Below are 72,089 nucleotides of genomic sequence, written 5' to 3'. Positions count from 1 at the left end.
TTGAAGATTTCCGCCATCAGCAGAGATAATAAGTATGGTAGTAAAATATGTTATATAGTGTGAAAACAAAAATGCGATGCTTAAACAAGCTTAAAAACAAAACAAAAACAACAAAGTAAGCCCAGCGTAAGATTCTTTCGTTTGAGGTAAAATAGCCGTTCCAAAAAGTTTTGCAAATATCTATGTTAGAATAAGTTTAAGCCTAACTTCGTCTTGATCACTGAAATACCCACGAAATACCCATTACCAAGGGTTTGTGTGGATACAAATATTCTGAAATCACGTTTTTTTTTTTCAAACTCACTTCTTGAAAAACTTATTGCGCGCTTCGAGTTTGTGATTGAGTGTTAAGAATTTAACAACATGCGAACGTAGTTAAACAAAGGCACCTTTAATACAATAATTCAGATTTAGAACATATATCAGTAAAAAGACGCTAGTAGCAACAGTACAAAAGTTTTTAAGCATAATTTGTTTTTCTTTATTTTATAGGTCCTCGTTTTTTTCTTGTCATTTTTTCTATTTTTTTCCACGCATGTGAAAGAATCCCATAAAACGTTAACATTGAAAGTCGTCTAACAGCAAAAAAATGAGCCAAAACCTTAAACAACGAAGAGGTGTATTTTTCCCTAGTAGTTTTGGTTTGACAAATTAACTCTATTTCCATGATGCAACAAAAATAGAAGCAATTTGAGGTTTAAGAAAGATTTAAAAATAGTATATTAAAATTTAAAATGAAAGAGTTTTGTTATTATACTGGTGGCTTGAATTTTCTTCTTCTTACTGAAGTAGTTAGTTAGCTAATGATTCGATTGAAGGATGACAGCAAAACATATTTTCGATGATGTTCTCAGGCACCTAAAAGTAAATGAGCTAGCTAGCTACAACAAATCAAGGAAGAAAATAAATTTCAAATCATCCATGCCTTCGCAACTCACTTTTCTTCTGCTGCATGAATAGGATACCACAAACATACCAATTCAAGCTGCTAAATTGTTACTTTAAAATCTTCTTTTTAATGCAGCGATAAATGTAACACGTTTTTGCGCATTATAAACGTTCAAATTAATATAGTGTGCCTTCAAAGAAAAAGTTTTCCAACTTAAATTTTAAGAGAAAAATATTTAGCTAAGCTACCGAACAAAACAAAACGGATAGACTTAAACCTTCACAGCTTGATTATTATCAGTACTAGGTATAAACAATTTAAAAAAATCAAGAAAAAAATTATTACAATCATTTTGTGTGCAAATCAAATAAATCAAGAATTTTACGTTTAATTTAAGTCGTTTAAAGGGTTTTCTTTTGAAATATTATTGATGTCCTAATGCCAGACTTTAGATATAGGTTACAATATTAATGAAATATTTTAATCGTAATTGTTAATACATATTGAAATGAAAAATAATTTACCCACTTTGCCAGTCTTCGTGATAACATCATGAAAGAAGGCAAACAGAGAACACTCATCCAGAAGGGTGATAAAGTTGTGAAGTTACATACAAGTGCAAGATGCGTGTCAAGGTTTAAATACTAATGCCTTAAAATAAAGCTCTAGATGTAATATTGTGAGTTCTATTTCAAGCATTCTCCTTTTATAGATAAAGATTATTTTTGTGGTACTGACTGCGGTTATAACGGTATCTGATTTTAATGCTTATCCAGAACGTAGAGGCATGTAGAAACTTTGTTTGGTACTAAATAGATGTAACATAGCTTTAAAAGGATAAACAAACAGAAAATATGTTCACAGCATTAATTCGCCTTGAACCGGATTTATAGCCATCTCCTACCTCAATGTTGGTGAAGTTGAGCACGCTGGATAGGAGTATCAAAGTTGAGTGATCACGAGTTATGGTATGTATATGGTATGGCATGTCGGTATTTCGACCCTGCTGAGACGCCATTCGGCGTAGAGTTTCAGGATTAAAGAAAGCATTCAAGAAATTGTTAGGTTCCGCCAATATAATCGTCTTAGGCAGGTGGTAGTCATAGCTTCTTTGACTGCGGTAATTTTTTTTCAGGGATGTAATTAACTTTCCTCGTCATATAGAAGCTGGATCTCCAATGTACGAGGAAGGCTATAGAAAAGGCTACGCTGATGCACAATTAAGCATGTGAAAGTAAATACACGTTACTTGCACCTAAAAGCACTGACAAAATTTGAAAGAGGTTAATATGATTTTTTCCTATATTTTGAATTTGTTATACATATACAATCAAGTTGCAGCCTCGGATCATCCTTTCTACGCCACTGTTACCAAAGGCTGTGGATCAAGTGTAAAGAACTGCAATAGCCGCCGAGGCTATTTGTAAAGTTGTGGCTCTGATAAAAATTGCAGCGGTGGCAGAAGATGCAAAAGAGGACTTTGAAGTTACTCATGCGATAATTAATATGTATTGCCGGTGTATTGTGTATTTGTTAAATCCATAAAAATCCGTACAAAAGTGTTTTTTATAATACAAACCCTTTCCTAATGCTACACTTTAATGTCAAAATATACGAGTTATATTTATTACCTTAACTCTTAGAGACTCTATAACGGTTTTTCGAAGATCCCCAAATTCCACCCCCCCTGACAATTCTCGACTTTGAACTCAGCTTCTTTTTATCTCCCACATCAATGTTGATCAGCCTGAGCACTGATAGATACTAAAGTCAATTCTAATTTATAGGGGCTCCATCTTGATATCTCAAAGTTGTGACCTATATGCACACTAGATTATTCACCTGTAAATGTTACGGATGCAAGGGCGGAAACAGAGGAGATGACAAATGAGTCACATTAGCAATACTATTAAATTAAATATTCACTTTTAGCCGTAAAAGATATAATTTCTTACACGTACAAACAAGGCTAATAACTACACAGAACTAAACAAACTACACGACAAATGTTCACATTCACAATACATGTTTATCTATGATGTCAGCTCTGGATTTTTTCATCCGCACTGCATTAAAAATTTAGAATGATTGTTTTATTTGAAAAGGCCTTAAAGTTTTCTTTTAATTTATCTTCATGATTGAAGTTATGCAATATTTGCATGTCACACACCCATTCTGTGTTTGGATCAACCATTGAATTATACACATTACATTGTTGTCTTTTGCAGCATGTCGTAAATAATGCCTTTGCCGATTTCTCGATCGGCATAATAGTATGCTGGTAATTGGTATGCTCTGGAGATAACACTGATATTTGTGCAGTCACCTATATGTAGATATCTTGATGCTCCAGAGTCAAGATATCGAGGGGTCATTCACCACGGTTAAGTAACCTTTGGATTATACAAATAAATGTTTATCTTCTCTTCTTAAAAAAAAGCATGAAAGAACTGTACATCAGCATTAGACCAGTTCGTCTTAATTCAAAATATTTAAGCCATCATCAACAAGCAGGCAAATGACAACGTCCTGGTTATGTGCTTGACAATGGTATCTGCACAATTAGAGTACCCAAAGGTAGCACGGTGGGCTATGGGTCAGCCTGTACCTGCAGGTGGTAATAATTATAACACAACAGGTCATAATGGTAGGTACAAAACTGATGTTGACAATGGACTTGTCTGCCCTCAGCTTGACGAGGATCATTGCCTACTTAACGGTAAAAACTCTAAGATTCCTGCCATACTCCGGACCAAATCAGCGACTTAGGGTAGCACGATGATGTGGAATTTCGAAACCCTTATCTTCCTCCCTCTAAAAGGGTCTAAAAAAGACTCAAGGTTTTGCTGACTAATAAATATCACTATGATAAAAGTACAGCGTTGCAGGATATCACGATGCAGGTGCCCATATAATAAAGATAGATGGTATGAAGTTATATTCGACATTGCGACACGCTGCGCCTGAGGACGATAGCATGCAGGATAAAACTATAGACTACAAACTACGGATAACATTGAACAGTACTTCCGCAGGGACATCAAAGAAGCGCAGAGACATGAGTGTATAAGACTGCTCCGTCAAAACTAAACTCCATCATAAATCTATCTCATCTTCAAAACCATGGAGAACGGTGTTGTCAGGGATTTCGGATTCAGCTTGACCATGCAGGGGAAAGAGCGCTATATAGTACTAAAGAAACAGAAGCAACAGCGTGTGGAACGCATTGTGCATAACATCGATGAGAAGGGACGTGCAGAGCTAGTGGCAAAAGAGCGACAGGCAGGTAAGTACGAAGAGTTAAGTAAGCTTCAATCTGTGCAGTATGCAAGTGGTACGTAGAGTGTCCACCTAAGTATCAACTTTAGGTTTTGTAGGGTATATGACTCGACAGAACTACAGGATACCGCTTGCGCATCCTCCAGAGCGTTGCTCGACTTTCACTGCAAGCGCCTTTCCAGTGGCAGCATCGATCAATAAGTCTCCATCATGAACAAGACGTCTTGCATCTCTGCTAAATTCCTCAATGTATTTTCTGAGATTCACCTTCTAGGCTGTCTCTACACAAGGTGTGCAATAGGAACCCATAGTGTACTAAATCTACCTTTTATACGTAAAATAGCCGTTTCCTTCTTCAGGATGTTGATATTTCGTACAAGACTATTCTTCCAAGCTATTTGTTTATATGGCTGGTGTTAACCATACAAAACTTTAGGCATGATACAACTCGGTAAAGCTCTCGTCAAAATCAAAATCGCTAAGGTAGCTAGCACCATGAATAGGCACCTACTTGTACTTACACGTCTAAACGTAACTTTGTGCAGGGACAGCTGTAAACATGTTTTCACACTATTCCATTTTGCTATTAAAGTTGCATTTGCTTTAATAAAACCAACACGTATCTAAAATTAAAAGTTGGAACAGAATCAAAAGTACATCTACCCCAAGATCCTATAAATTTTCTGCTGTTAGCGAGCTTGTGAAAGTATGTGTATCTGGATAGAAATATTTTGTTTTAAAAGAATTATAAAAAGAAATTGAACAGATGCTGTCGCAAGGACCTTTTTTTAGAAAAACAAGATATGCCGAGATGCAGTTCTAATACAATAGCAATAATAATAGTAATTTTACAAATGTGATCATAAAAAAGTTGCGATAAAGACAAACAAATAAGCGAAGGATAGTATTAGTATAAAGATTTTACAATGAGATTATATACACTTCCGAGCTTGATGATTGCCGTACAATTGCAAGGGCCTTGGGAAACCCTTTTCTTGTGTACTTGGTTCGAATATCGCTCTTTTACTCCATTAGTTTATGGTTAATGTACCGATCTTTCTTCACACTTTTGTTGCTGAAACAATGTCCTTCCAACGCTTCTACCTTGTCCAAAATCTGGGAGGAGTACTTAGCCAACCACTTTCTGTAATTTACAAGATCAAATGACATGGCTATCGCAGAACCCTGACTATATTGGAAGACTCAATTATAAGTGTTTTTACATATCACATATCTCTATCGTCTTTAACATTGTTTGCAGGAATAGAGTCGCATAGCATCAGGTTTTCGACATTCACATCCTTGATATTGTTGACAATGACGTCACCCTAAAACTCTTTTCGATTTGACGGTCTGTTTTCCAAACTATAGCATCCTCCTTTATTTGGTGGTTTTCCGGCTGTAACTAGTACCGGATAGATCGTTGCCTCCATCATAAAACGTGTTGCTGATAGTATTAGACCTTCCACATCTTTTTATTGCATGACAGGCGTGTGTATGTGAATGTAATTCGCTGGTGCGACCCGAGACTTCACTCAGCTGCAGAGCTGTTCAATATCATTCTCTCATCTTGGGAAAAGCACATTGCCCGGACACTGTCAGAATGCTACGCTGCGGATGCTAGCTTGTATCTTCTTTGAAACATCTATGCTTTTCGCACCAATCGTCAAGCTTCTTGCACTTCTCCAACATTATGGATGTCAAGAATCAGTATGCGACATACCTGAGTTTGTGGGGCTACCCTTCATATCTTTATTGCACCTACCTTGTGTCTTGAAATGATCTGGGACATACGTGTACGTCTAGGGCTCCAGTTCATCAGTTTTCTTACACATGTCTTGGGCCTTGGGGTAATATGGGACATCCTCGTGTATGTGGAACGCCGGTTTAACAGCTTTGTTAAACATGTATTGGGTTTTATATGACGTGGAACATACGAGCATCCAGGATTCACGCCTAACACACCTTTTATTTATTAACCAGCTGATTTCTTTTTATTATAAGTACATCTCTGACAAGGGAGTCGTGACAGGTGCTCTCTGACTTTGCTGTATAGAGGTTTATCGACCTTTTTGCGCATGAGTAAGTGATTGCTGACCTAAGCAGTTTATGAAAATTTATGCTGATGATTGTTGAGTGGGTATCTGCGGAGGGATGCTGAAGCGGGATTTGACCGGTGCGAGCAACAAAACCCGCTTATAATCACATACTACTACTGTAATAAAGATAAATCGAATAATAAGGTTATTTAGTTTTGACATTTCACCTAGGCATTATCTTATATTTTTAACATTTTGAGAGAAATTTTCTTATGTTGTGATAAAGAACATTGTAAAGTTTTTCCCCATTTGCCGTTAGCTCTTTTTTGCCGTTTTAAGACTCTTGGTGATTACTTGGTTCGGGTTAAGCTTCGAGATTGCAATTCTCGAGAAAATATACATGTAGATTGTGATAAGAGAAATTGGCAAGTTTGTAACTTTTTAGAAAATGCGAGTACTTTTTTCAGTTTTGATTTTACTGGAACATATAATTTAAGAAAGGTAAATTTGATTGTAATTCTAACAGCGTGGTTTATAAATTAACGTGTAAATGTTGTAAAAAAATTTTTGGAGTACGACAACGAATTTTAGATATAAGTTTTACAACTATAAAAGCCAATTTAGAAATTTCATAGAGAAAAAAAACAGGTTATTCAGAGATCAAAACAGTGCCGCAGTCAGGTCTTTTCGAACATTTTGTGTTGCCAAATCATCAAGGTATGACTGAGTAGTCTTTTCAAATAATTGACAGGTCTTTAGTGAGGCACAGCTTAGGGAGCGAGAACCTTCCTGGCAACATAAATCAAAAATTTTTTTGCTATCAGGTCTCAACAAATGCTTGTCGTAGCACTCCAGAAAAACAATGCTGGGAGTGTAACACTCCCGGCATTGTTTTTTTCTTAGTAACAGTTACTTACTTGTTTTAGTACACTTAATTTCCATTCAAGTCGTTACGTTTATTTACTATAAATTTAGTGATCGGAATTCTTTTTTTCCATTTTTTCACGGACGGTATATGCCGTGTGACTTAAGGGGAAATATCAAGCAGTATCCACGTTAAGTTTTATTCAAGTCTTAGTGTTACATCTTCCTCTTGCGTTTCAGCGTCGCGTATAGAAGTTTTATATTTGATAGCATGGAACTCACAAATATTGTTTTGTCGTTGCTAAGCACATCAAGTATAAAACACATTTTTGAATGTATAGTGCGAGTCAGTAGATGATAGAATTGGATTTATTCTCTATCAATTCGGCATATATTTGATGTATCTCAACAGAAAAGAACGAAAACATTCCTATAATTTTTATCAATAGCTAGAAACATTCTTGACAGAGGTTGGTGCGCTATAACTTCCAGCGCTACAGTCAAACCCTTACGGAAGAGCATAATATAGTAATACCTAGAAATAACCTTGACAGGGTTTGTGTTCTATGATTTATGGATACTGCCTGACATAAAGCAGGTCAGGCCAATATCGGTTGATTTAGTTCGCGTTGAGAGAATAAAGCGAAGCAAAATAAGAACAGATATTTGTTTTGTTAGGGATTTATCTTGGAAATTATTTCTCGTGTAGGACAGCGTATATTTTGAACATTTTTTACTTCGTCGCGTGATAGGGTTGCAATGTACCACCACTATGTGTCACAATCGCCTCTATATGTCACAATCACCCAAATATGTCGCAAAATCAACACTATATGTCGCAAATCACCACAATATGCCACAAAATTTAACATTAGCTATATGTCGCATCAATGTCACAAAAATATCGAAATTCAACACTAATTTTCACAATAAATTTTTTTTTTTTGATCTTCACATTTTCAATAAATGTGATGCTATTTTTGCTAATTTAACCCAATAATGTAATTTCGTCATTTGAAATCCACAAGTAATTGGCTATTTTTTCACAAAGATTGAAGGAAACTGGGCAAGTGATTGTAAGCTTAAACTTCAAGAGTGATATACAAGCTTAAACTTTAAGAGTGATATACAAGCTTAAACTTTAAGAGCGATATACAAGCTTAAACTTTAAGAGCGATATACAAGCTTAAACTTCAAGAGTGATATACAAGCTTAAACTTCAAGAGCGATATACAAGCTTAAACTTTAAGAGCGATATACAAGCTTAAACTTTAAGAGCGATATACAAGCTTAAACTTTAAGAGCGATATACAAGCTTAAACTTCAAGAGTGATATACAAGCTTAAACTTCAAGAGCAATATACAAGCTTAAACTTCAAGAGCGATATACAAGCTTAAACTTTAAGAGCGATATACAAGCTTAAACTTCAAGAGCGATATACAAGCTTAAACTTCAAGAGCGATATACAAGCTTAAACTTCAAGAGTGATATACAAGCTTAAACTTCAAGAGCGATATACAAGCTTAAACTTTAAGAGCGATATACAAGCTTAAACTTCAAGAGCGATATACAAGCTTAAACTTCAAGAGCGATATACAAGCTTAAACTTTAAAAGCAATATACAAGCTTAAACTTGAAAAGCGATATACAAGCTTAAACTTCAAGAGCGATATACAAGCTTAAACTTCAAGAGCGATATACAAGCTTAAACTTCAAGAGCAATATACAAGCTTAAACTTCAAGAGCGATATACAAGCTTAAACTTTAAGAGCGATATACAAGCTTAAACTTCAAGAGCGATATACAAGCTTAAACTTCAAGAGCGATATACAAGCTTAAACTTCAAGAGTGATATACAAGCTTAAACTTCAAGAGCGATATACAAGCTTAAACTTTAAGAGCGATATACAAGCTTAAACTTCAAGAGCGATATACAAGCTTAAACTTCAAGAGCGATATACAAGCTTAAACTTCAAGAGCGATATACAAGCTTAAACTTTAAAAGCAATATACAAGCTTAAACTTTAAAAGCGATATACAAGCTTAAACTTCAAGAGCGATATACAAGCTTAAACTTCAAGAGCGATATACAAGCTTAAACTTCAAGAGCGATATACAAGCTTAAACTTCAAGAGCGATATACAAGCTTAAACTTCAAGAGCGATATACAAGCTTAAACTTTAAGAGTGATATACAAGCTTAAACTTTAAAAGCAATATACAAGCTTAAACTTCAAGAGCGATATACAAGCTTACACTTCAAGAGCGATATACAAGCTTAAACTTTAAGAGCGATATACAAGCTTAAACTTTAAGAGCGATATACAAGCTTAAACTTTAAGAGTGATATACAAGCTTAAACTTCAAGAGCGATATACAAGCTTAAACTTCAAGAGCGATATACAAGCTTAAACTTTAAGAGCGATATACAAGCTTAAACTTTGCTGTCACACAGTTACTTGTGTGTTTTATACCGTACAGAAATTTGGAGTCAACTGAGGAAAAAATAAAACAAGTTTTTCAGTTAAATTTCTTTCACTTTATGATATATTGTGGTAAATTCTAGAATTTGTGCGACATATACTGTTGATTTTGCGAAATATAGTGGCGATTGTGAGATTAGGACTGGTACAATTCTAAGGTAATTATTACAGTTTTATTGTAAATAAAGCAAGTATATTTTATACGTATTATGTTTTTATGCTTTGTAATTTTATAATTTATGTATTTACGCATTTTGTATTTTATACGCCCAACTGTAATGTTTACTCATCTGACAAAAATATTATACTCGAAAGCTTGTCAAAATGTAGTTTTCTATGACGGATCGAGGATGGAGCTCTTAGTGAGGTGTTGTTTATAATAGTTTTGCCAAAGCATATAGGGTTAAAAATGTTTCTGGTCATTCAGTTTGGCAGAGAACAGGAATTAAAAAAAACCACAAGAATGTGTTCCCGAAACTTTCCTTCTTTTCGTTTTGTCCTCCTTGGTTTTTTACGACAATAGACGTGATTAAAGGTGAGTTTAGTTTCGATTGTCGCATGCTGACATTGAAAAGTAAATACCTAATTGGATCTTTTCAAGTAGATCGTCAACAAGCAACAAATAAGAAGCAACTGAGCCTAAATGTAAGAAACATTTAACTCAGGCAAAAATGTGTTTTCCTTTTAATGAAATTTATTGGTTTCTTCAGCAGCAAGGGGATTTTCCCACTGAAGTTACAGCTACTTTGTTGAAGCCCTTTAGAAGCTAAGCCGTAGATCTACTTCTAAAAGTTACTATATTAAGGTTTGGTTAAACAATAGCCAACGTACACTTTTTTCTTTAAACGTCCGTCACTCGTGTTGCGTCAGGATTGTTTTCGTTTTTTTGATGTATAATTGGATTAAAATCAAGATTAATAGCTACCCATTTATTGTATTTGTCTTATATGACATTGTAAAACCAAGATTAAAACTTTATACCTATTACAAAGGCACAAATCTTTCAACATACAAATCTTTAGATAAAGTAGTACAGACTACACAACCTCGGTCTCTACGTTTGCTCACAGTGCAACATCAAAAGCGGTCAGTCACATATACAAGTGCGATTGTCAATTTTTATATTTTCCGTGAAACAAGTTTCCGTAAACAGACTTTTTACCTTTAACCCATGGGAAAAAACTCAACAAAACAATGCTTATAGAGACTTTATTCTTTTAACTCACTGCTAGATGACAGTGAGTTAAAAAAATAAAAATAACTGCAAGGTGTAAACAATCAAGAAGAAAATTTCCAAGTTGCTCTTATTGTTGCAACACGCTGTTAAGGCTGTTTTCCCCTTTAGGAAAACTTTCCGTGGAAGTAAAAGGACAGAATTTTAACAGAGCAAAACAGGAAATTTTCTGCTAGTATTTTCCACTTTAAATTACTGCACAATTCTCACGAAATAAAATAATCTAATTGGCTAATATTTTTCCGCAAAGAACGAAAAGATAAATTTTAAATAGATTCTACTTTTCCCGGAATGGAACGGTAAGAAAAACTTCCACTCACGTGATATAAACATTTCAAGTACACATGCTCAGAAGCTTTTCTGTTCCTGTCCGTTCTGTTCCGCGAAAAATAGCTGTAATAAAGGATTTTGTGAACAATCTCTTAAAAAAGTCACTCTTATGTTTAGATGTCAAGTCTGGTCTTTTTTTGGCCGGAACTTAAAAGACAAGTGGTGAAACAGGAAAAATAAAGTATATGAGAAACCAGATAAAATAAATCATAAAGCGCCTAAGATAAGAAGATCGGTATCTAATTGCAGGTGACAGCCGTAGGGTTACGTCAACAGTTAATTCTTTGCGAAACTTTGTAAAAAATATAACAAATTATTAAAGAAAAGTATGACAGCCTTACTTTGTCTTGCCCTAGGAAGTTTTTAATTTTTTTTGCTTGTTCTATCTGAAATCCATGCCGCTCACCCCCATAGATTTATCGAGTTACTTTTTACCGAATAAACTTGTTTTGAATGATTTTTTATCGAATGAAATTTTATCGTTTCCAATTATATCGAATGTATATTTTTATGAGTTTATGGCATAATAAGACAAGCTCACTGCATGATCAAATAACTTTATCGCAAAATTAATAAACTTAGTACTTTCACATAATCACAAAAAATTATCACATAATCACACAAATTTATCACATAATCACACAAATTTATCACATAATCACACAAATTTATCACATAATCACACAAATTTATGGCATAAACACACAAATTTATCGCATAAACACAAATTTATTGCATAATCTAACAAATTATCGCAAAATAACCCAAATTTATCACAAAATTATACGATTTTATCGCAAATTATAATGATTTTTTCGCAAAATCAAATGAATTTACTGCATAACCAAACAAGTTTATCACATAATGGAATAGCTTTCTTGCATAAATCACATTGGTTTATCGCATATAATTTCACATAAGGTTTACAATCCCGTTGGAATTGTAAGAAACTTAATAATAAATTGACTCAGAGAGCTACTTCCTCAAAAAGGTAAAAATACAGGCACGTGAAAACTAGTCAATCACATTGAACTTTTACAATCGGCGTTCAATAATCATCCCAGGAAAAGGATGAAATTCGTCCTTTTATTTTATGGGGCATGTTAAGAACATATTTCGGCACGGTAACACAACGGTGCGACCGCCAGACAGATGTTCCTTCAACACTGCCGTGAACTCGTCCATACGTAACAACTGATAGAGATAATCATTTCAAACATACATGTTCGAGTGAGTGAAACTGATCTCCCTAATGCGAAGAGTGCCGAAAACAATAGCTAAAATGGCACCGAAGTTGCGTACCAAATGTCACGTCTTAACCAAATGATGACAGACCGCCCTTAGTCGGTCGATTAATTATAATACTTGTGTTTTTTAGCGAAATTTAAATTCTAAAGTCTGGTTCCAAGTGTTAGCATACGCAAAACAACATACGCATGCGCAGTACATGAATACGTAAAGTGACAGAAGTATAGCATAACCCGTTCCCACCTATGAAACAAACATAAGATATGCTATGAGCTGCAGAGAGGAAAAAATAAAGAGATATACTAATAAAAAAAGAACCACATTAAACAACGAAATATTAAAAAAATAATCGGTCAACTATATCACGAGTTTATCAGTTTCGTTTATATTAAGGATACGGTAACCCCCTGGGACACATATTCAGTAAATTTAAAATATCTCCTCTGCTCACTATATTAACCCTAGCAATTATATATATATTCTGAAAGCCAAATAAAATTATCACTAGAATAATGATAAAATATTTTCATAAAAAATCCAAAAAGTAGAAAAAAATTATATACAGAAATTCACCCTTCCAGTTCATTTTGTCGAACACTCCCCTCATTAAAATTTTTGTTCGTTGAAAAAAAACATCATTGGGAAGCTCTTATTCAACTCTGAAAAACTTTGCTTTTTTACTCAAAACAACACGTGGTTCCAAAAATATAGCATATTTTGTGTTACAATAGCTGTTTTATGACAGATTTATCTATTTTTAAACATGATAGATCAATAACTTGATATTTCCTCAATCTCTGCGTTAGAAAAATCAAGTTTTGTAGCCAAAGATATAATTGTCACAACAAACTTGTTTTCGTACAATTTCGACAAGATGGAGAGGAGTGTTCGACAAAAATATATTCCGTTACGACTGAAAATTGTGTTTCGAGAAAGAGCAAATCAAAGATCTTTGCTTTTGCCTGCAAGAATCATGGCTACACCCACTTAAACGTTATGAGTAATTAATAACTCTTGAATATTTTATTTAAAATTAAAGGTTTTATTTTCGCAGAACTTTGGGTCTAGTTATTGTTAAACAGACAACAGGATAACATAACATAACAGGATAAAAACGAAAAAAAAAAGAATTAAATTAAAAAGGTATAGATAATAAATAATAATACATTTGTGTAGATTATTAAAGTGTAAATGTTTCCTATGTTATATGTAGAGATACAATATTTTATTCGTTCTGCATAACTCTCTTTAATTATTATACAGATTAAATATACTTGAGGAATTTTAAACTTTGAGCACACTATTGAAAACACTAAAAGATAAAGAAGATTTTTCTTTATTATATCCCTCTTAACAATAAATACTTTTGATTCTTTTTTAAAAAATATCAGAAAATTAAGCCAAATAATCAAAATTAAAAAAAAAACTTTTAAAAAAAAAATTGACCCTGAAGGGGGTCACCGTCTCCTTAAATCAATTTTTAGTGTTTCTTTATAAAATGATTTCACCCTTCACTTTAATTTTTTTATTCATGCACGCTGATGGATTTAAAAACCATTTGACCAATTTGTTATAAGTTTTGAAAAAAGAAAAAAATATTATGCGCAAGTTTATGCTATGTTTTTTATGATTATCAAAAATTTTGATATTTTATATCATTCACTATATTATTTCGTATGCTTATGTCCAAATTAGGAACAAGGCTTAAAGAAACATTATCTGACAATGTATGGACGAGAGTCGACTTTTACAACGTACGTTTAAGAAGATTAATGTGGTCAACAGAAGTTTCGCATCTAATCTCACCATGACAGTGCAGATTTTGTACTTCCTTTTTATGTCATATAAAAATAGGGGATCACGTATGATACATAGGCACATCAAATAAACGTAAGATGCCAAGTGAAGAAAACATAAAAGGTGAGAAGTTTATATCTATTATGTCTTTAATAGACCTTTTTTGTTTCGCCTGAGGGAAGTTATTTTTATAGAAGAAATTTTTGTGATTAAGGATCTTTTGTGGAAATGTTTGTTTGCGATTTGCTCTAAAAATGCAATTTTGCGAAACAATATTCCACAAATAGGGTCCAAAATCAAAAATATAAATTTTGCGATTTAAGTTTCGCGATTAAATTTCTAATGCAATTGGTCTAGATAATTAGTCAGACGAAATACTTTTGCCTTCCCTAATTATACATCTAATTTTACGACAGATTTTTGGCCGACTGGGTATTCAGCAGATTGTGTGACATATTAGAAACACGTTTACTGACAATATTAATAATAGTCCATTAATATTTAGGTTTATATCCACGAAAGTTACAAGTAAAGATATGGAACAATTAAATCCAGTTTTACCACAAGCAAAAAAAATTCTTTTACGGCGTTGGTCATATTCTCAACGATTTAATGGTAAACTGCTGGTTCAGTTATCTTTTATTGTACATGACGAAAGTAGCTGGACTATCCGAATCAAATGCCGGATTAGTAATGCTAATTGGTCAATTGTCAGATGCTTTAGGCACGCTAGCAACGGGTTACCTTTGTGATAAAACAAAGATTACATGGTATGGAAAACGAAAATTTTGGCATGGCATCGGAACTTTAGCCGGTGTAATCGCTTTTCCATTTGTTTTCAATACGTGTATTAATTGCAACGGTTCAGGAGAGAAGATAAAACTAGCTTACTACTTAGCTTTCAGTATTATGTTTGGAAGTGGCTGGGCCGCAACTCAGATAGCCCATCTGTTTTTAATCCCTGAAATTACTTCCAAAGAAAGTCAAAGAGTAGAGCTAAATGCCATAAGGTGAGGATAGAATAATTCTGACATGACACTATTTAGCGAGCAACATTTTTATAATATTGTAACTACTACCTTTACCTAGATCTGGGTTCACATTTGCTTGTGGTATATTTATTTATGGTGCAACATGGTTGTTACTCGGTACAGCAGATGGAAACATGATTGATCCTTCTGTGTCTAAACAATTCACGGTAGGTGGAAATTTTATGTTAAGGACGTATGTATGAAGCGATAATTACATGAAAAGTAACGATGTTTGTTACGCTTAGATACTAGTTTTCATTGTAATTGGTACTGGCTTAGTCTTCTGTTTTATCTTCCATGTTGGTACAAAGGAAAAACGTTATGTACAAACATTGAAAGGTAAGTTCAAAACCTTTTTTGTGTATTACATTATGTTGAGAGAAATTCAGAGAAATTATCCATAATAACTCGTATACAGTCATAATTTTTTCCATTTTTTGTGTAAAGGCAAAATAGATAAGCTTTCAGTTGAGATCAGCGGTTCTGAAAATGCAGTAGAAATTGTTGTCGGTAAAGAAGAGAAAAGCATAACATGGAAAGCTTGGTTAAAACACAGTCAATTTTACAAGGTTAGATATTCCTGTTATTTAAATTCTTGACGAAACATCTAAAGAAAGTTAATTAATGCATTTTTATAAATAAATCTTTATAGAAACCGTACAAATTCTTTCTGAATTTAGGTTGCACTGATGTATGTGACAGCGAGACTAGCCATCAGTGTTTTCCAATCTTATTTTGCATTGTACCTAACTGATGCTTTACATCTGAAAAAGGTAAGTATTTCAGTTTCAATACAAACATAAATATTCTGAATATTACCATGCAGATCATTAAAAAAATGATTTAATTGGTCTAGGAAGCTATCGCTTACTTTCCATTAATTGTACTTATGGCTGGATCTATCACAACCTTCTTTATTAAGTTTGTTACAAAAAAGATTGGCGGTCAGGTAATATTTATTTTGCTTCTTTTTCTCTAATTTTTTATTTTCATTATTTTCGCAATTATTAGCAATATTTGCAATTTCTATCTAGTGGACGTACACCTTAGGTGCTTTAATGATTGTAGGATCAAGCATTTGGCTATTTATTGTTGATAAAAAGCATACGAAATCTGTTTATGGAGCAGCTTGGTTGGCGGGAAGTGGTAACTCTGTTATTTTGGTTACATCCCTTGCTAACATGGCTGAGCTGATTGGTACCAATAAGGTAGCAACAATGACTTCCGACTTTGTGTTGTTTTTACTAACTGTTTTGATTTCGAATATATTATAAGTTATTTTTTCCTTACTTCCTAGAGATCAAGTGGTTTTGTGTACTCTGCAATTAGCTTTATAGAGAAGCTGTTGGTTGGAACGGTCATTTTTATCATTCAAACTGTAAGGCCAAATGTACGATCAGGGTGAGTTTTAAGGTTATTCTAGAATGACTGAATTAGTTTGTTTATAACCTGTTTTCTATAATGATACATTTTTTTCAAGGTTTGTGTGTGAGGAATGTGAAGTCTTCTCCAAGGTTGTTCAAGCTGCAATTCCTGGCGCATGCGCTTTGATTGGTATATTTGCAGTTGTTTTTCTTCCTCCTTTTGGGTTAAGGCGCTTACAATATAGTACGTAGATGTTTTATTTTTTAAAAAGTATTATTATAATTTAAAAGTTTAAATTAACAGTATCAATAATTATACTTAAACTTCTAGGTAAGCAATCATCAGCTCCTGTTATCAGTGAAAAAAGTGTGTCGCATTCCACTAAAAAGTCTAAACTATCACGTGATATTCAAGTTATCGGAAAACAACACATTTACGTCATTCAATTAGGTCAAACAACCTCGTCAAACACACTTAAGAGTTCACGTAAGATACAGACAGGGTGAGAAGCCATGGAGAAATGAAATTTTTACGTGTAATTATTATTTAATGCTTGTTTGGCCTATCTAGAAATCCAAGTTAGGCAAAGGAATGTCAAAAATTACCAAGCAATATCATAATGTAATTAATAGCCCGTAAATGTACCATGAATATACAAAATATCATAAAAATAGTTTCTTCTTTTATATCAATCAACTTGTTAATTTTAATCGTAAGGCAGCAAACGAACTATAAACAAACATTAACCATTCATGAAATTTGCAGTTACTAATACTCCATTTTCGACGTCCATTTTACCGTAAATCAAAACGAGGCCGTGTTTTATAAAACGGGGCAATGTTGATCATTTTATTTGGGATGCATGAAAATAAGGGAAGACAGGTTGTTACAGGGAGGTTTAAAGCTTTGTTGTGGTTTAACTTCCATAGCAATAAAATAAATTGATAGAAAAGGATAATACAAGTATTATTGATCCTTTTCAGTAGTGATATTAAAAAAGGTACAGTGACAAAACGGGACGTTTTTGTTTTAAAAATAGCCCTCAAACTTATGACAGCAAACTTTGCCTATGAACTTTATTCATGGTGGCACTAACAACAACAACAACAACAACAAAATGTAAACAATAATCTGCCATTGTATTTTCTTTATGACTATCACTAGTACTTTACAATGAATTGGTTGACTTCGTCATCGTATATTTTTAAAAAAAACATATTGGAGACAGCAGAACATAAAGTAAAGCTGGATTTCCATCAGTGCGAATTCTCTTATCGCTCTGACTTTTTTGACCCATTGATCTTTTTTCGCACTAGTGGAAATTCCAGAGCGACACTTTTTTTGTTCTTATCGCCCAATTTCAGTGCGATAGTCAGAGCGACAATTATCAAAAATTTTTGATATTTATCGCTCTGAGTTTTCGCCCAAAAGTGCAACTTCAAAGAAATACCGAATGTCCATTTAAAAAAATTGAATAGATTCTATTGAAATTTAACTTCAGCACATGCTTACACGTGTTGAGTACAAGAAATAGTTTCATATGTGTTGTGAACCGAGCAGTGTTGTAAAAAAAGTTTTTATAAAATGGGAAAAACAAATAGGTGCGACTTAAGGGAAGATGAATATTTAGCAGAGGCTATTCGAAATTTTTCATGTCTGTACGACAAAAGTTGCAAATAGTATCGAGAAAAAGATCGAGTGGCAAAGGCTTGGAAGAATGTTGAGGAGGAGTTAGGATGTGAAGAGGGTAAAGTTTATCCTTGTTTGTCAGTTCAATGCGCTACATTTTTTGCGCTGTTAAAACTTTAGCGTATTCAGCTTGTTCTATTACTTATTTGGAAAAAAAATGTTTTTAAATTCAACTGTTTTAAGGTGAAGCTATTCGAAGATGGGACAACTTAAAAAAAAGATACAGCAAGAAAAAGAATAACCTAAAAAAGAAATCTGCATCGGGATCAGGTTTGGCTGACGTTGAATCATGTGTCAAAGATTTGAAAGAATACTCTTTTTTATCTTGGCTTGATAAGCATTATCAAATGAGAGACACAAAATAAAATATAGCGGCTCCGGAGGATGAGGAAGATATTGATTTTTATTCGGAAGCAGCGGTTGAAGATTATTTAAATAACGAGAATGACCCTGCTACAAAATCACCAAGTTTGGCCAAGATGACAACTATTGATCCACCATCTGTTACTTCAACAAAGAGGAGCGGGCGTAAGAGTACGAAAGAAGAAACAGAAACGTTTGCTTTGAAGAGCATCGGCGAGGCTTTTGCATTGAAAGCAACTCAACGTGGTAGTGCTAAAAAGGACGCAGATGGCCTGTTTGGGGAAATGGTTGCTGAAGAATTAAGACAAGTATCTGGGCGAAGCAAGATTATGCTAAAGCACAAAATTCAAACCGCAATCTATGAATGTCAAATGAAGGCTTGGAATGGGTCGCAGCCTAAACGACAGCTACACATGATGTCCCCACCCTCAACTCCTAGTTTTGGTAATTCTCTCCATTTTAACGCCTATGGAAGCCCCGTATACAAGCAACAGCAGCCATTGCATGAAGATAAAACCGATCATAAAGGGTATTACACAAATTTGTTGAATGAAAAACAATAGTTTTTTTGCATAAAAAAAAACTGTAAATACAACATTGTAAAAGGTCTTTTCAAAATATTTATGTACGCCTTACATGTCGGTACTGCCATTCAACAGCACCCTCTTCACTATTCACAAAATCCTTGATCGCTTCCCGCATTTCTGTAGCACTTCTTTCTGGCCGGGAGCCCCGTACATTACATAAGTCACAAAGACGTCCTTCGCTCTGCCCCACCTGTCTTCTCCATTCCCCAGGCGTAATCTCCCCATTCGTGTCTGTGGTATCGACAAAACCATTTGGACAATACATTGCGGCTTCAGTTTGGCGTAAGTAATTGTGTAAAGCAATTGCTCCGAGCGTAAAATTTTCAACATTTTTTACCGATGCTTTTATTGGGCGGCTAAATATTCTCCATCTAGCCCGCAATAAGCCGAACAACGCGTTTTCAATAACACACCTGGCACGAGAGAGGCGATAGTTATATACTCTCTCAGGCTCGTTTAGCTTGCCAGGATATGGGCGCATCATATTTTTCTTTAAGGAGAAAGCTTCATCTCCAACTAGAAAATAAGGTAATGGGTCAAATTTACATCCAGCTAGTGACGTAGGTGGTGGGATTTGAAGGGATTGATTTTCCAGTTGCATTCCAATTTGACTCTTTGATAAGACACCACAGTCGTTGTTACTTCCATATTGTCCTACATCTACGAGAATGAAGTTGTACTTAGCATCACAGACTGCTAACAGTATGATGCTGTAGAACCCCTTGTAATTGTAATAGAGCGATCCTGAATTGGAAGGGTTTTCCATGGCAATATGTTTTCCATCGATTGCCCCTATACAATGTGTGCAATTCCACGTGTCTTCGAATTCATTTTCGATTCTTAACCACTCTTCTTTTGACATAGGGGGTCTTACATATTCGCTTAGGTTCTCCCAAATTGCTGCAGCTGTTTCAGACAGAATTCGTGAAATAGCACTCGCGCTAATGCGAAAGTTGAATGATAGAGATTGTTGAGAATCTCCTGAGGCAAGATAACGTAAAGTAAGAGCCAAGCTTTCAGATGCAGGAATTGAATTTGAAAATTTGTGTCTCTTTTTTGGATTGATGGACCTACCAGAGACAATAAATGTTCGAATCTATCAGGAGACATTCGAAGAAATCTATGAAATAAAATATTAAATAAAGTTTCAAAGAAAGAAATAATAGAAATGCTCTCCATAACTATCAAAAGGAAGCAAACTTGGAACTAAAATTTACTAGATACCTAAAGTAAAATTCTCTATCGTGCAATTTCATTTCTTGAAGCAGTTGATTATACACTCCTTTCAATTCTCTTTCTCTATAAACTTGACGAACCCAAGAAAATAACGATTTTCTTCGTCTCCTTTTCCTTATACTTCTGATGACTATTAAGGCAGTCAGTTACAGCTTCTTCTTCTGAACTGTCTGCCATCTTGAAATGTGTGTGTTCACATAAGAAAATTTCGCACAAAAAATAATTTGTATTGGCATGCTATCGCACTGAAACTCATTTGCAGCGTAGAACTCCCGTCGCACTAAAATTTTGTGTAATTTTAGAGCGATAGAAAGATTCGCACTGGTGGAAATCCGCCTTAAACATATGCTTGAATGGAAGTAAATTTCGTTTTCATACACACTTGTCACAATTTTCTAGCTAAAGGACTATTATCTTTCACCAAAAATATTCAGCCTCAACAATTCTTCTTTAAATTATAATCATGTATAATTAATTAGTTCTGCCGAATATAGTTTAAAGGACCTGATACACTTGTATAATATCACTGAAATATACCTTATAATATCAATATAATTTCTTAAAGTATGTTTAAAATATGGTTATAATCTCTATAATAATAGCCGTCGTCTGTCTGTCTCTGCGCAGACCCCCCGCTGAGTTAAAAAATCATGTTACGGAAACACGAATATCAAATGGATTATATTTTATCCGCTTTGTTGCGACGGGTAAATATAAAGGACGGGCGAACCCGTTGATTTTTCCACGGGCAACGGCTTCTCTATAATAATAGCCGTCGTCTGTCTGTCTCTGCGCGGACCCCGCTGAGTTAAAAAATCGTGCTACGGAAACACGAATATCAAATGCGATATATTTTTATCCACGTTGTTGCCACGGCTAAATTTAAAGGACGGGCGAACCCGTGGATTTTTGCGCGGGCTAACGACTAGTCTATATTATAATGCCCGTATACGTCTGTCCGTCCATCCGTCTGTCTGTCACGCAAAATGGTAGCTAAGCTGCGACGGGTGAACCCGTGGATTTTTCCACGAGCTAACGACTAGTTGCTTATAATCTCTTATAATATAGCTATAATATGTATAATTTTAACACCTGGCATGTGCGTCATAACCTCATAATTTGCTGCATGGCTATAATATTTGAATGAAATCAAACGAGTTTGATTTTAATAATACTATTGGTGATCTGGTTTCGAATGCCTTTTGTATGTGTGACAATAGATCTATTAACTGCTAGCGTTAATATTGTGAATTTAAATTAAATTATAACGATAATATACTGTACTAGTGGTTAGCCCTTGGAAAAACGCACGGGTTCGCCCGTCTTTTTTATACCGCATTGCGTGCATCTCTTGCGCAGCTAAGCTACCATTTTGAGTGACGGACAGACGGACAGACGTATACGGATATTATAATGTAGATTATAAAATATATTTAATGATATTATACAAGTTTATCCTGGCCTTTAGTGTACGCGCTTGCGAAATTGTACAGAAAAGAAATGATTTAATTATTAAAGGTAAAAGTTAATAACACCAAAGATGGCGCATTATGTAGAAATTTAAGACGATCTTTATTATGCTACACTGCACGAGCTTTAGCTTCCGATAGCAATTTCGTTTTACTTTAAAATTTTTAAACATGCTTGGTGAACATGCAGCCATAATACGGAGTGCTGAAATCTTTTTATTCCGATTGATGTTGTTTTACCAGCGTTCGATGCAGCAGGTAAGGGCGGCGACAGTAGGGAGGTTCAGCCCCCTCACTTTTTTACTAAGTAATAATTTCTTATTTTCTTCCAATAATCAAAGCTTTTCTAAAGTCCAAAGTATAGCCGTTTTAGGTGTCTTAGGACTCTAAGAATGCGTTGGACCTCATCAGGGGGCTTACAGCGCCTCCCTGGACCCCAACTGTTTCGGCAACTTGCTTCGCTCGTTGATTGTCAATAAAATCTCAAAATCTCTCACTATGCCTAAGCCCCCCCCCCTCTCCAAATTTTGGCACCGCCCCTGGCAGGGGATTAAAACAAAGAATATTTTGAAAAAAACAAAAAGCTCCACACACAGTTTTAACTGAGTTAACTCAAGGTTTATTTAAAAACAGAAGCTTGTGAAAAATAACGAGATTGTAAAAAGTTGGTCTCGTAGATGCCGATTGTTTCCTTGTTTACATTTTTAGATAGAAATTTCTGCTGACTCAGCAATTTTGGTGTTAGGATAAAATCATTTTATTATGTATTAAGGCCTATATATTTAGGAAATAGTTAAAAATAATGTATAAAACAAGAATCCCTGCGGCTTGAAGATTTCCGTCAATAGCCTGAAAGATATAGAAATTTGAAGCGGACCTTGAAAACGGAGAATTATGGGGTAAACAAATCACCGAGTATCCCAATTCTCAATTATTATTGTAGCTAACCTGCAATGTTAAAATATAATCTAATAAGTAAAAAATAAAATAAAATTTAAAAAAAAATAAAAACGGATCAGGAAATTCTGGAAATTTCAGAATACAAATCTTGTTATGTATAAACTTGGCGATTCGAATATAATAACTTTTGAACGAGCTCCATTTAAATGAAGGAAGTAGTTCATTGTTAATTAGTTCAGCGATAAATACATATTAGGGTTTAAATATTTCAGTATTTAGGCCTTTAGAATTTACTCTCCTGTTAAAGATTTGTTTAAATGTTGATGGTGCATGGTTTGATGACAGCTGATTTGAAAAAGAAAATACGTTTTAAGAATGAGAAACAAGAATACAATTTTGCCATGAACTGAAATTTCATTAGGTTATTGCCTTTTTAACCTCTCTTTGCCTCAATAATTTGAAAAGGGAATTTATTAAAAAGATACAAATCAATGCCATGTGATGCACAAGGCATATTATATGTATAAATATATATAAATATTTTTGTTAAACAAGTAACGTATTAAGCAGGCAATCCATGACTTTGAAACCTGTGGACAATACAGGATTTATTTTGTCGAAATCGATTTATTGAATTTAAAAAATTTAATTGTTTGTTATCCTTTTTTGATTCGATTTCTCAAATTTGAATTTCTCTTTGGAGAGTCTGATTACTTACATTTTTCTGAAAATACTTCTGAAATTTTAAATTGATGAAGTGAATTCAACAAGTTGAAACAAAAAAGGCTAAACACAAAATAAACTTGCGGATTTGATAAATCGATGGTCCTTTTAGTGAGATTTTTAAAAATCAAGTCTTTTCTAAGAAATCTTAGAAAAATATTTTGTGATACTTTGGGTGAGTTCAAGAAAGATTTTCAAGAAAATTAGGCACTCAAGGAGAACTGATAATTAGCCAGTAACAGAATAGTTAACCATTTTCAATGGCACCATAGCTTGTGGTTATAACTCTGGCACTTTGTGCGAGAAAATGGGGTTCGATTCCCCTTGGCAGCAATTCAATATGGGCAAATGAATGCTACGATAGCGCTAGGTTAACCCACCATGTGAGGGAGATGCAGAGGCTAGTTAACACAAAGTCTTGTCAAGTCTATTTTTTATACAATGAATGTGGAATCAGAAGGTATATATAAGTAGTATCAATCTACACTCAATAATAGTTTAAAGCCCTAGCAACGTTTCCGTCAGAAGAAATTCGTTAGAAAGTATCACTCTCCTTAGCAGCTCTAGCATTTTTCTGCCTGTCACGCAAAAGTTTATAGAGACCACTGAAAATATAACAAAGAAATCCATTAAAAGCATGGGCGAAAATGCTGCAAAATATGTAAACATTGTAACTCATTTATATACAACTGGCACTGATAAACTATAGCTATACTCTTTTCTTGTCCTTTCACCCACCAGACTTCTCTTGTCCTTCCCCCATACCCCTCTCTCCCTGCAAACACGACCCACACCATCCCCCATTGATTGATGATGGGAACATTTTTTTAATGTTGCTGTGGGGAGCTACAACATGTTGCTTCAATATGTAAAAAGATAAAGAGAGGACAGACTATCACATAGGGTGGTGCTGTGTTGGTTGAGAGTCGGGAGCAGGAACCATGTTATGGTGGGGTGTAAGCCTACTCTAGCTGTTATAAGTCTCTATTAGCTAGTTAGCTTAGCACACAAGCACCATCTCAAAAACCTTTTTAGGCATGTTTGTCCTAAGCTTGGGATAGTAAAGACAAAGTCCGTTAGCTTATCTCTTGATTTTGCAACCTATTTCAGCGAGAAAACAAAGAATAAAGAAGCATCACCTTCAAACATTTCCTGAGAGAATGATTCTGAAATATCAGAATCAGACCGTATTGACGACGCCATATTGATTGAAATTTCGAAATCACCTCACGGTTATTGCTGCAATAACAACCGCAAGCGGTTATCATCGTTCTCCGTTAGCTCTGGAGCTACAACGCATAGCTGAGCTGCGATATATATTAATCTCCGTTTTACAGAGGATCACGGTATCTATCATGTACAGTTTACCGAATAGGGTAGTTTGTTTTCTTTTCTATGAACGTTCGTTTTGAAACCGTTGCCAAAGTGAAAAATTTCAGTGTCCAGGAAACGAGGGGGGTCTATCTTCATTGTCAGCTTTATGTTTGGGTGTGGATGTTTCTGCAATCCTCTTCAAAATTAATGAGACAGATCTCCCCTGCAATCATTTTATAAGTTAAAAGCTGTAAAGTCTACAAACTTAAACTTAGTTGTTTTAATTATTTTTGTGAAATGCAGCTGCATGTAATTCTAAAGTCGATTCTAGCTATCTGTACAACAGTAATTTTCTTTCTAATTCACTCCTAATACAATATAAACCTTTTTGTTTATCTATAGCGAGAAATATTACGCGAAGTTATAAGCATAGGACGAATTCGATTCTGCGGCAATGTTATTTGTTTGTATTTAGAGCAATCTTTATGATTTCTACGAAGTTAAGAATTATAACGTGCTGTACAAAGCTCGTCGTTAAGACTTTTTAGACAATTTGAGCAAATAGCTATCAGTTAATAATAAAGCTGTATAAACCTGCTCTATCATGCGTGCTTACCTTTAATGAAGATACATTTACAAATAGTCATTGAGTGGTACAGTGCTAGATATATAGCCAAAAAGGTTTTATTTTTATTCCAAAAGTTTAAATGCTATTTCAATTTGCATTTCATGAATTTCATGAATTTGGAGCTCTGCACAGAATCTTATCCAAATTATAATTAAAATGCAAAGAAATATCCTAATATATCTTACAAAAGTGCTGGATGATTGCATGGGAACAATACAACTGGATTTGGCCTGGTAGAGTATGTGGTTATTTAAACACTATCAGTCAAATAAGCAGAATTTTGCAGCCAAATTTAGACAAAATTTAACAATTATTGGGTGGTACCTGACACTAGTTAGTTAAAAAGTTTTGAATATACCTTTTCTGCTCTTTACAAAGAAAAATCATAAATGGTGTTGCATTTTTTTTGTCGCAACAACTGAACAGTGTAACTAAATCAGAAATTAATAAACGACTTTCATTACCATTTTTAATTTGAGTCGTAGTCATCATTTTCATTAATTGAGCTGTTAGTTGTTTGCACCCTAAATCGATGACTTTAAATGGTTAACTTATACGTTCAGGAGAAGTAAATTTAATAGGTGATTTTAACTTTCTTTCTGGGCAGTAGATGATTTATATTTTCCGTTACGTTCTTTAAATTAGCACAAGGATTAGGTTTCGTAGGTAAAGTTAAAGTACTGCAAATATTTAAGCGATAATATTGATTTTGGTGAAGATTCGACTTGAATGTTTTTTGTTAAAATGTCAAGCAACCAAACTTTTTGGGAATAACATAATCTGGTGCAGCAATACCAACACACAATTCATAACCATTAAGTTCTGTTATAAAGTGTGAAAAAGTAATGTTATGAGGTAACATCTATCCAAATACTCCCAATGAATATTTCATACTTTGGGATGATGTGGCGAGATGAAGTACATGTAACAATAACTAGTGTATATTGAATGTCAATATGCCAACAGCTACTCAATGACAGTTACAAAATCCGTTGATTGAAGTCAAAGAAATTTTTATATATAGTGGTTGGAGAAGGAGGCGGTGAAAGATCTTAGATAATATTGAAGTTTTCCTGTTTTTAAATTGAATTGCAGGATGGAGGAGCTTTTGAAGTGGTTTGACCAATATGTACTTTTTGTGGAAAATTGAGATGAGGTAGCTCTTCTTCTGATGATCAATTAATGACCCCATCATTCGTACTGATGCTATTAAGTTCGTTCCCCCATTTCTTGTTTACATCAGAATTTAGTAACGGAAATATATAAATACTGAGCTCTTTACTTCTCTTTGATGTAGGGTACCCAAATATGCACCATTTTTGCCAGGTATAGTAAAAATTGCAACAAATAAACCCAATTACTAAGCAAGAAGTGTAGACAACAGCACAAGCAACAGTTTAAAATGCGCCATTTTAAACTTCTGCGTAGGATCGAAGGTTTGGGCGCCGGTAGCTCTCGCCTATGTTTTTTTCTTGTGTCTGCAAGAAAAGGTTATTATAACTCGTTGAATTTAGATTTGTAATGACACCAAGTTCTTAAGTATAATTGTGATTGCTTTAAAAAAACAAGCAACAACTACTGTTTGATACAATTATAATATTGATGAAACTCAACTACCATATGCACTAACTATAAAAAGAATATTTTATAAAACAACAACGTACAGCAAACTATGCCTGCTCCATCTTTTTGTCTTTTATTTTCTATTGTGCATATGCAAAGTTATTATTTATTTTAACATTCTAACCTAAAAATGTTTTTCACGCCACATGCGTGTGAAAGTTGCATCTTTAGTGGCGGTGAATACACAAAAAGTATTTTAAAATGATTACTCGTTTTGTTATGTAACCATGAAATGGTCATTTTGTGTCATTCCCTTTAAATTTCGTCCTTTTCTTTCCAACACGCATTGTCATGCGAAAAGTCCCTAAAGTACTCTTTCTTTTCTATTTATTGTCTTTACTTCCCTGGCTACGCATTGGCATAAAGGCGTATGTTTTATATGAGAGTGTGTACGCATACACATTTTGGAAACGATTGTTGTCTTTTTATCCCATTCCGATGCGAAAAACTGTATAAATTTAAAATAAAATTTGTTTGTTCTGGCGCTGTATAGTAGAAAGTCTTGAAGTAACTTCAACGTCTAAACATACAAATAATCATCGTCTATACAAGTATGCCAAAGAAATACAGCCTTTTCTTCTAAATTACAACAATCAATATATTGCAATTTTAAAATTTTTTGCGTAGTAGGAGTTTGAAGTAAGGGGTGTCGGAGTGGTTGGTAACTTACTCACTTCAAAATTTAGAGAAAGACAAACGCTAAGACTATGAAACTCGCCACAGTAAGTGACCAAACTAAAGGCAGTGATTTCTTGCTTAGCTCCTTTTTTTCTTTAACGCGCCTTGCATTAAAGCAAAAAATCTTTCATATTAAATGATCGCTGGCAAAACATTGTGTTACTTATCGTGCGTCGCTTGCGTGAAAACAGTTTTACAATTAGATAGTTATATTTTATGGTAATGGGTCATGTTTTCAGAACAACAAACCATTTATCTATTTTATTTACCTAAATTAAACTGGCAATAGTTGCTAGCTACTAAAAACACGTAGTGCGTTCCTGAAACAGCAGAGAGATTAATAGATCTCACTGTATGGTCATAAAAAAGTGAAAGAAGGTAATAATAATAGAAGACTTGCACTTAAAACTATAAGTGTGAGGTTATTGCATGAAATCATAGACGTGCTTCTATAACAAATTGCAACAAAAGGCACCATTTCAAAACAACTTAAGTAAAAAAAAATTCGATATAATACTATACTATCTTGTATATTTAGCTTGTCTAATGATTTATTTTACTATATATGATATCTGCGTTGGCCTCTCGAAATATCTTTACAGCTTTTGTTTTAACTCCTAAAAAATTAGAATATAAATAGTATTCGTGAATAACATCGCTTAATCAATAGGTCCCTTTTTAAAAATTGTTCCGTTAACAGTATTGGTGAATAACTACGCTACTTTATAGCACTGCATTGGAAAAAAAAGGTGGTCCATATGGCTGATAGGAAATGAGACACTGGGGATTTAGTAACTGTATCGCACTTCTCTATATTAATAATACCCGTATTTTGTCTGTCCTACGTAAAATATTACCGCAGCCGCAGTAGCAATAGCTGTCCCTAGGTGAATTTTTATATCGACTACGGATACATGAAATCAATCTCTTTATAAAGGAGGGGGAAGATCATATATCGACTAGTCTTTGATATTTTTATTATGATAATAAATGAAAATTCGTCAAGTTTCAAAAGAGTTGCAAAAGAGATAAAAGGAGTAAAATATTGCGATTTGTTAATTCTTTACTCTTTTGTTCTTTATTTGGATCCGGGGGTAGTGCGACTAAAAAAACAACAGATAGTTACTGACATATTGAAGAACAACTACTTTGTTCATCACTAACATACTGCCAAGCAGTGAGCAGGATTCGATCTGCGGTCCCCAGAACTGGGAGCCGCAGACAAACCCACTACACTACGTGCGGCAATATGTTAGTGATGAACTCAGTTGGTTTATCCGGATGGTGTATACATATGGGTGAATATTTATCATAGCACATCGGTATTTCATTCTCAACAGAGAATGGTTCACCCCGATCAGACCTCTGATCATGACGGACGAGTATAATGCGTGTAAGTCATATTGAAGAAGAACTACTTTGTTCATCACTAACATACTGCCAAGCAGTGAGCGGGATGTGCTATGATAAATATTCACCTATATGTATACACCATCCGGATAAACTATCTGAGTTCATCACTAACATATTGTCGCACGTAGTGTAGTGGGTTTGTCTGCGGCTCCCAGTTCTGGGGACCGCAGATCGATTCCCGCTCACTGCCTGACAGGATGTTAGTGATGAACAAAGTAGTTCTTCTTCAATATGACTTACACGCATTATACTCGCCCGTCATGATCAGAGGTCTGATCAGGGTGAACCATTCTCTGTTGAGAATGAAATACGGATGTGCTATGATAAATATTCACCTATATAGTTACTGACACTTGCCCTTTTCAGTTTGAGTTATGATGATTTTTTATTATTTTTAGCTAGCATTAAGGCAGACTTACGCTTGTTCCATATTACACAGTATTGAATTAATCGAATTGCTTATTTTGAATATTTTAAATTAAATTGAATAAATCCAAGATAAAGATAAAGTAAAAACACACAAAATGATTCGACCAACATTTTTTTTATTTTGCAGAATTTGTTCCCGATAAAAGTGTGCTGACCCCTTAGTACAGGTAAATCGCGTCGCATAGACGCAACAGCCTTTTTCGAAACACAGTTTGTCGTTAGGACCGGACAAAAAACTTGGCGAACAGGGGTATCAGCGTATTACCCCATTTCAAAAAAACTTTATGTTTTAAGTCCAGCTAAAGATATCACTCGATATTTTATTTTGCAAAATTACTGCAATTAGCATAAGAATTAATATTTAGGAATTTTGTTTGGCTACTTTTACTTTATTCCCAGAGCTAGAGCTTTGGCTTCTTTAATGAGCTATCTAGATCGCCACAATTCAGAATAAAAAAATAGAAGATAAAAAGATAAAAAGCTTTAATACCAAAGTGAATAGAAACTTTAAAATAATAGGCATAAGTAGGGCTAACAATAGACCTTCTTGAATGTTTGCATTTTTAGCAGTAGGCCCTTTTGGCCTTAACAGTTTCGTGACAGGCAAAAAAATGCGGGTGCCAGGTGAAGTGTGGTCCTTTTGTAGTATGTTTTGTTGCAAATTATCATCAAAATAAAAATCCACGCTAAAAACTGTAAGAAAAAAAGTTGGGCAAAATTATTTGCACACTCTCTTTAACATTCTCTATTTGGGGTCATGTTAGCTATAAACATTTGACAATATGAAAACAAACTGTTACAACATTGTGTATCATGTAATAAAAAATGTTACTGTAGTTTAAAATCAAATGAATATCTAACGCTAAGTTTGTTGACAATCAGGGTCACAGGGTCGTTAAAGTTGAAAAACTGAATGATAGAATTCTGTAGCACGCTTATATCAAATCATACTGTGTAAACACAGATAAACAAATCAAACTTATCAAAATAATTTAACACATCGAAAACTTACATAGTAAAAAAATTACATGACATAGTTTTTTATAATCTGTTTATATTTTACTACTGTTTTAGGTTTAAAAATAAAGATAACATCATCTTAAAATCAATGACGTCATCAACTTTTTGTTATCCGAACTATTCTGTAATGTTTGACAAGGGTTCGTTTCAAGTTTTGGGGCACTACTATGTCAACTTTGTCATTTATATACACCTGAGAAAGGATTTTTATTGCTTCTTCTAGCCACACAGAGGCCCCTAAAGTTCCGAGCCTGGATAGGGTTGAGATTTTGTTACTTGTTTCTAAAAAGATATCTTTGACAAATGGATTAATAATTTTATCAACAATTTAAACAACACGAAAACATGATCCCTCTTCGAAGTTTTTAAAACAGGTAAATCAGTTCCGCATGAATTTAACCCCGATAAGGTATATTTATTTTTAAATGTCGACTAAAATAATATTTAAATTAGTTATTTTCCTTTTTTTCTGAATTGTTTCTATAAAACATAGGAAATTTAAGAACCTGAAAGAATTTCACAAAGGCGAAGTAGCTAGTAAGTATTTTTTCATGAATAAGAATATACGAAAAAAACGTAATTTCGTTGCTGTAATTTCATGCTTCTTAACATACTTAATTTAATTGCAATAGGTCACGATTTCCAGTATCTAAGAACGACGAACAAATTTACGACAAAATGTAGCTACACAGAAGCTTGAAAGAATTTTTATATGAAACGATAATTACTCTTTGTTTTTGTTATCCATTCACGCCCAAGATAAAAATGAAATTGATTCGCCCTTTATTACAGATAACTCCAATGAATAACAGCTGAATAACATTGATTGTATAAAAATTAGCGAATAATGAAATAACTCTTCGCATTAATAAAGAAACATTAAAATTTGATCTGCCATCCTACTGGGCTATACCGAGATGAAAGACGATACAGCTATCGCATTTTCAACGTTGCTTGCCTGGATTTTGCATCCTACAAATTGGAGAGCTAAGTGCTGTTGATGGCTCTATCTAAAAGTAACCAAAAACGATCATTATGCGCAAATATTATTTGCAAGGTTGCATCTTATCTGATAACTATTCTAGAAAAAAAGAACAAAAAGCGCCAAAAGCATTACCATAATATTCTTGTTTAACGTACAAATCCAATTGTCAGCCATGGTACTATATTTCGATATTGAATTAAGAGGTAACAGTTCAATCTTTTATTATTGTTTTTAAAAAAATGCAAAATAATAGTGAATTGAGTAAATATAAGTCAAACTACCCCCGTTCATAACTGGACCTTTGAATGATTTATTTTGCGAAAGGATACCAGGAGAAAAAAAATATCACATATGTTAGTAATTTCACAAAGGAAGCGATATGTAGAGCTATGCATAAAAAGAAAGTAGATCGATTAAATATATAACCTACCCCCGTATTATAATGTCTTTATGTCTGCTTGTCTTACAAAGGGACAACAAAGAACATAAATATCACCTAAACTCATGTTCCTTCAAATGGCAATTTAAAATTGCATGAGAGCATCACTTTGGATTATTAGCACAGGATGGCTGCAATGAAGTGCTTTGTGAGATTGGGTGTTTTTTTCATGGCTGTACATGCTGGTAATCTTTTATTTCTATCACTTTTTAATATGATTGATTGCAAATAAGTCGCTAATCAAGATGTCAGATGTATCATTTTACTGTGTTGTTTCAGCTTCATTTAAATTTCCCTTCGACACTTTAACATTGAGTTATTTGGTTATTCATTGGTTACTCACTTTCTCAATTGAGACTGACTTAACGTGGTTATGTATTTAGATACAACAGAATATGCCGTATTGCGAAAGCTTAAAGAAGCTTCAGATACGCTCTCAAAGATTTCTGTTATGTATTTTTTGTAAAGTTGATTATGTTTTACTAAAAAACGGAATACTTAAATCAAAAGTCGCAAAGCAGAAAAAAATCTAAATCACCTTAAAGAGAAACATTTTTTTCGATACCGTAATATTCCTATCTTTTTATTTCAATATTGATTAGTTAACAAATATGCCTACAAATCCAAATATAGACTCGTAGGTTTCTTCTAAGCCATTCTTGATGCCATTAAACTAATATTTCGAAAAGGACCAGGCCATGGTGCGATATGTTTTAATATACCGAGATGAAAGACGATACAGCTATCTCATTTTCAACGTTGCTTGCCTGGATTTTGCATCCTACAAATTGGAGAGCTAAGTGCTGTTGATGGCTCTATCTAAAAGTAACCAAAAACGATCATTATGCGCAAATATTATTTGCAAGGTTGCATCTTATCTGATAACTATTCTAGAAAGAAAAAAAAAGCGCCAAAAGATTTTGGAATTTATTTTTTCAAATTTACGTTGCTAAAAATAAACTTTCTTAAAACGACTAATTTTCGTAATTTACTAAGATAGTGCCTAAGTTATTCCTAGGTGGATTGTCGTTATTGGTTTAAGAAATCTAAAAAGATCCAACCTTAGTAATTGCTTATTAAAGGAATCGATGGAAAGGCAAACACCTCTTATAGCAAACGTTATTTGAGGTCTTAATTGATATTATTAATAGTGGCATTGGTACTCAAAACTATAATATAAACTATCTATTAGATGCACGCACGAATTGAAGTTTTGATTACAGTGTCAAAATTGCTTTACTGGGTTAATATTGATCTTTTCGTGTTCGCCAAAGTACTATTTTATACTTATTGATGAAACAGTTCCTTTTTTCCTGATTTTAAACCGAATAATCATTTTTGTTAGGAGATTAGGTAAAAATTTAACATCAAAGGAACAAATCGGGGGTGAACACTAGTAATTCTTGGCCTAACTTTTAACCATCATATTGTTTTTTTTTTTTTTTTTCAAATCAACTTATTTACAATTAAGGCACTTTGTTCTGAAAAATTTGGCAAAGGTTTAAACTTATAAAATCTAAATACACGCATCAATCACACATATTTACGGAGATTGCATGTGTTTATATTTCACACCACGTACAATATTTTTTGTATATTTTCATTGAAAAATTGTTATATAATATGTCATATAATTCTGCACAGTACATTCCCTACGTTTTTTGACATAAAATATACTCTGTTATTACTTCCATTCTTTGTCCTTTCAAAGTTAAACTGGTTTGGTTGATGGAGATTCTATCTACCTGTGACGTATGACAGGAAATCAATGTTGGAATGATTGTGGGGCGGAAACATGTCCCTTATCTTCTCAAACAAAAAGCTATACGCAACGGTGTGTTATAAAGTAAAATAATTAAAATTAAAACATTTATGAGGTTTTCAGTGTTTCTTTCTATTCACAATACAGATTAAAGAATATCGAGAATCATGAGTAGATACAGCATACAAATTGTGACAAAAGTTTTTAAAATGACATTACCAAGAGAGTACTTAAGTTTTCCGTAGATGGACAATTGCTTTCTTTTCCATGCTAGAAGAAACCAGAGTTAGTAATGGCTCATCAGAGGAATCAATGAAATTGCAAACACCTCTTATAGCAGACGATAATTGAGGTCTCCACTTATACTACCCCTAAAACTGACCTCTCTGTACCAGACACGGTAGTAATTGGTTATATAGAGCGTAAGAAATCCGTTATATCATTGCTAAGATAGAAAAATCTTAACGTTTTTACTTTGTTTCAATTTTCTTGAAAAAAAAATTCTTAACATCATATTTCCCGAGTTTTATTGATTTTTCAGCCTTTACAAAAACCAAAAAAGCAAATGCCCCTGAATAGACGCTTAACTCACTCTACGTCAGATTTATCTTACCCTGACACCCAAGGACAATTATTTAAGTCAATTTAGAGGGAACCTTAATGTTGTGTACATCTCTCTATGACAAACACTTCTTTGACGTTGTTATCCCAAATTTTAGGGTTATCGTTTAGGTATTCTGGGTACTTATTTAATTTGTGAACTATTACTCATTTGGGCTGAACGTTGATTTAGTGCCTGAGTGCTTAATAAAACTTATAAAAATAAGCATTCTCTTGTCAGACTTATTAGAAATAAACATTGAAAAGACTTTTTCTATCATATTAACAACAACAACGAAAAACAGCGCACATATTACACATGACGCAATGCAGAATTTTCGGATTTGATGAATTGAAAAAGTTTCAAACGATCATAAAATAACGATTGTTTTGGGTTTAATTTCTATGTTATCTTTTTAATTTGATAACGCCAACAACATCAAACCACGCTGCCTGCGTCGACTTTAACTGAAAGTTATCAATCAATTACCAGTTATCAACCGCAGTAAAAATGAAATTGTATTAATTGCTTATAATATATAAATTAGATGTTCTGTAAACTAAGTTTAAAGAAAAGTCCTTGCAGGCTAAAAGATTTCTGATTTTTGTTCGTTTGTAACTTTGTTCCCTTTACCTCTCGAGTTTGCCAGTAGCCTGTTTTGTACAAAACTTCTGTTGTTCCGTCATTTCAAAAAAATTGGTATTATCCCATGGTATTATCTTGAACTTGCAAAATCTTTTATGTAGTGGGTGAGATACAGGCTAGAACAAACCAACGCGTCACTGTTAGCGGGCAAGGAAAAGCGACCAGGCGAAAGAGTAGGATCCAATCCTATTCTCGCGCTGTTTGCCAGGCGTCAACCAAACAAATTGCTTGAGTTTTTTGAGGTTTTAATTTTTAATTCATTTCGACTTTTTTGTTTTAAAAAATATATGTTATTAGTATATCTTTAAATAGTTATAGTGTATTTATTTGTTTTATAATTTTTTCAGCAATACTAGCTGGGGCCCAGCGTCGGACGCCAGATGTAGCTCTACATAATAACTGCATTAGCACCTTTTTTGTTGGTCACCCCCTTCTCCACGAAATATGTTTTCTCAACGTAACTCATCGTGAATCTTTAAAGTTTTAAAACTACATTATAATTAAGGTCTCTCTAAATGCACAAAAAGTAATCTGTGAAAATCAGCACTTTAACAATACTGCGTTACACTCAGAAAGAAAGAAACGAAGACATTTTAGCATAACAATTTATTAAATATTATTGCTTGTGGGGTAGCGATATTTCGGAAATATTTTGTTATACCTGTGACGCGAATAAAAACGTAATGAAATTTCAGATATCTAAGATTTGACCATAAAGTTGGATCCTGCTTAATTGAAAAACAAAAAAAAAGAAATAGAAGTAGGCGAGAGAAACAAAAAGTGATGATTACAATCATCGGTTTAAAATTGCCAAAAGAAACTAAATTCAAAATGCGATTCCGTGGTATTAATATAGACCTTTTTACTGATAGTGCTACCATTTTTAAACTTATGACTTCGCAAAGCAGTATGGGAAAATCAGGGTATCTCAAATCGAAACAAACCTTGAACGAAGTTAGTCGCTTTTCAGGTGTACTGTTGTTCTGTGGTTTTTATTGAAGAATAATTATCGTTATGGGAATTAATTATCGTTGTGCTGTGGGAGCATGTAACAATGCTCGTAAATAGCCGGAAAAATATGTCATTTAGCCGCAAATCACTGCATTTAATGGGAGTTTAAAGCTACGTTTTTACACTTGGAGAAACCCTAAGTGGTATACGTAAGGGGGGGTCGCTTGTAACAGAAAGTATTTTGTGTTTAGAAAACATCATGTGTTCAAATCATTTTGAATATGGAAAACCGACAGATGCAAGCCCTTTACCCACATTGTCTTTAAAAGGTTATGGTACAGATGAAAACTTAAAAAAGAGAAAAGCGACAAAGGAAAGAGTTTTTCTTCCCAACAAAAAGTGCACAAAGATGCTTCAGTTGGTGTGAAAACAGAACCAGGTAATGTAGATGAATTTACTTTGGTGTCACACTTGATCTATCTTCTCCTAAAAATGCCTCTTTGTTAATCTCACCAACCAGTTCATCAGCAGATCTTTCATATTATCACCAGCTTATGGGACAACTATGTTATCACCCACTCGCTCAACCTCGTCAATGTCTGCTTTAGAATTAGATATTCCAATGTTATCACTAACTAGTAATGCCAATATTTTATCGCCTACGTTGTCCACTGTATCTACAACTTCCTGCAAATTGTCATTGAATACAATTAATACAAGAATGTCATGGGATTGCATCCAGAGAAAAAGAAAAATTATAAAATTGTACACGGGATGTCCATCATCAAACTTTTTTTGATTAATTGTTGAGCATGTTCGGCTGAAACATTTAAAGCTACAATATTACAAAGGTGACAATTCTGTAAAAACTAAACAGTATCAGTATAGTCCAGCCAAATTGTTTTGTTAAAGAAAACTAGATCCAAGCCGTTCTCTAAGCTCAGAGGAGGAAATATTAATGACGTTGATGAGAATAGGACTACATGCACCTGTTGCTGACTTAGCTTTAAGATTTGAAATATCGACTGGACATGCCTCCAACATTATTACAAAATTCATTATTTTTCTTAGTTTGGAACTTGGACAACTAATATATTGGCCAACACCTGATGAAATACTGGCATATAAGAACCATCATTTTTCTGGTACTTTCAACAATTGTGCAGGTATTGGTTACTGCACTGAACAATGCGCTGAACATTCAAAAACTGTTGCATCACAATACCAAACATACAGCACTCACAACTTATATCTTGTACAAAATCGTGGTCAATCTCTTACGTATCTCCTGCCTATGATGGATCTAGTATGGGTCGTTTTATTACAAAAGATTCAAATGTTGTTTCAAAATTTCATCCTGGTTTTATCGTTCTGTTTGATAAAGGTTCTACCTCCTTTTGTTCGCCGAAAAAAAAAATTTACAAGATCAAAAGTTTTTCATGGTAAAAGAGTAGCACGCGCAAGAATACACATTGAAAGGCTTAATGGACGGTTGAAAGAACTCCGATTATTGGAAAACATATTATCAATATCAATGATTGATATGTGTGATCACATTTGGACAATTGCTGCAGCTATTGTCAATATGCAACCCCTATTAGCAAAGTAGTTCGGCCCCAATTTATTGGATTGACATAAAGCTTCTTGACATTTTATCAACAAAAAAGGTTTTTTTGAAGCCACAAATTGATAAAATTTTGATCATGTTTTTTCCAAGCATATATATTAATATTATTAATTATTAAATTATTATTACTTATTGCATGAAACTTTCGCAGTCATTTTAATTCCGCGATTTTATTTTGAAAATTTAGTTTAGAACTATTTTATATAGGTGTGATAGCTGTCGTTAAAGAAAATCGTGGACAATACTTTGTTGTTTTCACATTATTTCAAATTAATTTCAAATTTGATTATTCTCCTCTTATATAACGTTGGTGATAGTTTTCGTCGCATATACATGAACATGCACATACACCAAAGCAATGTTTTTTACAAATGTGGGCTTTAAAAGAAGCCGTTTAATTAGGATTAATGTCAGCTAAGGGGCTCACAGGGGAAACAATTGCTTCAAATCCTTTGATACTTCATCACTTGTAGTAAAAAATTCAGATGGCAATGATGATTGTTTGCAGATGTCTTCTATGGTCAGTGGTTCCACATTTAATAAATTTTCTGGTAGAGAGTTGTAGCTATGGTCATTTGCAAGGCGAACATTCTTTCGAAAACATAAAACAGAAGCCTGTCTATCAGTGGCCAATGCTAATTGATCCCAATTAATATTATTAGCTGTACGTTGCTGCACAGCACAAAGATCAAACGAAGTTCGCGGTACTTTAACATGGTCTGGTAGATGCTCGGCTTGTGGTCTTTGAAAATTGACGACATTTTTGCAGGAAGATGAACTTTTTGTCGACCATTAGCCACTGTTTTGTTCCAAACTTGAGTTTTGGACGTATATGTTTTACTTAAACCCAAATGTTCATATACACCCAAGTTTTATAAGGAGTTTCATTAATCCGTGTTTGTGGTATAACATCTCCACGAACAAAACAATAACGCAGACATTGAGATATGTTATTGAACTCAACATTTAACATGTCCAGCATTCGTTAAATTCTCTTCCTCATTTAAAGCATTGACAGCCAGACATTTCTGTGCATACTACAGAAGGCATTTGGTTGTGATATCAGGATAGTACACGTATTCAGTCATCCATCCAGTGGTTATCTACTCTGGAAAGGGTATTTTGATACATGCGACAGTTAATTTAAACACACGTCGGTTTTGAATGTCTTCTTGTTTTCTTTCCAACGATGAAGATACAGGGAGATTAAGCAATTCTACTGCAAGCACTTTCCTAATTAAATCAGCTTTAAGTACCCTCCTTAAAGGACCCCCCCCCTAGCTAACAAATAACTCCTTAAGTTTTCAACACTCCACTTGTTTAATTTTTCTTGTGAATACACCATTGTGAGACAGTTTCTTACCAATGTTTACAGTAAGTAACATTCGCCGAAACTACATAACATACCCTGATTTCCCCATATTGCATTGCGCAGTCATAAATTTAAAAATGGTAGCACTATTAATAAAAATGGCTATTTAGACTAGCTGGGGGTCCCTGTGTCGAAACACCGGGTTAGGCAACAAGTAACTGTTGATTTCGGACATTTTGCTGTATGCAGTGTATTAAAAGCCGATTTTGGCATGTATTACAAACTGTATGTTCATGATGGAATTTCCCTGGTGTACTGTTGACAAATCAAGTATATAGTTTTGCAATTTAGCCTTGTATTGTAAAACTAGCACTGTTGTGTGTTTACTTTTTGATGGATGTGTATCCGTTACATGCATTAAATGAGAAATAAAGTGGATTCTTCCACGGGCAGACAGATAGTAATGATATTAAAAGTTTTAGAGATTATATCACTTAAGCTCTTCAGTTTATCTGTAGACTTTTCACATTAATCTATTAACCCTGTAAGCATTTTATATCATTTAAAAAGATATTCTCCATATGTGACGTAACTGACACGTGGTTTAACATTACTAGACGCTCTAGCCAGTGTCTGACATAAGGCTTGGTATACGGTTTAACATAGCATTGACAGTCTGTGTTTTCTATTTGTACTGAACTTGTGAATGAATTATTGAAGTGAAACTGTAAGCACTCCACTTGATGATTGACACAGTTTACCTGTAATAAATGCTCAAACAAGGGAGCTATGCCGGGTCTTCTGGCAAAAGATGGGCGTAATTTTTAGAACTTTTTTCTCCATTTGTGACTACATTTTTCATTTTTTCCTATAATTTGCCGTATTTCGAGATAGTTTGATTCACATCTGTGGTTTATTTTAATAATTTATTTACACATGTTTTCAGGTCAGAATATTAATTAAGAATTTACATGTCACTAATTTTCATTTTAAGGTTTCGACGGTTTGGCAAGCTAGCTAAACAAGTCAGTAACTGCATTTTCCACTTGTTTTATTTCTTATTATATATTCCTTTATTGAACACACAACGTGCTTTTTTAATAGAAAATGACAGTTTATAAATGTTATCTCAGTTAATTAACTACCCAGTTATTTTGTTAGGCTATATAATATAAAAAATAATAGTATTGTAGAAACACAATGGCACGTTAATGCATTTTCTCTTACAATCAAAATACGAATCCAATTTAACGAGAATAAAGAAAAATGAGATGTATAATTATAATTTATTAGTAAATGCTTTTTTAAGGCGTCAATAAACCATTGCTTAGAAACAAATTGGTGTTGTGATAGTCTATACGAAGTATAAGGTTTTAGATGGTACGAGAGAATGTCTAGCTAAATCTTGTTCTTGAGTTATCAGAAGAAATTGACCGACATGCAGTACTATGAAGTTTTATTTCTTATGTTTGTTAATAATGGTATCTCAGTTAATTAACTACCAAGTTATCTTGTTAGAGTATAAAAACAATAATAGTATTGTAGAAACACAATGGAACGTCTTTAACCAAAGTAAGAATACAATTTAACCAGAATAAAAGAATTAGATTGAAAATTATAATTAAATAGTAAATACATTTTTAAGACGTCAATAAGCCATTTTGTAGAAATAAATTGGTGTTGTGATAGTCTATACGAAGTATAAGGTTTTATATGGTACGAGAGAATGTCTAGCTAAATGTCAATGTTGAATTATTAGAAGAAATTGACTGAGATGCAGTACTACGAGGTTTTATTTCTTATATTTGTGGTTAACTTGTCGTTATTAAGTAAGTTCTATTTTATTTTATAAATAAAGAAATGTCGAGGAATTTAATTTTTATTTTACGATATTATTTTAAACTTTTTATATAAGCAACACAAAAGCTTGATTGAGATTTTATGTTACTCAAGCTACTGTATTTTTCAAGCTCATCTATTAAGCCTAGTTCCCACCAACCCGTTTCTTATTAAACATTATTATTATTACTAAACTCATGCATGAGTTTATTTTTATCTAATTAATTTTGCAGTAAGATGATGCAAGAACACTGCACTTAATATTCAGAAGAAAGATAAGATTTGTGATTTCTAATTTTTAGTTCACAGTGAAACATGTTTAATTTGTATAATTCAAACTCACCTTTTTCTTATTTCATGAAATGACGTGGATTTGACAATAAAATCTTTTGATACCAATTTCACCGTTATTTCATAAAATAAGGAAACGCTAAAGAATACCAACATTGTATTCAAGTTGTAAAGCATGCAGTGCTATAATTTGTAAGATAAAAACGTTTTAAAAACACTTTTTTAAGGTTTAGAAAAGAAATTTTATGGATTCTTTTTTTTTATTAATTAAAATATATAATCTTAAACCTGATTTCTACCTCATATCTAAAAGAAAATGGTACTCTCCTAAATTGAATTTTTTAAAAAAATGATTCTTATTTGGACTGGAGGTAAGAACTTTGTCTTGTATGACTATAATTTGATCAGGTTTACGAAAATTGTGCGCTAAGAAACGCACAAAACAACGATGTACGAACATATATGTGCATTTTTCCACGGAGTATTCATTATTTTGCCATAATATAAATTTCATTGTCAACAAAAACAACATTATCAGTATTATTGAAGATATTCTTTTGGTTTGTCTGTTCAGTATTCATATTACTGTGGAAATTTTACCATTTCTATAAGTTTATCATGATAGTTTAGTAGGCGACCTTTCGGGAGATCCTTCTCCCATCATTGGGCAAGGGAAAATGATGTTGAGCATGTATTTATATAATTGCAGAGGTTCGAAGTTCGTCAAACTTAACCAATAAGGAACGAGCTGATAATTACCGTTATTTACAGTAATTACCATTTTAGGACCTAGATGGAGATACCTTCTTCTACTGTAGGGCTGATAACCAAATCTAAGGGTGTTGATACAAGATACAGTTAATGTGTTTGTCACGTTTTACACTGTTGATGGTTTCTATTATCTTCCTAGCCGTTGTTCTAGATTCTCTGTAAATGACTTTCTTCTCATCCCAATTAAACTGATGACTTCTCTGGATGTGGTCCGTAATTTCGATTTTCTTCACATCTCCGTTTTTCACTTCGAGTATATGTTCCTAAACTGCATCATCAGTAGTTGCAGAAATATACATACAAACACAGGAGACAACATCCTTAGTCACATCAGACAGACGTCCAAATGTTTCGAAAAGATTTGATGACGACGTATTCGCCTTATACCTAAAGCGCAGAAAAAGCAGCTCCTGAAAAATTCAAGTTGCCTAGCCTCTTCAGAAAATGTATCTTGTATACCATTTCAAAGTCATCTATGCAATGAAATGGTTAATAACACAATTGACTATTTTTATATCTAATTTGGTATCCTCTTCCTATCCTTATCCTTTCACAACAGCGTCACTGATTTTTAAAGAGAATAACAAGGAGCGTTAAAAGATGGTCAATTGTCCTAAATTCCAAAGTTCCTTAGACAACTCTTGCTTACATTGTTACGTTTTATTGTTTCGCATTGTGAATTTTTTTAGGATTAAAATAGTCTGCTTGAAATTATTTTTCTATTGTGGATTATTTTTAACTCATTTTAGAATGTGACGAAAACTTGACTGCTAGAAAGTAAGTATTATTTTTTAAATAAAATTACCATTTATCTATAAAATCAATGTCATTGAATAATATAACATAATATGACAAGATAATATTTGTATTATTCGATACAGTGAATATTTGCATCTTCCGCATTCGCGGTTCACACTTGCAAACTGTACTTAGTTACCGTGCTGAAATTAGATATACAACTGAATTAAATAACATCTAAGCGAAAATTTGTTAAAGATTTGTGACATCGCTGCGATTATACGTTACTACTGCTTTGTTTCTTCACGCATTATAACAATTGTGTCAGGTTCCATTACCTTTAAGAAAATAACACTGCCCTTGGGTGTATACATAATTTTCATGCTGACGATTGGAAATACAATTTTCTCTTTACGAAAAAAATTTCTGCCCAAGCTGGATCTATTGTTCAACGAAATTAATGAGAGCAAATTCGTATTTATTAGAAAATTTGCTAAAGTAAACTTACTTTGTAACATTGGAGTTAGATATTACGCCTATACATATATGCGACACGATTTACGGCATTAAGTGCCAAGCCTGGTGTTAACAACAGATTGTTTAAACCGACGCTTCGATAAAATTTGGGATGACGCCTAAATGGATGTGCAACACGGTTTACCTGTAACAAGTTGTACTTATTTTCGCAAAAATTTATACCTCAAAATAAAAACAATGTTTGGATATTTGCTATGACGGGGTAGCTACAACAGGTGTTAAACTGTGTTTTTATTTCAGCTAAAATTGCGGGAAAGTTATTTTTTGAAAAATGTATTACACCTGAAACACTATAACGCTGTGCGCGCTTCAACCATTCACGACATATGGAATACCTGTGCTATTCCACAGAAAAAAAATTATTTGCGGAAGAAATTTGTGCGGAATTTATTTTTACGGATTAGTGACCCAAAAATGGCATATTTTGCGGAATAACTTTTTGCCGATAGCGACCCCAAGAGGTATTGCGAAATAATTTTTTGCGGATGCAAGGAATTTTGTAAATGGAAAGTCAGGAACACCTAATTTAGTACCTAAGTGTATGAAAAACATCTGATTTATGGAATCTCTCTCTATTTTTTATCAAAATATCAAAGAAAGGATACTAAGCTGTAACTAATGTAAGATTAAATATCATTGTCACTGAAAATGTCGAAACTATTTCTAAATGGATCGTCCCCACATACCACTCCTCTTCGTCAGTATCATTTTCGCTATAGTAGGTAACAGAACTTGCCATCTCTTCACGACTGACGGTTTCTTGTCCAATCAGCAATGAAGGTGGATCGATTGCAGCAAAAGTATCAAGTTTCGGTAGACCTTTTGTCCCCTCTTCTATATCTTTTGTGATTCCAGATGCATTTGAAATGATGTCTTGACCTTTCTGAGAGCTTAACGTGAAGCTTCACAATCCATTTTGCTTTTAAAGGTTTCAGAATCGACAGTTTCAACTTGATTTTGATCTCATCCATTTTAAGACCATTGTTTAGGGAATTTGAAATTTCCCCACTGTACCATTGGGTATACTTCTTCTTCAAAAACGACTTTGCTACTCTGTTTACTGTCAAATCTAAGAGTTGAAACAGGTTAGTCATGTTTGCTGGCATTTGGGAAATGAAGATATGGTTTTCTTTCAGCTTTTGAATCACCGGGTTCTGTTGTTTGACCAATAAAAACATCAAGAAGAAGGGGGGCTGAGTGATCAGTATCCAGTTGAAGCCGTTACCTCCGCGAAACTAATTTTTGAGGATCTGGGTAAAATTGGCAAAAATTAATTCCGCAAAAAAGTTCCCACACGAATCTCTTCCCTTGAATTAGTACATACCTATCTAATTTTCTTCTTTGGCTCAAGTTTTGATCTCGTTAATTGAGCCAATAAGAAATAAAAATAAAAATAAGAAATTCTTTTTCTTAATAACAAAATTTAATAAAATAGTGGTATCCTTGTTTGTTTTTCTTGCAACAAAATTATAAGCTTTCATTAAAGTAGTAACTTCATGTGGTATTATTTCCCTGATTTTACTTAATTTAAGTTGCATTCCCTACAAAGATGTGTTACCGCATGGGCAATGTTTTGATGCTTTGTCGAAGTATAATATCTACAATTATAACATGGAGGATCTAAACAGCACTGACAGAATTTTGAGAATAGTCTTTTTGCTGGTTTCTGGTTGGAAGAATGCCGAAAATCACACAAAGATGATAGTGATTAATAGACAATTGCAAGAACACCTAGGTAAGATTAATTAAATCTAGACCAATGGAGGTTGACTGTTTGTGCAGTGAATTTAATAATCAGAAGAAAACTGTACTTAACGTCTGGATGTGAGACACGGTTTACACGCACTAAACGCGTAACTGGATGGGCGACGTTGAATCTCCTGGCATTATGTCTATTGCATTTATGTTGTTCTAATTTAGATGTGTGTAGTCATTTGCCCGAATTTGCAACAAATTTGAAAAATATCACTGAAGTATACAAGGAGAAGATCTCATTATTCTTTAGTTGCTTCTCTTATGATATCAAGTGGATTCTTTGCCATCTAACACATTCAGTGTGCTTACAATCAAATGTTGATGCTTCAGTAATACTATCTCCACCTTGTAAATCAACCTGCGTCAATGACAAGTGTTTTGCTTTGTTCAAACATGTTTACAATCTGATGAAGGATTTACGTAGTATCTGCCGTGCATCGATACCTCGCTTAAATGACAGAAGATTTAATCTAAATTGTCAAGTTTTACCTGAAGCAAATAATTCCTATTTTGAACGTTGTCAAAACAAAGGTATATATTTTATTAAATTTATGTAGCTTGGTCATATCCTCCTCCCTTTAGCTAAGATATCCATACTGTATAACATTTTCGCTCCTCTGAATTAATTCAATGGCAAAATTAATGTCTATAGATTTCAACATGGCCGTTACAACAATGTTTAACTAAATAGAAACAGAGACATATGGAAGTTTGTGTCAATAAACTTAGTTCTACATGTACATTCTTTTTTGGAATGAGTGCACCTGAACAATATATAATTTATTATACATTTTGACATCAAACAAGTTAGCTTAAATAAGGGGCTTATCAGCCTCGCCTTTATTAATAGTCAGAAGACTCAGCGTAATTTTTTGAAACACTGGCAAATCGGAATAGTAATATGGGAAAATTACGCTGGGTTGCAAAAGAATTTGCTCCGATCAAAATACTGACTGCGCTTCTTGATTGGTTACTTCCATTGTTGTTATTTTACTTACGTTATCAATATCAGGAAATCCTTTCTTCGTTAATATCATGAACGTGAATGATTTCACCCACCAAAACAAAGAAAACTAATTTCCCATGTTATTTAAGAGGGTAGATGTGGCCACTGGCTGGCTTTATGCTTAGATTTTAATTCAAGGTTTGCTCTCTGAAATTGTTTTGTGTTAATTGCTGGATTGGAATGAGGGATTTACTCTTATATTTTCGTGTGCGTCCAAGTTCTTGTATGAAAAAAAACACGTCATAATATCTTCGAAGAAAGCTTAGTTATCTAGTTGTTAGTTCACTAGACTGTTTTATAAAGGATTCCTCACAGGAAGTAAATTGCGATCATATGGATAATGAGCCAGTCCTATTTGGCGAGATTACTTCAATATAACGTGATCTTGGTTGGGCAGACTAAATATTAGCTACTCGTGTGATAATGGGCTGGGTTTTTCATTTTTGTGCATGATTATTTTATTTGCAAGTGTGTTTTTGTCGAAAATTAGGGATATGGGAAACACCAATCTATATTTTTTAAACTAATAATAATAATAATAATATTTAATAATAAGAATATATGAAAGTATATATCATTTCTAAAAGCTAGATGGATTTCCTATGTAATAGTGTTTTTTGTAATAAAATAATAAAGTAGGAAAGCATAAGAAATTATGGAATGCCCTTTTCGAGTTGCTGATTTTTAGGACTCATTTCATGCTTTTCTCATAGAAAAAGTCGAGCTTATGGCGGGAAAGTCAAGCTTATGGAGAAAAATTCGAGCTTATGGCAGGGGAAAGCTTATAAGCAAATAAGAACAAAAACAACATTGCTGAAAGGTGTGATATTTTAAAAGTGCTTCTAATACACTAAAACCTGTGATCCCAAAACAATGATCTAAAAACGATTTTTAAATTTTTCTGTACATTTTTGTAATTTTGGAGACAGTTAATATTAATTTTTTATTTACAATTTTTAATCTACTAGCGTCGGAAAACTCATCATAACTCGCCTTCTGCTTACTCAAAAAAAAAAAGATTTTTAGATCAAACATTCCTCTCCTCTCTAACTATGCTTTCCACCCCAGAGCCTTTATAGTTTTGTAACAGAGGTATAAAAGACTTTTCTTACATCTTCTTATGCTGCATGTGTGTGCTCACACAAGAAAAGTAAAAAAGAAAGTCCGAATAAGTTCGTTTTATTTAAATCACGTTAGCCAGATCATAAATAAAACAAAAATTTTGCAGTTCTTAATCATTCGACTATAGTTCAAGTCACCATCAGAGAATAAAATATTTTATAACAAGTGGCTGTTATATATTATCTGATAGCGATGTCCAACCAGTTTATACGGCAAACCCAGTGCGCTGATTTGCTAAAAAAACCTCCACTCCAGGCTTTATACAGAACGCTATAACTTTTAACCTCAACCAAAAACGATTGCTAAAAATGTAAACAAACAACTATGCCACAGAATTTGCAACATGGCTAGCTACGTACATACGACAAACTAGTTTTACAGTAAATCCAAAATCTTAAATCACTCCGCCAGAAAACCAGCAATGATTTGCGATTTTAATATCAACATTCATCGCAACAATAAACGACAAGCAAAACGGTGTAGAATTTGTGTGATAGACACTTCTTCTGACGAAGAATAAACTTTGGTTCAAAAACCTTTTAAAAAAACTCTATGTATGGATATCTGAATGCTTTGTTTTCTTTCGGACATGTATTTGAAAGATTGATACAATGAAGTTCAAATCGAACGTTGTCTTTCTTCATCAAAACTTCTTTTTTACAAGCTTTTCGCAAGCAAATCTTTAGAAAATAATCCCGGTTTCTACTAACCCAAACAAAATAGCTATCAGTTAATAATTATTACAATATAAACTTTTCTTCCTAGAAATTTTATCCTCAGTCAGTGGATCGACCGCGCAAGCTCAGTCTATATTTTTGACTTCGAGTAATATTTCTTGGTACAGATAGACAGTTTATATTATATTAATATTCTGTAAAACCACTTATCTCCCTGTAAAGTTAGGTTTTGTGGCAAAAGATTTTTGTTTATTAATGTCCTCGCAACTCCTTACCAAATGCTTTGTTCTTTTAAAACTTTAGTATTGGCTTGACTTTTTCGACATTTTAATGTAAATTAAATGTCCCAGGTGTTTAACCACGTGTCAAATAAGGCTTTTATAAATTGCGAAGATAAAGAGGGAAGATAAAGGGAGAAGATAAGTCTAGTTTATGGGTCCATTGCATAGTACTAACAGATGGAACACTTTAACCACTTTCCCTGGTTTATTTAGAGCTGCATAAGAGGGCAATAATCTGCAGGGTTGCAGGTTGTTAAAAACAGGTACTTTATGCGTACTTTGCATAAAACATGAACTTACTTACACATGGGTGTATCAGATATTTTTTTTTAAAAAAAGTAGCATTTTATTCTTGCCTTTCGATAAAATAAAAAGATATTTACGAATTTTAAAACTGATTTCGTGAAATACATTTAATCTGTATTTTTAAAAAGTTTATTTAAAATTAACTTAGGGGCTGTGTGTAATACTTAGAAATTCTTGTCTATGCTTTTTTAGCCTGCCCAACAGGACTTGCTCGCCCTACGTGATCGTATAAAAAACGTTGGACAGCTCATATGATCGGCGCCATATCTTCCTTATCCAATAACAGTTCTCCAATAAATTTAAATTATGTGTGAGATGCTTAATTATCCTTATTTTACCAAATAACAGAAAACCGAAACATCCTGTATACGCCATACTGTTACAATTATACCCGAAAGGACGACAGCTATGTTGGAGATATTGGTGATGGATGCGTATTTTGGACTGAAGCAAATCCGTACGTATCAACGAGTGTATATCCAAATTTGATTAAGCATTATTGTAGAAATCCACAGGGATTTGCCACAACACCATGGTGTTATACTAATATGCAAAGCCGTGCGTGGAAAAGATGTTACATAAATAAATGTTTGACACTTGCCGAAGAAGGTAAGTAAATAGATTTCTTTTGATCCTACTTATCAGTATTGTTTTTTTTTAAATGTACACTGGTTAAAGAAAGAGCATACAGCTGCAGACAACTACAAACAACAACGAAAAATTCAACAAATCGAAAAACGACTTTTATAAAACTTCTATTTCTAAATAAAGTTGTCTTCTCTATAATAATAGCCGTCGTCTGTCTGTCTCTGCGCGGACCCCCCGCTGAGTCAGAAAATGATGTCACGGAAACACCAATATCAAATGCGATATATCTTTGTCTACTTTGTTGCGACGGGTAAATTTAAAGGACGGGCGACCCCGTAGATTTTTCTACGGGCTAACGACTAATCTCATCAATAATAGCCGTATTTTGTCTGTCTCTGCGCAACATGGCGGAGCAAGTAGCGAGACCCGCCGAAAATCCCCGCGGCCCTGCAGCTTTATTTTGAATCCCCGGCAGACCCCGTTTTTTTACCGGCCTTGCTTTGCCGGTCATTGTAATAAACCACTTACCAAGGCTCCATTTTCACTAATGACCAATCCAAGTGCTTCGCGGCCTCAACATGCCGACGGGAGGAAACATGCTATCCCTACGAAGGCCATTTTGGTTTGGAAGTGATGGTGTGAAGTTTGTAGGTTTCCTTTCAATCCGCCTTATTTCTGCTGAGTAATTTTTATCCTATAGGATTATTTAGTTTGTTTTCACATGTTAAGGTGAATATTTCATCACGTTTTCTAGCACGTATAAATCTTAAACAAACCAATTTTAAGTTTTTGGCTAGCTACAAAACGTACATTTTGAGACAGCTAGCTATAGCTAGCTTTATTTATTCCTATACTTTTAAAGTTTTTATTCAGTTTGGTATATTGTTCTTTATTTTTATGTTGAAGTTGGGTCTACCTATCTAGCTCCTTTTAGCTCTACCTCTGGCTAAAAAGTGAAAGTAGTTAAATGCAGTTATAGGCAGCTACCAATTTTATTACTGCTATGAAAGCTTATGCTGAAAAATAAAATTGCTGAGTATATATTTTTTTAACTGAACTTGATAACGACAGGCGGTTTCCTGGTTTTTTTTAAACTGAAGTCGCGATAAAGTTTTTTTAAAAATGGTGTTATGCCTATACTCATGTGCGACACAGTCTAGCTGTACTAAGCGCTTAGTCCGGTGGCAACAACGGGCTGTTTCCTGTGTTTCTGTTTAACCGAAGTTGTGATAACGTTTTTTTCAGAAAAAAGTACACACTGTTTACCTATACTAAGCGCTCAGCTTAACATTTTTTTGAACTTTTCCCGGGAACATTCCCTGAAAAATAAAGAAGGTTGGCCAGCTGCTTTCGCTATGACGGGGTAACATTGAATTGTAATCTGGGTTTTTATTTTACCTAAGTTGTCGAAAGTTATTTTTTGAATAGTATATTACACCGGAAACACCATAAAGTTGTGTGCACTTCACTTGATTTTCTACACACTCCTTTAGCTACCTCTGGCTAAAAAGTGAAAGTAGCCAAATGCAGTTTGGCTGCAAGTGAAAGTAGTCAAATGGAGTTTTGCTGCAACACAATTCTTAACAATTCTTATGCTAAGCTCAATGCAGTTGGCAGCGACCACTTTTATCACTGTTTTAAAAACTTAAACAGAACCGGGCTGATTTCTTTCAACTCCGAAGCGATAAGGACGTTTGGAAAATAATAGTACCCCTATGCTCATGTATAACACGAAGATTTTGAAGGCTAGCTACCTAGAGCCTTACTTATTACTAATCTGTATGGTCTAAGAGCTTTTTATCCTACCCAACATTTATTTTTATGTTGAGGCTGTAGCCATTTAGCTAGCTCCTATCTTTGGCTAAAGAGTGAGAGCATAAAGATAAAAATGCAGTTTGGCTACAACAATATTCTTAAGCGATAATTCTTATGCTAAATTCAGTTATCTAGGTAGCCAGCATCTTTTATTATTTTCCTGAAACTTTTTCTGGAATTTAAATGGCTGAGCAATTGTTTAAACCGAAGTTGCAATGAAGTTTTTTTGGAAAAGGGTACTTCTATACGCCTGTTGAACTCTGTTTAACTGTACTAAGCGGTTAGCTAAGTTTTAAGCACGTTTTTTGTAAAACCTGTACTAACTTTTAAACTTTCTCGAGTATCACGCCTGTACGGATAGACAACACTGTTTACCTGAACTAACTGCTCAGCCCTGTGTTAGCAATGGACTTTTTCTTGTGTTTTAGCGAATTTAAACAGAGTCTGCGAGAAAGTTTTTTCAAAAGGGTATTAACCCTATACGTCTGTGCAGCACCGTTTAACTGTACTAAGCGCTCAGCTCGGTGTCACGATTAATTTTTTAACTTTTACAAAAACTTATTCCGCAAAATAAAATGATATTTGCCATAACACGGAAACACGAAATTTTCAAAATGCGCGTCAATACCAAATGCGATATATTTCTGTCCACTTTGTTGAAATGGGTTAATTCAAAGGACGGGCGACCCCGTGGATTATATATTTCTGTCCACTTTGTTGAAATGGGTTAATTCAAAGGACGGGCGACCCCGTGGATTTTTCCACGGGCTAACGACTTCTATATAATAATACGCCAGTTCTGTCTGTCTGTGACTTTTGCAAAGTGGATAAAATTTCTTTGATAAAGTCTATAAAACATGGTCTATAAATTTGTTCTGTAAATTACCAAACTTTGACGTTAAAGCAATATTGACGTCAAAGGAAAGTATATTAAGATTAGTGAAGCCATTGCATTGCACTTTTAAATTTAAGGTTAAATAACTTGGAAACCGGGTGGAAATAACTGACGTCATCTCCTGTGTAAGTAACTAGGGACCACCTTTGACCAATTTGGGTAAGTTTCCCAAACCTGGGTCCCTGAATCCGTTTCGGGAATGGACGGGTTGATGACGTCATCAAAAAACCTTCAAGCCCTAATATCTCTGCAACCGTTTGTCAAAAATACACGATCCTATACATTTTCTTGATCAGCGTTTCAAGATCTATACGATGAAGGCAACAGGCATACATTTCTTAAAAAAAAAGTTTTGTGTTCTGACATGTCACTGCTGACGTCATCAAAATTTAAATGACGGTTATTTTTCTCTGTTATCCTGCCTAAGTTGATTTTTCCACGGGCCTTATCGACTAGTCTCTATAATAATAGCCGTCGTCTGTCTATTCGTGCGACTTGTGTTAACCACGCACGAAATACAAAATACGCACGGACGAGACACCCGTCAGGCCCCCACCGGCACAGGGACAATTGCCGCTAAAATAAAGGTCCAATCAGGAGCGGAGTTTTATATAAATGACTAATCAGAAACTAAAGCTCTTTATATTTCTTAGCAACCATTTTTACGTTATCGGTCCGAAATTTGGCAAGCAGATTCAACCAACTCATTGCTGGAGAAAGAAAAGTTTCTTAACTGTTTGCTTTCATTTTTCTTTCTGATACTTCTATTTGTATTCTAACAAGATTGCAGTTTCTTTTACTTTCGGTTATGTTTTTTATTTGTTTACATGTGTATTCACCTATACTTTATAGTTAGCTAGCTAGCCACTAGCTACGCTACCTATTCAGCCACTTAAAGATTTGTATTAGTTTTATTCGCCTCTTACTGTCACGTTCTCTAGCCATATATTAATCTTACCAAAAAACCAATTTTAAGATTCTGGCTACCAACGTAGATTTTAGCTAACATTTCTGATTTTTGTGTTAACTTTGCCAATCTGATTTCTGCTTGGTTGTGAACTGGGGTTAGCTACCTCTAGCAAAAATGTAAAAGTAACCAAATACAGTTGGCTGCAATAGAATTTTTAAGTAATTTTTTTCATACTAAATGCAATTAAGTTGTTAGCTACCATTTTACTGTAATATAAAATTTAGCAAAAGTCAAAAGTTTATTAATGAGACACAGAGTACCTGTGCTATTTGCCTATCCCGTGTTGTTAAACGACGGTCTGTTTCCTGTGTTTTTATTTAAACTGAAGTATTTTGGAAAAGGCTATTAAGCTTATAGGCATGTGCGACACATTTTACCTGCACTAAGTGCTAAGCTCAGTGTTAACAATGGACTGTTTTTTTTGGAAAAGCTGTTACGCCTAGAGCATATGCGATGTGGTTTACCTGTACTAGGGGATCAGCACACTGTGACAATTACTTTTTAAACTTTTTTGGGAATCACGTCTGTACGGGTGTGCAACACTGTTTACCTGGACTAACCGCTCAACCCCGTGTTGGTAATGGACTGTTTTTTGTGTTTTTATTTAAACAGAGTCTGGGAGAAAGTATTGGGTATTGTCCCTACACGCCTCTTCAACTCTGTTTAACTTACTAAACGCTTAGCCCGATGTCATGATTAATTTTTACCGTTTACTGAAACTTATTCCGCAATATAAAATAATATTTTTGCTATAACGGAGTACCAAACTTGATTTACGACATACTGTATACCTATACTAAAGCGTTCCACCTCATCGTGTGACACAGTTTACAGCTCTTATTAAGCGCTCCTCAGAGTATTCTATGCGGGATCAGACCTTGACGTTTGGCTTACCCCAGCGTTTCGACGCCGAGTTTCCCGGCTAGTAAAATTAATAAAAGTGTAACGTCATACCATATGGCTTTATATAATTATTATGGATATCATCAGTTCGAATTACTGAGGCACAGTCCTTTACAAAACATAGGCACCGGAATATCACAAATTAAATATATTTCACGAAATCAGTTTTAAAATTCGAAAATATATTTTTAATTCATCGAGAGGCAAGAATAAAAACGCTACTCTTTCTAAAAGTCTTCTTTACATTACTCCATAACAGTGATACTTACTTTATTTTTATATTTATGTAATGGACACCTGCCTGCCAAATCTTTGAATCCTATGCATTAAAAACTCATTTCTTTATTTATGATTCCCATAATTAAAGAATTGAGATTTCAATGCAGTACGTGACTTGCTTGTTCAAACTTTAACCAGGTTATAACTAGGAAGTACATACACAAACACTCTTTAAGTTTGAATTATTAATCAGTAACCGTTTGATCAATAATAAGCACCGAACCAAATAAGGTCCAATAAGGCTGAAGACATTTCTTCTCAAGACACCGTGAAATAGTAAGTTCACAATGTGACTGTTTTTTACCTATAAGCTATAATAACAGCTGAAATAATGCTTGTCCAATAATTTTTTTTAGATGAAAATGTGTCGACAAGGAGGTAAGCATATTAACTGTTAACTCTTTTTACTTTAAAGTCGCAGTCATTGAAAGTCGTTGAAATGATGTAAAAAAGATTTAAGTGATGCTGACAAAAATGTGTATTTCGGTCAACTAGAACAGAAAAAAAAAACAGAAAGAGAACTCTATTATCTCTGTTGTAACACTAAGGTGAGCAAGGCTTGTGGTTTCTATATAACTGTAGTGGAATTTTAAATAAATAGCAATTTTATCTTACCTTATTGAGGTATCGGTTACACAAATATTCTAAAACACTTTGACTTGCTTTTTTAATAAGGTACAGCATTTATTTGGTGCATATTATGTTGCAAATGTCCCTTCTTATATAAATATCCCGATTTGGATCGAATTAAGTTACGGAGTTCCATACCGCGCAGGTCTGGGCACTAGCGAAGCGCTTGTAGGGACAAATTTTTATATCCCCCGAAGAGCGTAAGGCATTTGCTAAGAAAAACATGCAGTGCGAACACAATTATTCACTTTTTCCTTTTTATTTTTACTTTTTAAACTGGTGCGATATATTGATTTTACAATTATTTAAAGAAAGGATACTCAGTATTGACATAAGATTGCATATTATGAAGGTTCAAGACCTAAACTTGGTTATTAATTTAATTGCTTTAAGTTGTGGAGTACACTCATCATGAAAAGTTGGCAGTCAAAAGAGAAAGAAACCTTATTTTGGTAGTTAGTTACATCACAAGTTTTAATATTTTCCTAAAAATATCACAGTGCTGATCAAAGAGGGATTGCATGTCATTCAAGATTTATATAGCTACTAGTACAGCCAAAATAATGTAGCTCATCAAACACAACTAAAGAAAACAATGTTTTTTTTCTAAACTAATAGTTTCATGCTCATTAAAGAGATGCCTAGCTAGCTATAATATTAAAAAACAATTCCAAAATTTCTTATTTTGTGCTTGCTAGAAACTTTATTAAACTAACCAGGCCGAAGCTACCTACATTTTTTATAAACCAAATTAAAAATTTTCAAAAAGTTGCCTGTATCTGTCTCATTGTAGTTTTTGTTAGCTAGGGGTCACACTTGGTCACTCATATATATCGCAGCCTTATTCATAGAGTAATCAGATATATAGGTGGGCAAGTGCCCAGATGCTAAAAATAGGATCATAAAAACTCATTTCTAATATCACTCAACTTTAAAAAACAATAAACAGTGCAGTTTGAACACCAACTTAGACTTAAAAATTGATACGCCTCAATTTTGCATTGGAATAATTTTATTCTGTAAAGTACAAAGTTTCGACCGCTGCAAAATGTAAAATAATATACTGTGGTTAAAATAAACAAATTTAATGGAAAATAACTTTTTAAACAAATTTAGTGACTTTAACTGTTTTTGTCAAATATTTTCGGTTGCCAAATTTCTCTTATGTCAATGTACCAAAATTACTATAGCTATCACAAAATTGTAAAAGTGGACCTTACCTAAATTTATTCTTGCATTTTACCAAAATTAAGAACATAGTAATACAGTGTAACATGCTATTATATATATCCCTTCCTAGCTAGTTATGTAATATTTATATACAATAATTTCTAATGAAAAGTCAAAGCCAGTCATTATATCATTGAAGTGTGTATTTTACTTCAGTCGATTTCATCTGTGCTCTTTTTATATAACTAGTTAGCTATACTTTGCAAATAAATCCTTTATTAAATGCTCTTCCACGTTAATCCATGTCAAAATTGCAGATCCATATATAGCTAGCTAGCTATAGCTTACTGTAAAAAAACTTCCTTTAAGTCTTTCTATAGCTAGCTGTAATTTTTATCTCTTCTTGCCAAAGTGCACTGAAAATGATAGAATAGTGTTTCTTTTTAACCATTACTTTATTCCTCACAACAAAAAATGTATGGTATATGTAGCTTGCAACTTTAGAAAGCTAACCCCTCTAAAACCAATATCAACAATATGTCTTCCCTTGCCTCTCTATAAAAGTCAGTAATTTAAGTTTCCTTCGATTCCAACTCTTACCATGTCAATATACCACAAAGAGGGTTAGCAACACCATTTAAACGTGTTATTAAAAAGCAAAACGTCAGTTAAAGTAAAAAAATAGTTGAAGAAACATCAGGCAGGATTTTGCATTTCTGCCTCTTTTCGCAGCACTAACCAGAATAGTTGTGAAAAAATGACCATGAAAATTATTTGGGGTATCGAGACTAATGAAAGCAAGTCAAAAATTTGTCCCTACAAAACTCTTCGCTAGCGCCCAGACCTGCGCGGTATGAAACTCCGTAATATATTTACAGTTCTCCAAACCAACAATCAGCGCCATAAACAAAACAAAAATTTGAAGGGCCTAAATAGGCATTAATCCATTAACGCACCGAGGGCGTTAATGGATGTTTGTAGTAAAAGACCTAAATTATTTGACCTTAAACCTACAATAATGAACTTCAATACATAAATCAAAATGATAAAAATTCAGTAACCAAGAGTTTCATGGTCAGAACATTTAGCTAGGGCGCCACGAGGGGCGTTTTAAATGCACATGAAATGCAATATAATGCATTGCACGCGCATGTAAAAGTTTCGTCGTGTCCCATAATTAAAAATTTATTGCTGGAAACAAGAAAATGTTCCCGCTACACGAGACAAAATATATTTATCTAATTTGCCGGGGGAGGGAATTGTTGATGCAGGGACAACATTTGTGCTGGCAACAACTTTGTGAATGTTTCCTTGGATTGCCTTCCTCTGCAGGTTGTTGCAGTAAAATTTTTATCAACCAATTGAATTCATCCAAATTAAAATTTAAAAATGTTAACATTTAGCCTGCAATTCTAGATGTTTTTAATGTAAAGAGGCTGAAAAAAAGTCAAGCGTTTGCTCTTATTTATAATTTAATCTCTGATCTCTGGCATATAGTGGTAACTTAATTGTTTGGTATGTTACCTTCCGGAAAGATATCTAACAGCAGCCAACTTTCCGATAGTCCACTCTTTAGCCTTTTATCCCGTTTCTAATTTCACCTTCTCAGTCGGCAAGACCAGTAGGCGATTCTATTTGTCCTTGTTTAGTTAATGAAAATTTTTGCTGGTTTTCGTGGTAGCTACACGCGCAACATTTCAGGCGCGTGCAGTGAAACAAGTCCGGTTGCATGTGGATGAAAAAAATTCCCTCGTGTGGCTCTAGCTTTGATGTAGTGTATCACTTTGTAATCCCGTTGCAATTGTACTCTCATCGCACTTTGTAATCCAATTTTGTCGCATTTCCATCGCACTTCGCCAAATCTATTGCAGTTAGTTATGTCGGACTTTGTAATTTCTCGTTCTGTTGCCCTTCGCGATTCCGTAAAAATGATCAGTATAAGACGTTTTTTGATCAGTACATACACAGCATCTTTCACACGAACCTAAATATTAAGATATTTCTAAAGTAATAAACTGATCAATACTATGTATTTTGTGCATATAAACGAGAAATTTCTATTTTGTTGATATGCATGTATTTTGGTGTTATGAATCCACAAACACTTTTATCAACTTGGAAAATCCACGGGTTCACCAATCGCAGCTAAGCTACCATTTTGCGTGACAAACAGACAGACGTATACGGGCATTATAATATAGATAAAAGTCTCTCTTGTCAACACCTCAAGACACAACAACTTTGTTTTTTTGAAATAAATCAGCTATGAATAGTCTAAAGTTGTATTACTAATTTGTTATAAACCGGATATAAACTGGGTCCTACATGTTTTTTTCGTGCTAACGTTGTTTATCCGTTGATAGCCATCATCTTGTAATTAAATTTGCGACAGTATTGCGATTACTAGTATTATCAACAATATGCAGAAGCTGCATAAACTATCTCGTTATTAAAAAGATGATTGTTGTTTAATTTACATTTCGGGAGACCAAAGTGGTATATGCTACTTGGCCTGTGACCACAAACCATGGTACGTTTTGAAGCCTCTTAAATGACTAAAGTGAATAAAGTGAGAATAATGTACACCGAAATCCTTTTTCTTTTATAAAAACATGCTTTATAAGAATACCAGGCTGGAATTTTTGGTGTCTATTGTTTAAACAACAGAGAAATAAGAATAATGACCAGCCTTGTTAGAATGTTGATATTCTTAACATAAAGCATGTAATAGATTTCAAATTAAATATATACGACTTCGTCTATGCCTTACGTTGGCTGGTGCAAAGAAGGGAAGCTAGGAAATTTAGGATGCACCTGGTTAATGACGTGGACGTCGTGCTCAGTATTTGGAAGAAAAATTAACACTTTAAGATCCCGAAGTGTTAATCCACATGCGAAAGAATTGTGTGTTGTCAGACAACGCGAACATTAATTAACGCGAACATAAATCCATGTTGTTGAGGTACATTTTTTTGCAATTAGTTGAGAATGCCTTTTGCAAAACCAAAGTAATGCTAATAGATACTTTCAGAGATTTGTAATCCATCCACGGAAACTTTTGCACCACAAGCAATAATATTTTTTAAATTGATACGTCTTAGAAAAAGTTCTGCACGTCAATTTAACAGTATTTGCGTTAATCTTTCCAAATTGTTGTTTCTGTTGTCTGGACAACAGAATCGTCATTCCTTTTTTTATTATACACACAGGAATTTTATTGCATTTAAAAGGCTGAAATGGGTGAATACGCAACCGGACAGTACTTAGAATGCTTTTCAATCGCCTATTTTTTATGAAAATAAATTGCATGGGTTTTGTTTAGTTCATAAACGAAAGACCTTCACCTTTATCAAAAAGCGTATTTTTGAATCTTTTCCCATCATACGTTTTTTTCCCCTTAAAGTTTACCGTTTTGTGATAAAAATGTTATACTAAAAAGATTGAAATTATTTTGCGCAAATAAATGCAACAGTGGTAAAAAAAATAATGTTTTGTTTTGATTAACACATCAGCTCAAAAGATAAAGGTTAGGAACTTCAACTAATTATTAAATATTCACGTGTTAGTTCTGTCACTATAACCAAGTTGGTTAGCGCCTTGCACTTAGATGCTGGTGCGTATCTTCCTAACAGACGTTTTACTAAAGTAAAACTTTGCGTATGAAAGCTCGTTGCAATTGCCCAGTTGGGACATAGTTAGTTAGTTAGTCAGTTAGTCAGTTAGGAGTTGGAAACCAATACTATCCTCGCAGGCGAGATAGTAATAATGTGACATAGCTAGTTATACAGTTGAGGACGATAAAGAGCAAGGTGTTTGCTCCTTTACTTGACATTACTTAAATTATCGCTGTAGTAAACTTCAGTAATGTGAAAACCTGAAATCAGTGAAAATGTCATATGTTAGAATTTAATTCAACGTGTAATGTAAAGTAAAAAGACGTGTAGCTGTAACTGTCAGTTATTTCCTTATTGAATACAAAAAGCGTTTCGGAAACAATTGCAAAATATATGAGAGGAATTTTATTCTGTCGAAAAAATATCGGGGATTACGAAGTGTAACAAGGCAGATTTACAAAGTGCTTCATGGAAGAATTACAATTTGCTATAGGTTTGTGATTGCAGAGTGCGACAAAATTGTGTTACAAAGTGCGATTGGTTTTCAAAGTGCGATGGGATTACAACGGGCGATGTGATTACAAAGTGCGACGGGATTACAAAGCAATACACTACATTTGATGGTACTAATGTTATAAAATAACATATGTCAAGTAGGGTATTTAGCATTTAAATTAAAATGTTCTTTGTTTTAGGCAATGTGTCGAATACAAGAGTATTGTACCAAATCAGTTAGGATATTGCACAAAATATCTAAATAACAAAAAAGTTTATGTGAGTTTACAGGAAGCTGCAAGGGATAACAGGATCCTACATAGATTGTCTTTGTTTCACACGCTAAAAAGGATGCATAAACAAAATCCTCATGCAGCAATGAGACTTTTGAAGTTATGGTCAGGTAAGTGTTTTACTTGCGTTTCTCATTATTTTTTATCAAACATATAAACATATTAAAAAAAAATCACTCAAATCAAAAAGGACAAGATATGATATTACAATCTTTTCTCTCCGCTGCCAACAACAGGTATTTAAATTTTCGTAAAAAGATTGCAAACCCTTAATTATTTTTTATATATATATAAAAAAAGTTTGCATGGCCATGTAAATAGTTATCACACAGTGCCGAGAAATATTTTTTTGAGTTTTTTATGTTCTCATTGCATACATAAAAAAAGACTATATTTTTCGAGAACATGAGCAATATGAAGTTCATCGTATCAACTGAGCACAAGCCGTTGTTTTTGGTAGCTATACGTGACAATTTTTTGTTCAATTTCAGTCATCGTTTATGAAGTTCTTTGGTTAACAGCATATAGTCTAGTAGCCCATAATAAATTTTATACGATCGCACAATTAAATTTCCTTACTTAAATATAATCGAAATACACACAATTCATTAACTAACTCTTTGAAGTTACAGGTAAACAAAGAATTCTCAGCGGTCGATAACTACTTGCTCCTAATGCCTATATGCGAACATGAGAACAATTGAAGCGCGAGTATCTATTTGTGTCATGAAAATTATGTTTTATTCGGAAAGAAGGATTGTAACAACAGACAAGTTTTCCCTTCCTAAGTAAGCAACAACTTCACTCAACCAATCAGGAATACAAAATAAGTTTTTTTGCCTGCTATTCCAGCTAAACAGAGAAAAAATTCATGCATTTTGCACTGTAAAATTGAAAGATAAGTAAAGATTGAACTCGTTCCTCAGTAGAAAGAAAATACAGCGTGGAACTTGTGTAGACTTCAGCCAATTAAAACATTGCAATTCAAAATTAAGGCAAGCTTTAACCCCAGAACGATAAACTTAGAAACGTACACTTTCTTTAGATGTATACATCAATTTGGGAGTGAATAAATTTCTATCAAATTTGACAAGAATTGTTGAATATCTTATGGAAGAATTTAGCCAGCACCCAATTCTATTCGAAAAGTTTTTTTGTATGGTACGATTTAGAGTTTGCTTGACTTCGTCAAAAGATAAATCATTCATTATTTCCTGGCCCTGCCGCAGCTATTGCAAAGAAAATTCACGTGTTGTGCAAGAAATATATAATATTGTTCGTCAACTGCGCATAGATATTAAATACTTGCCCGATGTCGGGAATAACTCAGTCTGTACGATACTTCCAGAACAGAATATAACACACTTAGAACAGTGTCAATTAATTGGTAAGTATCCAATGTAGTTACAAATTTCAGAATGGTGTTAGTGGTGCAAAGATTTGTAAACATTACATAACTAAATTTTAGGCACTTTTTTCAGATTGGGAAAAACTAAGTTTTCTTCTAGTTAAACTAATGATAGCTACCACTTTCAGCTGATAATTTCGTATTTTAAAATTTTCTTATTAATGAAGCGGTAAATACAAGACATTTTTGCGCGTTATAAGCGTTTAATATAGTGTTACTTCAAAGAAAATGTACAAGTTTTCCTACTCAAAAGTGTAGGAAAAAAAGCATAGAAACAAGAGAAGCGGCAAGACTTAAACACTCACAGATTTATTATTAACAGGACTTGGTATAAACTATATAAAAAATTAGGAAAAAAAACTTATTATAATCAGTTTGTAGGCAAATACAATCCCATATAATCGGACCAACAAAGCTACAGAAAAATCAATAAGGTATGTGTTTTCAATTACCTAAAGTACGTATTTATAGCGTTTCCGTTGGGTCTGTAAAATATGCTTTAAATTAGCCGATGGCCGTTTTTTAAATGTTTGATTTTATTCCCTTTTTTTTGCTTTAAGAACAAAATCAGTCAAGATAAGACTGGTCTAAGGAGCCTTGTGGGTAAATTGTACAGGTTACACCCTCTAAGGATCAAAATAGAGTGCAAGATCTCCCTTATTGCAAGGTTAGTCTGCAGATTCAAGGTAATTGAACAACACACCCCTGAATACAGCAGATAACAATTACATCCACATTACCACAAAAAAATTAGTAATAAAAAATAAACAAATAAAATGAGCGAATAGAATGAGCGGAAAACCAACCATGGCCTGACTGTAGCTTTCCACATGCGTTACAGGATCGCAATAATTAGCCTTGGACGAGTAGTTGTCACGTTCACGTCAGACCAGCCTGTCATTGGGGTGATCCTTGTGGGTGCAAAACCATTAAAGGCGCGTAATCACCCTTATCGAAAAAAATTAACACATACATTTTATTTATTTATTTCAAAGTTCAGACGGAGTTATGACTTTCCTGGACATTTGAGGATGTAAAACGTACTAGAAATGGAAATAATGGTACTTAAATATCTTGAATTTATTGTTTGTTTTTTCCAGCCGCCATATTTAACGATCTTGTTGATCTCTTATTCTTGTCTAATAAGTGGGCCGTCGCAATATGTTCGTGTGAAACCGTAGATAAACAAACGGCCTTAACTTTAAATGAGCTTGGAGATGGAGTTCGATAAAATCGTCAATATGGTAGGCTCCCACACCATGCTGTTTTTTTGGGCTTGCTTTATCTTTGCAAAACATGGCATCAAAAAGTGGAAAGAAATTTAGGTTCTGTTTAAAAAGGCGCGCGTAAAAACATCCGTATCACTTTCTCCACTTAGATTTAATTTTCTTCTATTTTATTCGTCATTGTTTTTGGAGACCAGACAAAACAAATCAGAAAGAAGAAATCACAGCATCACCTCGTGGTTATTATTTATGATAATTAATGCTTATTGCGCTCTTTCTTTTTGTATTAGCTTGACAAGGATTACTGCATATTATAAGCCAAAATACCCAACGGGGGAAAATGCTTACTGTGATAGTTGAAAATAGTTGCAGCACTATGGAGATAATTAAATTTAGAGCATGGAAGGTGAAATTCTGAAAATTTAGATATTTTAATTGTCTAGATCTGATAATGTCTCTATAAGGAAGGGACTAACTGTTTGAACAAAGGCAACTAATCAAAACGTAACACAGCTAGCGAGGCGAAGCTGTCTTCAGAAACAACATCAAGAAGTGGTCAGTGTTGCAAAGAAGTCTGATTGAAATAATAAAGAATAACACAGAAACTTCGATTGATTTATCTGATTTATCCTGTTCGAAACTTTGTGGATACATTTGTAAAAGCATTACGATGGAAACACAGCTACGGATACTCTCCCTCATGCATTATTTTTTCTGTAATAGAATAAATCCAGCAACCATGTGATCGATTTTGCTGTGCGTTTATTATTGCATGATTCGTGCAATGAAATATATTGGCACTTCTGTAGGCTAAAAAAAATTGGGGTGAGGTTGCAATTTCTATGAAACATTTGAACATGTTCTGGTTGTCAGTTTTCAATAAAATTTTCAGGATAATGTGTTCTCATATATATCTTTCAATTTTTACTATAAAATAGGTACCTCAAAAAAAGTTTTCTACAGGGTGATTACGCGCCTTTAAAGCAGGATAATTAAAATAACGGTCTATTTACCAATGCTACTTCCCATAATGAAATACAGCAGAAACCTTAACCCTATAAACTAAGTGAACCAACCTAGCCTCCTTACATGACTTGTAGTATGGAATTGGCATAGCAAGTTAGACCAGAACGGGATGTGTTTGTTTAAACTTTAGGAGGAGGAACTAAACTATTCAAGGAGTTGTTCTGAGGAGATATATATTTTTGATATGGTTGCGACAAGTCATTCTTGGCCTCTAGCATGAGACAAATTATTGCTAGGGTATCCTTTACCTTAATCGATGGACTTTGGGTGCAACTGTTTGGACTTCACTCCTTTAAATTTCTTGCGATCCAAATGCAAACTGATGCTTTCATATAAACATTAACTAGTTTTCAAACGGGTTGAAAAGCTTTCCTGTTTCGGGAGTCCAATCTCTTTAAACGAATGAAAACTGAGTGTCATTCATTATGCTTGATGATATTAATTAAAGGGATGTACTAAGAGAGCAGCTCATTGGAGTGCCAGGTTTTCATGTTTCCCTTACACGCACAAGCCGGTCCAATTTAAATAACGCGTTTGCTGTTGTTTGGATACAGGACCCTATCTTGTCTAAGCGATGTTATGACAATATGTCCAGGAAATATTATTTCATTGTTTAAATCTGAAAGAAGTAACCAGTCGGTGGCAAGATGTAAGAGAGCTGTAGGTTTTGACTTTTTAAGAAGGGTGACTACCTGCTTTAATATATTTTATATTATTTTTGTGCTTTACAGGAGAGGAGATAGAATCAGAAAACGTGTAGTTAGTAACTGTAACAGTACACGCAAGACAGAGTCATGACGAAACGTCAAACTGTCCTGCGTAAGTGTTGTATTACAGGCCCTTGTATCGTAAGCAATAGTGCAGACGTTTTCCTACACATGAAACAGCAGGATTTCGAACACATACGCCAGCGCCCTAAATTGCTTTGAGATGGTGGAAGAACATTCTAGGTGAAGCTTAAATAAAAGGACGGCTTTGGGTTTGGTGGCATGGAAAGCAAAGATTCCCAGGAGAGGTCAATATTAATATAGTTGTCCCATGTGGTTCAACATTCTTGCACCCATAGTTGTAAGGCTCTGCTCATATCCTCTTTTTCATCAATTTTTTTGCGGTTACTGATATTAACTTCCATACAGATTACACTGTGTAAAAGAAGGTACCTTTGGTTAAGGAAACAGACCATCATTTTAACCTTCAATTCTGCTTCAAGCGTTCTTCGGAATTTCTCAGCAGCAAGTGAACGCTGATCTTAGCGGACGTGATTATGGAAGGTAGGCTTTTAGAGGTACCGCGAAAGGTCAGTTGGAAGCATAGTCACGCGCAAATTAGTAGTAGAATGGTAAAGATCGAACCACAAGACATTGAGACTTCGCATTTCAGCAATGGAAACTGAATTCGCGGGATTAATAAATTTATAAAACGACTTGTCAACAATGCAGATAACGTTTTATTATGCTCGTCTATAGCCTTTCTAAGGTAGTCTCATCCAGCATACGGCCTAGGAATCATACAGGCATTGAATGAATAAAAGATACAAAGGAAGAAAATTATGTATAGTCTGAAGGCTATTGGATAGCAAAAGAAGTTGAATTGAGGGACTTACCCTTTCTGATTACGATGCTACGTGTTTGTAAGGACGGAAAATCCATGGCAACCGATTTTGGTCCTACGGAACACCTGGACAAAAGCGTTTAGGTGCAAGATACCGATCAAGACATTAGGTTGATATCGTTCATAAAGCCTCTTATTAAGTAGGGATTTACAAGTTGATTTATGTGATATACTAAGGAGCGGAAGCCAGTAGAGTGTAGTCAGGAAAAGTATTGATGCTTGTATGAGGAAATGATCGATGGGCATTTGTTATATTGAGCCCGTTGGTAGCTAGATCTGACTTATAAGAACGGGCTTTTTTAGTGCTGACCAAACTGTTGACATGTGTTCCCAGCAGAGAAAAACCTTTTCATACAACCCTTCTGGACAGATACAAGGCCAAACACAATACTTGGGTATTGAAAAGCGTTTCGGAATTACCGGGTTGATGACGTCATCAAAAATTTTAAAACTTCAATATTTCTTTAACCGTTTGTCAAGCGTACATAATCTTATACATTTTCTTGACCAAGGTTTCAAGATCTGTACAATAAAGGTAACGGGTTTACAAATGTTTTTATAGAAACGTTGGAATTTGGACTTTAGTCGGACTTTGCTAACGTCAGCAAATATTTTAAATTCTTAAATCTCCTTAACCGCAGGTGAATACCGCGCAATCTTTTACATTATTATAATCAGCTTTTTTCTTTTTTTTTTCAGATTTTTTCACGAACTTTATCGGCTTTTCAATAGTAATAGCTGCATTTTGTCTGCTTGTCGGCACGAAATCCATAATGATCCAAAAGTAGTAAGAAAACGGCTTGTGTTTTTTACCAAAAAACGGTCATGATTTTTTAATTGCTAACCATCGTTCGCCTCTAAAAAAATAGCGTTTTGATGTGGTTTCCCTTAATACATTGCCCGAATTCATCCATGCGGTAAATAAACAAATCTCGACAAGTTCTCATTCGTTGTTATTGCCACTCCTGGCTCTGACCGCAAATACTTTCGCACGACAGCGATGGCAGGTCCCATTAAATGTTGACTTGGCTGTTAATATTGGTTGATTGGTGGGGTTCCGATTTTGTTCTTGAATTTTTTTTTCTCTGGTTTTTGAATTTTATGATGGCTGAATTTATGTATGTAAATATGTGTAATCGCTTTTATAGCCATGAACAAATGGTAAGAAAAACAATTTTATAATTTTGGCTATCTAGTTATATTCACTGTTCTGATAAACTTTTTATTCAGTTTGGTTCAACTGTTTTTCACCAACGTTATTGTTTCGTTTTGTGTTATCTTCACCATCTGATTTTTTATTAAAGCTGCAACTTGGTTTTGTCAATGTAGCTAAAAAGACTAAAATTCCAAATTCTATTTAGAATTTATTCTTCTTGTTAGGTAGATGTAGTTAGGTAACGGCACCTTTCACTGTAATATAAACTTAAGCAGAAGTTCTACGGCTTATTGATTCACGGACAGACATTCTACGCACAATTCAGGGTTTACTTTTGCTCACAATTTAAAGTGTTTAAAAATGTTGATTTTAAAAATTTGTTTATGAATGTTTATAAACAAGTTGTGTTTCTTAATTACGATGATGATTTTGACGACAGTCTACCAAATTTGAAAAGACTTGCAATATATGCATCTCTTGTTTTGTCTTCGTAAAAACCTTTTTATATGTTGTGTTTCCATTAAAGATGGTCTACTCTTTCGTATTTTTTTTGTGGTCTAAATGCTTTGACAGTTATTTTTATTTCTATGGGTATTTATTTCAGCATTTTCTGTTAAGTTTGGCGGCTTAAAACTGTAGTGTACTATGCTAATTTAGGATGCTGTTAATCTATTTCTTCGGAATTTCGATTGTCTACTCACTTAATCGGCTCAAAACGCTCTTTAAATCCCCAATTGTTTTGATCGCCCTAACATGCAATTAAGCCTCTTCGAGGTTATTTTACACAGGTCAAAAAACCCACTCTGAGAAACAGCTATATATAATATCCCACAATCAAGTGAGCGAATTCGAGTGCTCATAGTGACGAAAAATAAAAAATCATTCTCCAACAGTTTTACAGTGGACCATATAAATCATTTTAATTGTTTAAGTAGAAGAAGCAAAAACGTGCATGAAAAAAGCTTGAGTAAACCAAACGCTTAAATAAATAAACATGTTTTTTTTCTTCGTTATCACTTTAGAAGATTCAAATCAGAACTTCACAAAAGTGTGTTACGAAGGAAACGGAAGTGGTTACATAGGAATCATTAATGTTACGTCTTCTGGAAAAACCTGTCAACCTTGGTCTATAAATCCTTATTTAAACCCTGGCTCTTACCCAACATTAAAGGAAAACTTTTGCAGAAATCCACAGGGTCATTTGGATAAACCTTGGTGTTACATTGACAAGTCAATGCAACGTTGGGAATACTGTGACGTCAAAGAATGCAGCAGTAATATAATTGATGGTAGGCGATTTAAATGATTTATGCTTTGTAAAAATTTACATAGTGTATCTAACCAAAGAAACGAAAACTGGAAGCTAATATTTGTATACATTTCCTAGAGAGATGTCAAAATTTAAATATCTACGTCTGTTATTTTTTCAGTTTTTCTCTTTACAATATCATAAAAGAAATGGCTAACTTATATTATTTCAATTTTGTTTACACTTTTTATTTTAAAGAAGTATAAAACGTCATTTTGAAACTTGTTTCGTTACAGACAAAGAATTGTGGATGGAAAATGTTTGGATGATTTTAACACCGCTTGGAGTAATTATCGTTTTGTTAGTAATGGCTTATTTCATTAAAAGGCACCTGAAACAACGCAGAAAAGAACAAGGTTTGTACTTGGTTATCCAAAAGCATCAATACTTTACTAGTTTATGATTATTGGTAACAAAAAAATCTCACCCAGTGCAGCGTACGCAAAAATACTTAGATGTTGTTTAACACGTAGGTAGATACGACCTACCTACCTACCTATCTACCTACCTACCTACCAGGTGAATTGTTGTTTAAATTGTCGGAAGACATGACTACGTAATTCTAAAATCTTAATTCTGTGCTTCGTTTTTTTCTCACGAGAATTTTAAGCCTGTGTTGCGTGACTTAAGTAATTCATCTTTGAAAGATGACAGGTACCATTTCTCATTTTTTATGGCTGGTAACACGATCATTTTTAAATGATATTATAAAGAGTGATTATTTAAAGTGATCACGTATTTCTCCCTTTAATACATATAAGATATCTCTTCGAATTCGTGTAGTACAGCAGAAGTAATTAAGGCCAGGGAAAGGGGGGGGGGGACAAGGAGAGGGAGAAAACACGCCCTACCTACATTAGAATAGCAATGAGCCTGAAATTTGTCGTAGCTGATGTTTTTCACATTTGGAAATGCAAAGACAAAAAAGACAAAAAGCAGGTTTGACACGCCTATTTTATAACCTCTATCAATTATTTTTTTTTTGTTTTGAAATATTAGTTTCATTTCCCAAAATTTAATTGTCGCAGTTGTCCGATTTTTAAATTGCCCTGACAATCTACAAATTTTCCTAATGTTGTTTATTTTAATCTTTATTTTAATAGTAGTTTTAAAGTTAATATACCGTATATTTAAAATTTAGAACCAATGGTATCTCCTTATCTTGATTTCAATTGCAACAAAGAAACTTTATCAAACCTACTGTCACCTCCACAAATTGAGACCAAAGTGTAAAAGGTTACCTTGTCGTTCAATACGGAAAAATTTCACTAATATTTGTTGATGCAATATTGAAAAATATTGGACTGATGTTGTTAATGGTTGTAATAGCACTGCACACCGCATGGCTGCAAAGAGGCAACACACTTACCCTTCCCGGCAAGATAGACAAAAACAAAAATCACTGTAAATTTTCAGAAATATCTTATGACAAGCTTATTCGTAATGTACAAAACATAATTTTTTCTTGTCAGTTTTTACTAATCGCATTTCCAAGTTTCTTTCTTATTAAATACAATTACTCTTTACTTATTTTACAGTTTTTCATAAGCCTGTAACTGACCGAAGTGAAAGCGACTACAGAGGTCGGTATTCTCCAGCAATGCCTGAATAAACAGTTAGTTTAGGGATTATTACCTGATTGTAATTTGATAACTTGAAAGAAATTTTATATCATTTATTTTATTTTTTCATTTTCCGACAGCACAAATAAACATATACTTAAATAATGATAAAAGATTTTTTCCTAAAAGGAACAATGAAGGAACCACGCAAGATTTACAACTTTACTGCACCGTTGTCAATCACAAATCTTTGTCGTTTGGAATTTGGTTTGCATAATTTGATGAACTGGCAGACGCAATTACATTTATGTTGAAAAAAACATTTAAATGTCTCGTCCTTCAAATGTTAGTGTTAAAATTTGTGGTATAGTTGGAATAACTGAAAGTGCAATAAAAAAAGGCCGCAGGTGGAAAAAGTATTTGTGCGTATTGGTACAGCCGGAAATCACATATAAAATATTTTTTTGCGGAGACATTATTGTCTTGTTGTGATGATTCAAACTTTTGATGTTTTATAGCCACTGACTTTCTTAATGCGGAGAAGGTTAATATTTACCCAAGGAAGTTAAGTTTTGATGTTTTACTCTTTAATACTGATGGAAATGTCCATTATTTTTTCATAAAAAGCTTTTTATAATACCAGATACTATCTACTTTAAAACACGCCGAACTTAAAAAATTGTAACGAATCTTCCTGGTGCATAGCAAGTGGGGAGGTAGACAAATGTGAAAAGACAAACCTCTCTTCTAGATTCAAAAGATTTATGTTTAAATAACAATTTGTGTCTTCCAGTGGCAGTGAAAAGTGAAACATTTTTTAGCGTTTTTTGCAATAAGATTTGGCAGTTGGATAGTCTACACTGCAAATGCCGTCCGTGTGCTACCTATATATCATGTTTAGGTTATATAAACTAGATTTATTTTCTTCCTTTTTATTTTAATTATAGTCGATCTTAATTAGCCTTAGTAGGCTAACGACCTTTCCTCCCAGAAATTATTACTTCATTAAACTGATAAAGTTTAAATTTTATTTCATTCTATTTAATAAAATACCTTATACAACATTGTATATTTTCTCGACTCTAAATAAAGCTATCAAGTCAAATCAAATTAAATCAGTCGAAGTTGTCTTTCGCCTTTTTATTTCCTTCTTTGGCCTAAATCAGATACTTTTTGTCTGACTTCTGAAACCTCATCTAGAAATTAGTCTGATCTTCTCTGCATTTCCTTGTTTTTTTCATAGGATTCGAAACGCCACAAAAAAACCTATTTCCATAAACTAGATTTGAAATGTAACAATGAACTATCAAGTTCAGCAAAAAAAAATCTATTCAGGAAGTACCTTGCTAGCTATTAATAAAGTCTTATGTAACTTGTTAATAAAACAGCACACCATTTTTCCAAACTTTAAAGGCGCTTATTGCAGTCACCAAGGTAATTTTTCTTGTACATTTTAGTGGTGAGACAATACAATATGTTAGTACTTTTTTGTTGCTGGAATATAAAATCCGGCCTGATGAAGTTCCACCATTGTTGGTCGCATAAGTTAACGTATTGCACAAACTGGCCATATATTAGCCAAAAATCACCACAGTATTTTTCGTCGTCTTCTGTCATATCAAAGAGACAAAAAACCTGGGGGCGAGGGTGACATCCTGTTGTTACCCCGTACAGCTAAAAAATCACTCAGCAATTTTGTTTTGCTGAGTAAGTTTTCATTACAGTTACAAAAGGTGTCCCCACCTACTAACTGCATTTAGCACAAGAAATATGGATTAAGAATTTTGTGGTAGCTAGGTAGCCAAACTGAATTTGGCTACTTGTACTCAGCAAAAGAGCTAGCTAGATAGGCATAACTCCAACATAAAAATAAATAATAATATACCACAATTCAATAATAAGAATAAATAAGATTAGCTACAGTTAGCTGGCTTCAGCAGGATGCTGAATTGAAATATACGTTTGTAGCTAGCCAAAATCATAAAATCGGGTTGTTTCAGATTTACACATGGCTAAAAGACGTGATGATATTTTTATTTTAACATGTGAAAACGTAGACACAATAAAGAGAATATCTTAAACGTTGATAAAATTTAGGCAGTTAAATAACTATACTAACCCAACTAAACATTTTCTTCGCTTCAAACAACTTCACTCGCAGCTTGGTAAACAATGAAAATTTGAAGGAGTATCTAGCGTACCTTATCAAATAATATTAAAATAACAGTCTATAACGATATTTGTAAACAGCTGGTGTAGCGCTATGTCGCGGGGCCAGGTCGGACTTTGAAGGTTGTGACGCTACGGCAATCGTTTTAAAAATCGGTCGAAGAAGAAAAAGGAGGGGGAGAAAAAGACCGCCCGTTTAAATAAGATATCGGATTTAATCCGAAATCCTAATTGCAAAACAAAGAAAAAGATTTTTTTTCTATAAGAAACCAGTGAAAGGCCCTAGTACTCGATATTTCTTATTTTTTGTGTTTTCATTACCGAAACGCAATAAGAAACTTTTTTTCATTGGGTTTGGGTTCTTATTGGGTTTTTATTATCTAAAAAGCTTTTCTTTACAGTAGCCAAAACAGTTCGACTTACGTAAATATTAAGACAAAGGATTTGAAACACATAGAGTCAGTTACTTGTTCTTTTCTGCAGTTTCGTTTTTACTTTTGTATTCTGATTTTGACTTAATCGAATTTTGCTGTTCGATTCGGTTTAAAATTAATTTAAATTGAAATTCTATCGTTTGACACGACAATTATCACGTTCAAAAAGCAGCAAAATGGTTTTTAAAACGTTTGTAATACCATACTGGTATATGTTTCTTAATTTATTCAGGGTCCAGTATTTATTTCTTTTAGCAGCT

At 33.9% G+C, this 72,089-nt stretch overlaps 3 protein-coding genes across 4 annotated transcripts; 2 read left to right on the top strand and 1 right to left on the bottom strand.

Moving 5' to 3' along the window:
- The first annotated feature begins 14,811 nt into the window (after window positions 1-14,811).
- On the top strand, window positions 14,812-17,150 carry LOC130623078 (major facilitator superfamily domain-containing protein 12-like). The gene is made up of 7 exons (XM_057438579.1): window positions 14,812-15,173; window positions 15,238-15,391; window positions 15,440-15,533; window positions 15,642-15,763; window positions 15,875-15,967; window positions 16,051-16,143; window positions 16,229-17,150. The coding sequence occupies exons 1-7, from the start codon at window positions 14,812-14,814 to the stop codon at window positions 16,466-16,468; spliced, it is 1,158 nt and encodes a 385-aa protein (XP_057294562.1). The 3' UTR covers window positions 16,469-17,150.
- Window positions 17,151-19,232: 2,082 nt separating this feature from the next.
- On the bottom strand, window positions 19,233-21,542 carry LOC130623077 (putative nuclease HARBI1). The gene is made up of 3 exons (XM_057438578.1): window positions 21,527-21,542; window positions 20,423-20,504; window positions 19,233-20,268 (listed from the first exon to the last, which is right to left on the bottom strand). Exons 1-3 carry the CDS (start codon window positions 21,540-21,542, stop codon window positions 19,233-19,235), a joined length of 1,134 nt encoding a protein of 377 aa, XP_057294561.1.
- An 18,751-nt stretch (window positions 21,543-40,293) lies between these two features.
- On the top strand, window positions 40,294-70,912 carry LOC130622972 (uncharacterized). Of its 2 annotated transcripts, XM_057438438.1 has the most exons (11): window positions 40,294-40,782; window positions 42,604-42,631; window positions 44,662-44,864; window positions 45,050-45,415; window positions 48,625-48,885; window positions 54,083-54,104; window positions 59,836-60,038; window positions 60,974-61,315; window positions 67,378-67,644; window positions 67,901-68,020; window positions 68,806-70,911. In XM_057438438.1, exons 1-11 carry the CDS (start codon window positions 40,728-40,730, stop codon window positions 68,895-68,897), a joined length of 1,959 nt encoding a protein of 652 aa, XP_057294421.1. In that variant the 5' UTR covers window positions 40,294-40,727; the 3' UTR covers window positions 68,898-70,911. The 2 variants fall into 2 exon arrangements, with proteins under 2 accessions (XP_057294421.1, XP_057294422.1); XM_057438439.1 differs by lacking the exon at window positions 60,974-61,315 and having other exon boundaries at window positions 40,297-40,782; window positions 68,806-70,912.
- The last annotated feature ends 1,177 nt before the right edge of the window (window positions 70,913-72,089 follow it).

This window comes from Hydractinia symbiolongicarpus, chromosome 13 (genome assembly GCF_029227915.1).
Source record: "Hydractinia symbiolongicarpus strain clone_291-10 chromosome 13, HSymV2.1, whole genome shotgun sequence".
NCBI lineage: Eukaryota > Metazoa > Cnidaria > Hydrozoa > Anthoathecata > Hydractiniidae > Hydractinia > Hydractinia symbiolongicarpus.
Note: the sequence above shows the minus strand (reverse complement) of the source record. Positions and strands in the feature narration are given on the sequence as shown.

Excerpts from the sequence above, each read along its gene's own strand:
- LOC130623077 (XM_057438578.1), bottom strand. Across the intron at positions 20,269-20,422 it reads GATAGAGAATTTTACTTTAG|GTCCATCAATCCAAAAAAGA; the intron begins GTATCTAGTAAA and ends TGTCTCTGGTAG.
- LOC130622972 (XM_057438438.1), top strand. The coding sequence starts at position 40,728 with ATGCAGTACTACGAGGTTTTATTTCTTATATTTGTGGTTAACTTGTCG. Across the intron at positions 45,416-48,624 it reads TGAACGTTGTCAAAACAAAG|AAAACCGAAACATCCTGTAT; the intron begins GTATATATTTTA and ends ACCAAATAACAG. Across the intron at positions 68,021-68,805 it reads ACAACGCAGAAAAGAACAAG|AACCAATGGTATCTCCTTAT; the intron begins GTTTGTACTTGG and ends TTTAAAATTTAG.
- LOC130623078 (XM_057438579.1), top strand. The coding sequence starts at position 14,812 with ATGACGAAAGTAGCTGGACTATCCGAATCAAATGCCGGATTAGTAATG. Across the intron at positions 15,764-15,874 it reads AACACAGTCAATTTTACAAG|GTTGCACTGATGTATGTGAC; the intron begins GTTAGATATTCC and ends TTCTGAATTTAG. Across the intron at positions 15,968-16,050 it reads ATGCTTTACATCTGAAAAAG|GAAGCTATCGCTTACTTTCC; the intron begins GTAAGTATTTCA and ends TAATTGGTCTAG.